Source organism: Haliotis rubra, unplaced genomic scaffold (genome assembly GCF_003918875.1).
Source record: "Haliotis rubra isolate DU_JTF1 unplaced genomic scaffold, ASM391887v1 Scf95, whole genome shotgun sequence".
NCBI lineage: Eukaryota > Metazoa > Mollusca > Gastropoda > Lepetellida > Haliotidae > Haliotis > Haliotis rubra.
The window spans coordinates 1,920,866-1,973,042 of record NW_025767690.1 but is presented as its reverse complement, the minus strand read 5'-3'; the positions used below and the strand labels follow the sequence as shown (position 1 = coordinate 1,973,042).

At 41.6% G+C, this 52,177-nt stretch overlaps 1 protein-coding gene across 2 annotated transcripts; it reads right to left on the bottom strand.

Moving 5' to 3' along the window:
• Positions 1-5,260: 5,260 nt before the first annotated feature.
• Positions 5,261-47,946, bottom strand: LOC124264887. 2 transcript variants are annotated; one of them, XM_046699665.1, is made up of 5 exons: positions 47,425-47,946; positions 39,725-40,365; positions 8,538-8,624; positions 6,240-6,535; positions 5,261-5,763 (listed from the first exon to the last, which is right to left on the bottom strand). In XM_046699665.1, the coding sequence occupies exons 2-4, from the start codon at positions 39,851-39,853 to the stop codon at positions 6,281-6,283; spliced, it is 471 nt and encodes a 156-aa protein (XP_046555621.1). In that variant the 5' UTR covers positions 39,854-40,365; positions 47,425-47,946; the 3' UTR covers positions 5,261-5,763; positions 6,240-6,280. The 2 variants fall into 2 exon arrangements, with proteins under 2 accessions (XP_046555621.1, XP_046555623.1); XM_046699667.1 differs by lacking the exons at positions 39,725-40,365; positions 47,425-47,946 and adding an exon at positions 25,263-25,448.
• Positions 47,947-52,177: the final 4,231 nt, after the last annotated feature.

The following is a 52,177-nucleotide window of genomic DNA, read 5'->3' as shown; positions in this document are numbered from 1 at the left end:
CACATGTCACTGAATGAGAGGGATGATAATGATCTCAAGATTACCACCCTTCTGAGAGAGGTGGAACCACACCACACATTGAACACATGTCACTGAATGAGAGGGATGATAATGATCTCAAGATTACCACCCTTCTAGGTGGAACCACACCACACATTGAACACATGTCACTGAATGAGAGGGATGATAATGATCTCAAGATTACCACCCTTCTTGGTGGAACCACACCACACATTGAACACATGTCACTGAATGAGAGGGATGATAATGATCTCAAGATTACCACCCTTCTTGGTGGAACCACACCACACATTGAACACATGTCACTGAATGAGAGGGATGATAATGATCTCAAGATTACCACCCTTCTTGGTGGAACCACACCACACATTGAACACATGTCACTGAATGAGAGGGATGATAATGATCTCAAGATTACCACCCTTCTTGGTGGAACCACACCACACATTGAACACATGTCACTGAAATGAGAGGGATGATAATGATCTCAAGATTACCACCCTTCTTGGTGGAACCACACACACACATTGAACACATGTCACTGAATGAGAGGGATGATAATGATCTCAAGATTACCACCCTTCTTGGTGGAACCACACCACACATTGAACACATGTCACTGAATGAGAGGGATGATAATGATCTCAAGATTACCACCCTTCTTGGTGGAACCACACACACACATTGAACACATGTCACTGAATGAGAGGGATGATAATGATCTCAAGATTACCACCCTTCTAGGTGGAACCACACCCACACATTGAACACATGTCACTGAATGAGAGGGATGATAATGATCTCAAGATTACCACCCTTCTTGGTGGAACCACACCACACATTGAACACATGTCACTGAATGAGAGGGATGATAATGATCTCAAGATTACCCACACCTTCTGAGAGGGTGGAACCACACAAGATTACCACCCTTCTTGGTGGAACCACACACACACATTGAACACATGTCACTGAATGAGAGGGATGATAATGATCTCAAGATTACCACCCTTCTAGGTGGAACCACACCACACATTGAACACATGTCACTGAATGAGAGGGATGATAATGATCTCAAGATTACCACCCTTCTTGGTGGAACCACACCACACATTGAACACATGTCACTGAATGAGAGGGATGATAATGATCTCAAGATTACCACCCTTCTTGGTGGAACCACACCACACATTGAACACATGTCACTGAATGAGAGGGATGATAATGATCTCAAGATTACCACCCTTCTTGGTGGAACCACACCACACATTGAACACATGTCACTGAATGAGAGGGATGATAATGATCTCAAGATTACCACCCTTCTAGGTGGAACCACACCACACATTGAACACATGTCACTGAATGAGAGGGATGATAATGATCTCAAGATTACCACCCTTCTTGGTGGAACCACACCACACATTGAACACATGTCACTGAATGAGAGGGATGATAATGATCTCAAGATTACCACCCTTCTAGGTGGAACCACACCACACATTGAACACATGTCACTGAATGAGAGGGATGATAATGATCTCAAGATTACCACCCTTCTTGGTGGAACCACACCACACATTGAACACATGTCACTGAATGAGAGGGATGATAATGATCTCAAGATTACCACCCTTCTAGGTGGAACCACACCACACATTGAACACATGTCACTGAATGAGTGGGATGATAATGATCTCAAGATTACCACCCTTCTAGGTGGAAACCACAAGCATTAGACAGGGATGTCACTGAATCTCGTTATGAGACAGTGATGTCATTACAGCAAAGACTATTTGAGGTGAATATGTAACTATTTTTGAATATGTAAATATGTTTCATATTATATCCTGAGATGTTTTCATAAGTGTACTCTCCGTCTTAATGGAGGAAGTAAAGGTCATTCATTCATTCATTCATTCATTCGTTCGTTTGTTCGTTCGTTCGTTCGTTAACATTGGCTGTTGGCAAGCTGCAACATTGACGACGCAGTAACTCGTCATTGTCGTCATTTACGCATCGAAACAATACCTTGGGCCCAACCAAGCACTAATGACCCGACATTACAGGTGAGTAAGTGAGTTGAGTTTCACGCCGCACTCAGCAATATTCCAGCTTTATGGCGGCGGTCTGTAAATAATCGGGCCTGGACCAGACAATCCAGTGATCAACAGCATGAGCATGGATCTACGCAATTGAGATAGCATGTCAACCAAGTCAGTGAGCATTGAGCCTGACCACCCGATCCCGTTAGTCGCCTCTTACGACAAGCATGGGTTACTGAAGATTAATTGCAGGAAGAACACCACATATATAATTACCTAACACAACAGGTCTTTGCGTGCGGGCGTGCGGGCGTGCGTGCGTGCGTGCGTGAGAAATCCGTATAAAGAAACCATCAATACAAACAATTTGTCTCAACTGCAAAAGTCAAGCCCGATCTTGACATCAACAACAGGAAGTCAAATATATTATATTGATTTATTCAAGACAAATAAACATGCAAAATTCAAAGGATATATATATGTGTAAAAGTAACACATGGAATGTCGATCGATCGCATCAAATCTGCGTGGATTGCATACTAACGTCTGTGCAAATACGGACGGACTAACCTCTGTTGGACGGAATGTTACAATACACGATCTCACCGAACTACATCTTCCATTAATATAATGAAACATGCTATTTACCTATCCCACAGTGTTTAAAGGGTTCGTTCGTCACAACGAATACCGGGTTCAATTCCCACGTGGGTGTAATATGTGAAGCCCATTTCAGCGTCCCCCTCCGTGATATTGTTGGTATAATACCATACGCACTCACGCTCACGAGAGAAACAGCTCTATTAAGAACCATCGTTTACTTTGGGATGTCGATCTCCGTGTAGGAATACAATTATGCAGCCGTTCTCGTTGCAGTCGTTGGTCATGAGTCATACCACATTTAATGACTTTAAAATCAGCAGATGAGTCCTGATTTACCAAATCATTACAATCATTATCGATCAGTTATCGATATGTAGTTAATGATGATTAACGTCTTTATATAAGTATCGACCTTGAATCCATCGTGAATTTCAACCATAGCTTGCCACAAAAGGCGCCTATGCTTGTGTTAAGAGGCGACTAACGGGATCGGGGGGTCAGGCTCGCTGACTTGGTTCACACATGTCATCGGTTCCCAATTGCGCAGATCGATGCTCATGCTGTTGATCACTGGATTGTCTGGTCCAGACTCGATTATTTACAGACCGCCGCCATATAGCTGGAAATATTGCTGAGTGAGGCGTAAAACTAAACTCCCTCACTCACTCATCGTGCATTTACTTGATGATTATAAGCAACCAAAATTTGTTAAATAAATTCTTCCGACTTTTTCCAGTCATTGAGTAAGTGAAATGCAATAACGAAATGTATAAATCTACCTGGTACCCACCCATGGCACGGTGTCAGTTACAAATACGTTGATCCGCCTAGCTATCTTCAATGCGCCTTCTCTACAGCGTTTTCTGCTCTTTCACTATCAATATCTACTTATCAAAGATACTATGTTGACATGCCCCTGAAGGAAAAACATTCCCTTGTAAGACTACGACGTTATCCATAGTTAACTCCCTTTGTAGTGCCAGGATCTTTTCATCCATTACGGGCACCTTAAAACTCCCTTTGATATAAAATGGATCCGTCTCACTTTCTCCATACCTCTGAATACATACATTAAAACAGTAGTTTTGATACACAGAAGAGATCTACTTGAATGTAAACAAGTACTTTGGTCACAATACATTATTATGTTAAAAATTCCTTCTTTCGTCTGCATTGCTTTGAAAACAATTCGTATCTGCATTGTCTCCAAGTGCCTTTCCACAAAGAAGAACGCTGTTGCTTTCACTTCTTTTAGGTATTATTCTTTTAATTTGTTTTAGAGGCTGAAAAAATGAAAACTAATATAAAATTGAAATTCACAAAATAACATCTTTTGAGACGATTTGTTTTGACCGAACCTGTTGAATTAGGTGAAATGAAAAATAACGATATTTTATCACTGCTGGTAGTACGAAATACATAGTATGGTGAATAATACGTGTGAGATATATTTAAATTTAACAAAAATACCAAATGAATTATCTTTTGGTATTGTTTTGCAATAGTACTTTCCTTTCGCTGCCACGTGTAAGATTAGTTTTCATTCATTAGTAGCTGTATCGATCTGGAAGTTGAAAATAACGTCTATTGTTTTGGACAACCTACAATGAATTGTCGGTCAGTGTTTCGTAACCCAATTTATATAGAATTGCAGAGATCGTACATCAAGTATATAGTTCTAGTGATCCTCCATTCTACATGTGTATCATATCCATAGATTATGTACACAGATGATTAAAACAGTCTGTAGAAAAATATTAAATCTACAAAAAAATAAATTGCCAACCGACTCACATTCGGACTCGAGTGAAAATTTAACAAACAAGTATCCTTTCAAGTCAGAAACAATGCATTTGAATAACAACGGGGAGAGTTCTATGGATATACAACTTCTTTATACTAATATGAGCGACGTTTCGGTGTTGCTACAAGAAAGCACTTGCTTGATAACGGTGTAAGTGGCTACGCCAAAACGTCGCTCATATTAATATATAGAAGTTGTATATCCATAGAGCTCTCCCCGTTGTTCATCACACCAACTTCTAAATGCCACTCAAAGAAGAAGCATTTGAAATTAACATCATCTTTGAACCGCCATTTCAAATCCATGGAGGATGATCCCTGTACGTTTTAAGAATATATTTTTGACGATAAATTTCAAGCTACTCAACCATCACATTAATATTCACTTTGGAACCAACATTTCAAATCCATGGAGGAGGGGCCTGGTTCTTTTTAAGAATTTATTTTTTCGATAAAATTTAATTAACTCAACCATCACATTAATATTCACTAATACCCCATGAATATGAAACGTTAGTTCCTATATTCTCTATAGACTGACACGTACCGTCACACAATACACAGAGGGTAATAATGAACAACACTGACACACTACTGATATAAATTAAGACAAACCTGACAGGGAATATTTTCCTTTATAAGGGCCTCTAATAGTCCCCTCCAATCCCCGAACATGGATACGCTATGTGTATTATTTTATATATTGGGCACTTAATCGTATCTACTCGTGGTGCCTTGTCTAAGAAAGTGTATTCGAAAACAACAGACACTTCCGTTCACAAAATGACTCCATTAATAATACCTTTTAACAATATCAGTGTAATACTGTATATTTTTGGTGGAACAGTTGTCTTCGTCGAAAGCACATTTCGTCAGTTTCATCTTGCTAATCTGAAGTGATGATTCATCAACTGGAGGTACATGTGTATTTACAATAATGCCATGCACTCGCTCCAGTCGCCATCTGTGGTCACGTTTACATCCCAACGTCAGGACTTTTAGGGCTCATTGACACATAGACATATCTGAATAATACTTCCAAAATTCGTAAGTTGACAAAAAGGGATACCACAACGTGAATGTTTGTCAGGTTTGAACCCCGACTGTTGTGTTTAGTCTTCAAAAACCACCACCAAAAGGATCGCGAGAGTTGTCTCCCTTTGTCCACTTCACCAGGGAGAACTATGAAGTTCCGGTCGAAATAACAGGCATGCGTCAAGGGTATGTCGTTGCCATAGCGATCACATTTAAATCGCGGTAGAATATTTCATTGCCTTTTACCCTCTTTGTCCTGAAATTAAAAGCGATAGTATTGTCAAGAGAAGACAGTATATTCTCACAAATGTCATACAGAAAGGGCTGTTAGCAATCTCCACGTGGGGACATCGTGAGCCTACAAAAAATGAATTGCATCCAAACAATTGTTCCATGGACCAAAAACTTTCAGGTACGTTTTGTTTGTTTGTTTGTTTCTTACTTTGTTTGCTGTTTAATGCCACACTCTTAAATACAGTTATATGACGGCGGTATTTAAATAATCGAGTCAGGACCAGACAATCCAGTGATCAATATCATGATCATCGAACTACGCATTGGGATACGATGATATGCATCAAATAAGATAGTGAGCCTGACCACCCGATCCCGTTAGTCGCCTCTTACAACAAGCATGGGTTACTGAAGATCAATTCTAACACGGATCTTCAGAGTTTGGGCTACTTAAGGATGTCTATGGGTTTACTTACATCAATACGTGTTTTTACCTACCTATAAAGTAGCACCATGCAGTTGCTGCAGCCTATTCACCGTCACTCTAAGCCGACTATAACATCTTCCGCCATGTCGTGCACTACTTGCAAGCTGCTATCCTCACGACTACTGTTGGAACAAGCGGTGTCAGTTGATGTCCTGCTTGCCGCGCTGCTGGCGGACCTTCTCGCCCACTTACTCTCATCATCGTCCGGAACTATATGAATGGCTTTGACCTCCGTCTCACCACCGCGTCGTTTAGCGCGCAACTTTTTCTTCATATACCGGAACATCTTCCGCGTGTCTTGGTTCAGCTGTAAACAATGCAGAGGGGTTTGGTTGGAGTCACTTTGAAATGTATTTAACAAATAGCATAATGCGGGACATTCTCTTCCCACAGAGGTTACTCCTGTCATATCTTCCTACGTAACCTCTGTTCTAATACGGCCCTTTCATGGTGTGAGCGTTCAAGACTCGTGGTTGGAGGCAATCAGATTTAGTTGTGCAATCAGCGACGTTGTTTCAAAAGTGATCATTCGCAAGGCCTCGGTAATTTCCGTATGCTTCGAGAAAACTAAACTTCTTCACCTGCGCGATGCGCAAACGTTTCTTCTAGACAGAACTCAGTCATGTTATGGCGGAGCAGTGGCGGCTCCATCGCCCTCGTTGACAACGGACAAGCTAGCCATTAAACGTCTTGTATGTGACATCAACACAAGTCCCCGGCAGATGGGGGATATTTGTGGCCCCACATTTGCTTGTGTTAGTCAAGTTGAATCTAAGTCGATGTAACACGTGTTCTGATTGGATAGAAAGAAGGAGATAATTCGTGTTGCGATCTTTTGCCGCTAGGGGATTTTACGAGAACCGGGAAATATGGCCGTATTAGAACAGAGGTTCGTAGGAAGATATGACAAGTAACAACTGCGGGAAGAGAATGAATGTGGGAGGTATGTCCTAAATTGGGCAATTCTACAATGTGTTCAATGTCAAAATGTGCTGACAGGCCATCAGTCCCAGACCTGAATAAAACCGCAGACCTTTATTAGTCCAAAGCTTCCCATATTGTTTGTAAATAAATTACTTCACTTTCCTTTCTCCTACAAAAACCTTCACATCAATTTTAGTAGAAGAAATTATGGGTGTTTCTGCCGTAAGGAAGTTGGCTTTTTGCCACCTATTCCATTTCATTTCTAGGTTGCCCCGAGTGCGAAATCCTTTCAACAGGAAGCGCTCGTATAATATCCAACAAGGCGCCTTCTTCATAGACCACAAAGCAAAGCGACTCTTTACATCAGTATTTGAATCCATGACAATTAACAGGATCAGAACGCACAAAGTTGCGAAGTCCAACTAAAGGATTATTTTCAATATTTCCTAGGTCAAAACAAATCAACAATTAACGTCAATGAACGGACCAGAATCATTGGTAAACGACTTAAAAACACGAGATCATTTTCTTTAATTGAGCAAATATTAACATTCTCAAGAAATCATTGTACCTGTGTACACATTATTTTTAAACCACAGCACGACAGGAGCTGTGTATCGTCTTTGAGTGCCATTTTAGAATGGCAGCAAAACCAAGACACCATACAATGGTGTGGAATGGTCCATAATATGTTTCATATTTTTAAAAAGTGTTAAACGACGAAAACAAAGGAATGAAAATGAGAAAAAAGAAAACAAATAGAAATTGATATCGTATTTTTTAAGCTATTTTACCAATGATTATGGTCCTTTTAGAGTAATTTTGGCGTGATGTTAATATTGTTGGCATTGTTGTATTTCGTGATGTTAATTGACGTGAATTGTTGATATAAATGAGAGAAGTTAAGCAGTGTACAGTGGCAGATGAAGAAGTCCACAAAATGATGACACAACATGAATTTCACTCTTACGGTTTTCAACTTCATCTTCAGTTGAAATATGTAGGGAGGACATTGTGTGTTGAAATATGTAGATGGGACATTGTGTGTTGAAATATGTAGATGGGACATTGTGTGTTGAAATATGTAGGAGGACATTGTGTGTTGAAATATGTAGATGGGACATTGTGTGTTGAAATATGTAGATAGGACATTGTGTGTTGAAATATGTAGGGAGGACATTGTGTGTTGAAATATGTAGATGGGACATTGTGTGTTGAAATATGTAGGGAGGACACTGTGTGTTGAGTCATTCTTTTGTGGATTTCTGTACATATTGGTAGAGCCAACAACTTTCAGACGAATTCTGATTTTCTAAAGAAGGAGATGGGCAAAGTGGCAAGCCGTTGATAGTGACAACAGAAACGAATCTCCCGATAGTACTCACACTTCCCGCTACATCCACCAGCGACTCCCATTTCGACTTTGTCTCCATTTCTCCGCGACTTCCTTTACGACTTCTGACTGTCTCGCTCTGAAATGAAACCAAATTCAACTGACCGAGAGAGCAGAATCGAGCCATGACTAGTGACCATCACTGGCAGAACCAGATCCTTCCTAGCGTTGATCCGTTCGTTACACATTATCCGCTTATCGCTGACGAGCTCCAAGTGGCTGTAAGTGAATCTGGCCATGTTCCCAGGGCCGATCACAGGTAGTGACCCAATCAACTGTATTGTGACCAGGTAAGAAGGGATTAACATATTAAGGAATATATGCTGGTAATTATGAGTTACGTAGGAAGCTTAAGAGTATTATGATTTACAGTAATGTGGTCGTCAACTGGTACACCTCCCCACCCCGACCCCGAAACCCGACAACCGACCCCGACCCCCGACGTCTAACACTCGCATACTAAAGTCACGAGCGCACTACTCTCTAACTTTTTCAATATCAACATACCCGTGAAGATCCGGGTTAGAATTGATCTTCAGTAACCCATGCTTGTCGCAAGAGGCGACTAACGGGATCGAGTGGTCCGGCTCGCTGACTTGGTTGACACATGTCATCGTACCCCAGTTGCGTAGATTGATGTTCATAATGTTGATCACTGGATTGCCTGATCTAGATTCGATTATGTACAGACGGTCGCCATATAGCTGGAATATTGCTGAGTGCTGCGTTATACAACCAACGAACCCAATATCAGCAATGTCATTGGCACACTTAAAATGCAAGGTGCAAGATGGACCCTCGTTTATCAGACGGTCGCGTTTTTACCCGACGATTAAGGGTCGCGACAACGTAGTTTTAATTAGTACAGAATAAAAAGATAACGACACAAAATTCGGCAGCAAATTACTAAAACTTGGCTTCAGCTGCAGACACGGGTAGACCGATCGGTTAATAATGGTGAATCATGTCAAGTTCTTCAAACACTACTCCATGTTGTCAACGCTGTTGTCGCATCTGTCAGCACAATGGCTGACGTGGTTTGTCTTTGAAATTTAACAGTACAGTGGCAGGAAGTTAAAAATTGTTACCAAGTGGACATCTGGCCCCGAAAGATGTACAACCTACAACGTCTCACCATTGACTATAAACAGACAACAGATTGTAGACTTCTGGCCCCGAAAGATGTACAACCTACAACGTCTCACCATTGACTATAAACAGACAACAGATTGTAGACTTCTGGCCCCGAAAGATGTACAACCTACAACGTCTCACCATTGACTATAAACAGACAACAGATTGTAGACTTCTGGCCCTGTTAGATGTACAACCTACAACATCTCACCATTGACTATAAACAGACAACAGATTGTGGACATCTTGCCCCGATAGATATACAACCTACGTCTCACCATTGACTATAAACAGACAACAGATTGTGGACATCTGGCCCCGATAGATCTGTACAACCTACAACGTTCTCACCATTGACTATGAAGAGACAAACAAACAGATTGTGGACTTATAACCCCGAAAGATGTACAACCTACAACGTCTCACCACTGACTATCAACAGACAACAGATTGTGGACAGATTGCAGGGCCCTTACTTAGATTCGATCGACCGTAACGCTATAACGATATTTACACCCATACTATACCATGGGCTTACGATAGTCGTTGGCCTCGTTTCACAAAGCGACCGTAACGCTATAACGATCATATTTTACCATGGGCTTACGATAGCCGTTGGCCTCGTTTCACAAAGCGATCGTAACGCTATAACGATCATACTTTACCATGGGCTTACGATAGTCGTGGGCCTCTTTTCACAAAGCGATCTTAACACAATAACGATCTTTATCACCCATACTATAACCATGGGCTCAGAAAGTCGTAAGACAACGCGATCGTAGCGTAATGGAGTTACAGTTGTCGTAGAGCTACGACTGGTTTGTGACACGAGGCTCAACTGACAACCTGGAACGTCGAGATAACTTGAACATTCGAATTAATCGGAACAATAGAATGATAAACCTTCTACCTGGTCAGGATGTAGTGGGACTGTATATCTACGAGTATCGCCATATATATCATAAGTAGATTCTGGTTACCATGGTAACAGGAATAACATCACCCAAGGCCACTTTTATTATTGATGACTGACGGTAAACGGTCGTTTCGCCTGACTGGGTGGAGTTGTTAGGAGAATAGTATCTGGTATAGATATTTAATTATCAAAACTCACACGAGTTAAGCACATACTATTTACCTTAAGTCATGCACATAAACAGATACATTCTATTGATTGTATGATCCTGTGTTGAGCACCTTAGAAATTTATGTCTTCTTTGATATAATGACTCCATTAATGCACGCATGATGGGAATACCCGCGTATTTGTTATCTCAGGTAGAGGAAAGAAATTATTGCCGACACGCGAACTACAGATAAGCATATATTGAGCAGACAGTAATAATCATGATAATAGGACAACAGTAATAATAAATAGAGAATACTACACGAGGTCTCATTACATACGAATTATACGAAACGAGTGCCCTTCCTATGGTATCTGACCGAGCGAAAGCGAGGTCATATAACATGGGAAGGTCACGAGTTTCGTATAATTCGTATGTAATGAGACCGAGTGTGGTATTTTATTTATTACCAACGTCTTACATGCATTAAATTGACACAATAGCGTATTTTTGTTATTTTGTGGTTTCAAACCGAAACCGGTTTCATAAAGAGGTTGCGGAAGAGTTTTGTACTGTAGTACAATATTTGCATGACGTCACACTGTAATGACGTCACTGCCTTGGTAACCGACATCACGATGCATGTCAGTTGTCATCGCCTCGTACAGCCTCCTACAGTAAACTACTCCGTAGCACCCCGTTTCTTGGTTTGCAGTTGCTTCTTTCGGCTAACATCACTGGTGGAAACATTGCGTTTATGTTTTTCAACGGATATAATGTCTCAGTTCGACTCACAATTAAACAGCGACACGGCAACGTTCGCAATGTTTACATTCCCACAATGCATTTAAGTTGTAGAATGAATGAAGTCACGTGTTTGTTAAGAATGAAAAAATAGTTACGTCAGAATGTGACCTAATTGAGAGGTCATCGGTTATCCAATCAAATCGTTATAATCTCAGGTCAAGTCGTTACGACACAGGTCAAAGGGATACGACACTCGTGTGACGTACGAGATTGCTATGCAACTACCCATACGTTGACCACGTGGGTAATAAGAACAATTATTACCTACGAGGGCGAACATATCGGGGTTCATATTTTCATACGATGCCCCAGGGCAAAATATCACTTTGTCATGGTGACGTGACGTCATGAACAATATTATTACGTCACGTTTCTTCTGTGACGTTGCGTTCTACATGCGGCGACGGCGGGTAGACAGCCTATGTTTGAAAGTAGATTTGGGTTATTTTCCTCAATTTGACGACTTCGGTACTAAACACAATATTATATGAGTGCCCATATCATACAATGTTTACGACACTCGTACCTAAATATCGGTATATCCCTCGCTCTCGCTCGGGAAATACCAACATTTAGGCACTCGTGTCGTAAACATAGTATGACATGGGCACTCACATAATATCCTCTATTTATTACCAATAGAAGCTGTATGTTCGCTTTGAGAAAGAAAACAGTCTCTGTTATAGTGGATATTGTTGGTACTAGTTACCCTGATGCTTCTGGTGTCATTACTGGAATAGAAGAAGAGCTGGTCGAATTGGTGTCTTTGTTTGTTGTTTAACGCCGCACTCAGCAATATTCCAGCTATATGGCGGCGGTCTGTAAATAATCCAGACTGGACCAGACATTCCAGTGATCAACAGCAGGACCATCGATCTACGCAATTGGGATACGATGACATGTGTCGACCAAGTCAGCAAGCTTGACGTCTCGATCGCGTTAGTCGCCTCGTACGAGCATGGGTTGGTGAAGACCAATTCTAACCCGGATCTTCACGGGTTCGTCGGTTTGGTATGAATATACTAAGTGGGGTACCCGTGTTAAATGGGTATCTCTGTGGGATGAAACTATAACGTTGGTAAGAAGTAGGGACTAGAACAAGCAGCCACACGCGCGCACGAACGCACGCACTCACGCACGCATACGTACGCAATCACACATACACTGTCCACAACTTTGAGAAGAGCATATATAACACGATTTTGACTTACGATACGATTTGACGTACTAGTCAACAAGCCAGGGGTTCACAATTTTTTTTAAAAAGTCACTTGCCACAGGGCTGTCCGGACTAATTTTCCACTTGCCCTGATTTTATGAAATAATCATGATGATGTAATTATGAAAGAATAAATCAACATAATATTTGATGTTGATGTTTACTGGACTATTTATTGAAAAGTGATAAACATTAAAGAAATATATCATTGCCAAATTTAATAGCTACATTTTGAGCAGATATGAAATTAAATTCAAGTTAATTTGCAGTTTGACACCATAAGTGAAAATTATCTAGTAGCCCACGGACAAGTAAGATACCATTATTTGATTGCCCGAAATGAAAACTGACTTGTCCCGGGTATCGGGCGATGGGATTTTTGAACCCCTGCAAGCGTTTATGTTAATAAGACGCCATCATGTCAAATGTGAATTTCACGTCACTAAGCAAAAATGTTAGTCATTCTATACCTACGTTTTATCTTCCAATCAGTATAAACTAATAAAATATAGGGATCGATGCAGAAAGGTTGTTGGTTTTTTTAAAGCAGAGTTTCTTACAGGTCTGAATCGATGCAGTGATGAATTATTAATCACGATGTTATTATTTATTAATTAATTACATTTATTATGATAGCATGACCTATATTTCCACACAGATCACCAGGTGCAGAATGCGAAATAACTGTACCTGTCACTGAAAGTGAGTTATTAATCAAGTTCATTCCGAACTCATGGCTACCAATACCACTGGATCTCGTGTTTGATCGTCCTTCCAAGGAAACGAGTTTGAACCAATTTATGGAATGGTTCCATACATCATGAATGTCTGTGGCCGTATGACCTTGTTGGTGTGTATGTACAGACTGTAGTCTCAGAACACATTCATTCCAAAAAGTGAGTGAGTGAGTTTAGTTTTACGCCGCACTCAGCAATATTCCAGCTATATGGCGGCGGTTCATTCCAGAGAGACCATCTGTAATACCCAGTCACGGGGGTACCTGTGAGTACTCTAAGGTCGTCGCTCCCAACATCGATCACTGGGTTACCTTGGTTACAGTGAACTACATGTACGTTAATACAAAGAGTGAGTGAGTTTGGTTTTACGCCACTTTTAGCAATATTCCAGCAATATCACAGCGGGGGACGCTAGAAATGGGCTCCACACATTTTACCCATGTGGGGAATCGAACCCGGGTCTTCTGCGTGACGAGCGGACGCTTTAACCAATAGGCTACCCCACCGCCCCGCGCTTATAAAGACCTAATGGATATAACGAACTGGGCTTTTTGGGTCCCGGACACATGTACATGTTAGTCGAAATGCTTATAACGAACAACGGTTATAACGAACTAATACTAGTGGTTCCTTTGAGTTCGTCATAACCGTACTTTAGCGTATATTCTGGTACATTGACAATATTCAAATGAATTACACACAAAACATATATATAAAGGGTGAGGTGAAAAGGGGTTTAACGTCGTGCCTGAGAATATTTCGCTCATATGACGACGTGCATGCGCGTGTATGTGTATGTGCGGCTGCTTGTACTAGCCCAGACTGAAGCTGGTTTTATAGTGCTAGCCCACTGAGATACCATGCCGCAGTGAAGCATGAATACCCCACTCAGACACATTATACTGACTCCGAGCCGACCAGTCCTTGTTGTACCCATTAATGCCGAGCGCCAGGCAGGGACCAACAAGTACCATATTTTAACGTCTTTTGGTATGACGCGGTCGGGGATCGAACCCGCGACCTTCCGCTCTCCGGGCGGACGCTCTAACCACTACACCACGGAGGCGGTCACAAATATATAATCTATGGTATAGTCAACATCTCTGATTTAACTCAAACTGACATTTCACCGAAGCATTACAAAGAAAACATGCTTAACAATGTTTGAATGTTAAGGAAATGTTAATCACAAAGAGTCCCTATCATTCACACTCTCTGGAATTACATTGATACTCCCTACCATTCACCTGATGACGGAGCAAGCACACACTCCGAAACGTCGTGTTATTCACAATAAAGAAGTTGACATCCATTAATCTTGCTTTTCTTATGTATTCCACTTCTAAATGCCCTTCAAAGATTTAACATTTCACCAAGCACTCGAACTGACTGTACACTCGCTCCATTCAAAGTAAATATGTGATATTTTGGCACAGAAACCCTCTTCATACTTCCATTCATCAAGGACCCCCTCCAATATTAGACTGCCGCTAGTGACCCCCAGGTCGGCTATCAGTTTCTGTACCCCCTGGAATGATGGCCACAGTTTATCTGTCAAGCTGCAACAATTACATAGTAAATATCACGCGACAAAATAAAGACTTAACCTCCTGGCTGTGAACAATTATACGTTATAGTGACTGATATATTGCGATACCGTACAGTGATTGACTTACAGCGATAAACCTATCACGCCCCGGTCTGCGGTGGCAAAGTGCCCGTGAGTTACCCACCGCGTAGTCAGTGTTCACAAGTAGCATACCAAGTGTCGCCTTTGATTCGGAGATTAACTCAAACACACAGAGTGTGTGTTTCACAATTCCTGTAGCCCCGAAACAGCAATACCAGGGGGTCATATATGATCTGCTTGTCTATAAAGATGTGATGGTAATCTGCGTGTATGGCCCGAGACAAGGTTGGATCCACACTCTGACCTGCCTCAGTGCAGTTTATATGCTGAAGGGCAAAAATAAGTGTCCACTTAACAATTTGATTTTACAAACGTCAGCAAAACGTTACTGGGTTGAAACCAGTCGTAGGAACATTGCACAATTAAGGTCCAAAAGCATCTATGATACCCGTATAAATGAATGAGTGAGCGAGTTTAGTTTAATGCCGCTTGAAGCAATATTCCAACAATATCAGGGCGGGGGACACCAAAAATGGGCTTCACACATTGTACCCATGTGGGGAATCGAACCAGTGCCTTCGGCGTGACGAGCAAACGCTTTAACCACTAGGCGATCCCATCGCCCCGATATTCGTATAAAACACTACACCATTCCTGTTGGTTTCATCTTGAGCCTCCATCAAACATGGGTGTATATTGTAGATTGTTAGTGAGGGAGTCGATTTATTTGTTTTCCTTTAAGTGTAACTCGGCGTTGATTGTTTGTTTGTTTGTTTGTTTGTTTGTTTGTTTGTTAAAGCCACACTCAACAATCTTCTAGTTCTGTGATAACTGTCTTTAGACAATCGAGTCTGGGCCAGACAATTCAGTGATTAATATCATGAACATCGATCTACGCAGTTGGGATACGATGACCACCTGATCCCGTTAGTCGCCTCTTACGTCAAGCCTTTGTTGCTGAAGTGATTACTGTTCTTGATTATCCATCTTGTTATCGTTGGTTGGTTGGTTGTTTAACGCCTGTAAATAATCGAGTCTGGACCAGACAATCCAGTGATCAACTAAATACATGTATGTTCTGTATTCATACTGTACTACATTCTACATCCACTAACCTACATTCTAAGGAATGGAACAAAATATGACATCATCACAAGAACAAACAAGCCAATGCCAAGTCCAACTAGACCAGCACCAAAGTAACTTAAGGAACAGAAGAAACAAATGTCTATAAGTACATTTACCTGATTGTTGTATAATCACAGGGATAGTCCCACGCCGTTCCCCATGAAGATAAATTATGTATCTAGTGTCTCAATATTATAATGTTAGAATAAATATAAATGTAACATAAAAAAATGAATATTACACTCCTGCGAAGTAACATTTCCAGCCAGATCTATGTCAGATCTGCCTCGATGAAACTGCACTTTTCATAGAAAGATCAACCGGGTCATCTAGAAAGTACATGTTAAGTATAATATTTGTATACTTGTCGAATAACATTATCATCTTTTCAGTTTGAAAAATATGATCATAACAGGTATCCAAATATCAACTCTGTTTGTTGTTTGGCAATAGACAGATATCGAAATTACGAACAAATCAACATATTTTATACCAAAAATATCTAATAACTGCTTTATACATTAAAGAAATATCCCATCTGTTCGGACTTGTGAACATATATCCCTGTCAGGTAAACATCAAAAGTAATAATATTAATAATAATAATAATAATAATAGTAATTTACTTGTATAGCGCCTGGTATCCGTCTGTCTAGCTGCTCACTGGAGCATATGTAGGAGTCAGTAGTGTAAAAGGTAAAAATTGTTAAATATTGTCAGCAGTTCTGAAGAGGATACACAGATGACGGCTTTGAGTTCTGATAGTAAAGTAAATTTATATCAATAGATTAAAATGATTTAAGTTGATAGCTTTGATCCGAAGAAGCTCATATAGGTTCAGGTTAACTCACCACAGGATCAGTACATCAACAACGGCGTTGCGAAAGTATACCCCGACAGTGTCAGCGTCACAAGCGAGACTCGTCTTTGTTGTGTATATCCGAGCACCTGGCTAGATCCCCCGAGTGACGGGACAAGTATGTGCTAATTGTTCCGGGCGACAACACGAGGGGCGGGAGTGTAATACGTTGTGTATACATGAATGTATGCATATAGAAGATAATGGCATTGACACAGCCGATTTGTTGTGGCACGTCATGGGCACCACAACATCATAGATCAATACAGTTGTACTCAATACAATCGCTGTTTGCTCGAATACCATGCGTTGTTTTTTTCCCGAATAATGCTAATGCACAAACATCATACTGTCCTCTCGTCTACTGGGTAATCGATATTTATGTTGACGTTGACTTATATTTTATTTATTGTTTTTATTTCCAACGTTATGTATCGTGCAGCCCTTGATGACATGACGTCATTCCAGTGTCAGGGATATAATTATATGGTTCTATTTTTAGAAGAATTGAAAGTACGTAGACGAATTTAGGTATTGTCATATAATGGGTGGCGCTCTCGGTGGAATATACCAGTGCAATAAACGTGGTATTAGGATCCGATAAATATGCAAAAGCGGTCACCTGAGGTTAAAACATTGTGGGCGGTGGTGTAGCCTATAACCGTTTGCCCGTCACGCCTGTTCCCCACGTGGATACGATATGTGAAGCACAGGCCCTCGTGTCTTTGCGATTGTAAAAAAGATATAAAAACTTTGAGATGACCCCCGACTCCTACTACAGGTGGGAGAAAATCCTGAAGAAAAACTGGTGGTGTTCTGTTTAGTAGGAGCTTTAATTTCTGAAATGCTCCAATCATGTTGGATGTCATTTTGACAATGTTTTCAATATGATAATGCCAAATCCTATTAGACGAGAAGGTTAAACCCAAATGTTTATGAAAATCAACTTTTTTTGCAGCATTCAAAATTCAAATTAATGTCTTTCAAAGTGAATAATATAGCTTCAGTTTTCTTTTCTTCAGTTTTTATTTGGACTATTCCATTATAATGTGTAGGTAACGGGTAGTAGCTAATCTGTTCATTGAACCGTAAATGTTGTTTTGTTTTAAGGCGTCTACGAACTGCCTGTTTGCGTAATGGGAGGACACCGTATGGTACTGTGAAGCTTTTTGAGTCGGGGGTCATCTCAAAAACAATATTTTTTATCTTTAATCCTCGCAAAGACACGAGGGTCTGTGGTGTGAAGCCCGGGCCCATTTCTGGTGTTCCCCGCCGTGATATAGCGGGAATATTGCTAAAAGCGGCGTAAAACTATACTCACTCACACTGACACATTGATGCAACCACTTTTGGATAAACTATTACTAAACGTAGGGATGTGATGTATAAATGTACAACTGCTTCCATAAAATAAGGAGCGGCGGTAGGACGATTCAGATGATATATAGAGGTGAGGTGAGGTGAAATTGGGTTTTACGTCGTGCTTGAGAATATTTCGCTCATCTGACGACGTGCATGCGTGTGTATTTGTATGTGCGGCTGCTTGTACTAGCCCAGACTGAAGCTGGTTTTATAGTGCTAGCCAACTGAGATACCATGCCGCAGTGAAGCACGAATACCCCACTCAGACACATTATACTGACTCCGAGCCGACCAGTCCTTGTTGTACCCATTAATGCCGAGCGCCAGGCAGGGACCAACAAGTACCATATTTTAACGTCTTTTGGTATGACGCGGTCGGGGATCGAACCCGCGACCTTCCGCTCTCCGGGCGGACGCTCTAACCACTACACCACGGAGGCAGTCTGATATATAGAGTATCGACGGGAGACATGTATGCAAGGAGATTGAGCTTATACAGTTGATCTGACTGGGTTGTGGTTACATCGGAGTAACGAAACCTGCTGCGAACACAATGCGGGTGATTTATAATTAACTGACGCAAATCACATGACTTTTATAGTGATATAATCTGTGACGTTGTAATTGCAAAAATCACTATTGAAATTGATACTTTCATCACTGTCTATGTGTCCTTTTGTTTAATAAGGTATTCAACAACTGGAATGCAATAAATTTCTAGCTAAATTATTTATCATAAAAATGAGCCATTATACCCTGTCGCAGCCAATGTACAGTTGACTCGAGTCGTACCGAGTCATCGATATTCTTACGTTCTGGTTGATTGTTTTATAAAAAAAAAATTCCAAGGAAATAAAAACGTAAAACTCAAACGTCCTGACATGAACCTTGCAATTCACGAGACGATCGATATGACCGATGTTAAACTTTGCTTCGCTGAGCAGGAACATCTCGCTTACAAACATGAAATATTCATTGCGGAAGATTCTGACGGATGACTCGGATGCGACGTTCAGGTCATTTTACTTTACATGAATAATCAATATTCCAAAACTTAACTACTTAGCACTTGTGTGCCCATGTAACCTTAAGAAAGCGAAAGTAAGTATACGTAAATGATTGACATACGTTAAAAATGAAACAAAGTAGAATGGCTATTGTGATACTTAATACGACTGACTGACTGAGAGTGGTTTTACGCCGCTTTTAGCAATATTCCAGCAACATCACGGCGGGGGACACCAGAAATGGGCTTCACACAATGTACCCATGTGGGGATTCGAACCCGGGTCTTCGGCGTGAAGAGCCAACGCTTTAACCATTAGGCTACCCCACCGCCCCTACTTAATACGAGTATCATAGCTGTTTTTGAACTGCAAGGTTTGCCTTGTTTGTTTGTTTGTTTGTTTAACGCCGGACTCAGCAATATTCCAGCTATATGGCAGCGGTCTGTAATAATCGAGTCCGGACCCGACAATCCAGTGATTAATAGCATGTGCATTGATCAACGCAGCTGGGATACGATGACATGTGTCAACCAAGTCCGCGAGCCTGACCACCCGATCCCGTTAGTTGCCTCTTACGACAAGCATGGGTCGATGAAGACCAATTCTAACCCGGATCGTCACGGGGTCGGGGTTTGCAGTGTTTCCGCGACTGTTTTCTGGGTTGATAACGTTTGTAGTGTCGTGGTCAGATCCAGTTCGTACTTTCTTTTCCCCGACAGTTTATAAGGAAATGAACCCATTAATGCTGCTATTTGTGTCCATTACCTGCATGGTAAGCTCGACGTGTTGTGGAATTTGTCATCACCATACACATTTGTTAATTTGATCATTATGTTGTAAATAATAACCATTTCTTGTCATGTTATCTAAGTTATTTTAATGTACAGTTTAATATGGTCTCGTACACCATAGCAATGTTTGGGAAATACAAACTGATATGCGGTCAAAGTTCGGCTAAAACAAACTAAAAAACCCGCTAATGTTGGTTGAGGCGACTAACGGGATCGGGTGGTCAGGCTCGCTGGCTTGGTTGTCACATGTCATCGGTTCCCAATTGCGCAGATCGATGCTCATGCTGTTGATCATTGGGTTGTCTGGTCCAGACTCGATTATTTACAGACCGCCGCCATATAGCTGGATTATTGCTGAGTGCGGCGTAAAACTAAACTCACTCACTCACTGTAATTCTGGTTCGTTATAACCCTAGTTTCTTTGTGCGTTTCGACTATAACATACAGCTAGAGACCGTGACGAAAGAACTTCGTTACAACCGTCATTTCGTTACAAGCGTGTTCGTAATAAACGAACAACGATGTACGGATGCAGGGATGGGGAAACTGCTGAAGCTTATCCCCCACGTCACGAGGATCTAGTAACACAGCACTTCTCTTGTTTGAATGGCAAATATCCCGTTATTAAATCCTTCTGTTAAACTGAGTAGGTGTACTGTAGTTACCCGGGGTCTTTTGAAGCTGATACTGTTCGAAAACCCTGAACACAATAACTTGTTTAATGGAGCGTTAGCCTATTGTCCTCACTACCAACAATCAACGTTTAATGACCTAAACATTTATCTAGAGTGCAGTGCGCGGATATCGATTTTGTCAAGATGATTGATTTATTACTAGTAGTTAAAACGTTTGTCCACTGACTGACTTCCAGTTATCCCCTTTTAATCGAAGCAGTCTTGGTATAAGGTGGCATACTGGTCATTGAACAGGCAGAACTTGCCCACGGAGAACTGAAGGTGTTTAAATCTTCAATTGAATTATTATATGTTTGGTTATATTTTCAGCAGCCACAAACATATCTAAACGTCCTTTCAAGAAATTGAGACGTAGCATAATTGGACTAGAACTCACATTAACAACTTGGTCTCATTATATTCAGATGCGTTACCGTTATACGATACCACTTTTTTAGGACACACAGAGAGGATGAACTCCCCTGTGAACCAATAAGCGGCGAGGCTTCTAAGTTCTCGAAGCATTCAGATCAGCATATCTGATTTCTGTACCGCAGAAATGTGCTGACACAATCTTTCCCGAATGTACATAACAAGGACGAAATAAGGTGTTTCAGGAATGAAGGCGCGTTGTTTTGGAAAGCTCAAATCTGTTTGACTCAAAGACATTTAGATTGGACAGTCAAAGTTCCACCCAACCATCTCTCTCATGGAGGTCATCTTCCCGACTAAATTGAGTTATCCTGACTACAAAAGCTATCCTCCTTGCCGTAGCAGAATGCAGTTTCGGAGCTCTTGTCAGTGTATATGTCCCTTCTGTGTCATTCATATTGGCCAATCAGATTCCACCTTGCATCCATTTTCACAGACGGATCCAAAGATGAGGGCCAAGTTGCCAGTGCTACAGTCATTGGATCCAAGACTGTCTCCTCTAGGATTCCCGACAACAGTTCCATTTTCACTGCCGAGGCCAAAGCTATATTTTCAGCTTTGACCTATATTAAACAGCAGAATCATTCCAAAAACTTCATCGTTTTCACAGATTCATTATCTTGCCTTCAAGCACTTCAAAATGTCACTTCAAGTCACTCAATCATTCTGGACATTTTAGAACTTTACAACGACCTCTCTACTGGCCAATGTGACATCGTCCTCTGCTGGTTGCCGGGCCACGTCGGCATAGCAGGTAACACAAAAGCCGATGCTGCAGCAAAAAGCAGCTCTTGACAAGCTGATCCCGTACAGTGATTTCAAACCCACTATCAAAAGCTATACTCGGGACCTCAGGCAAAAAAGGTGGGACACTCAAGTAGGAAGAAATAAACTGTATGAATTGAAGCCAACAATTAGTTATACCTACTTGGGTTGTCAGTCAAGACGTGATGAGGTGATGAGGCCACAGTCGGTTTACTCATGACTATCTGCTGAAAACGGATGGGGATGGACACCCCACCCACCCCCCACCCCCATATGTGTGTCTCTTGCGATGAGGTTTTCACCATCAAGCATATTCTGCTTGACTGTGTGGACTTATCGTCTGCAAGGGACTCACATTATGATGCAGCAAATCTGAAAGATCTGTTCTCCCGCGTGAGCGCTCATCTGATAGTGAACTACCTGAAGAAAGTTGATCTGTATCATAAATTATAACTGTGCAATGTGACTAACAAATTACCTGCCTTTAGATTTGGTGCTATGACTTTTTCTGTTTTTAAATGACAATGTAATGAATATATGTTTTTAAAATAAAACTCATTTTGACTCTGTACTTACAATGTTTATTAATGCAGACTTGTTCTCGTCACTATATGGCTGGAATAATGCCGATGTGACGTAAAGCCCAACTCAACTCAACTCAACTCAACTCAACTCATTGCATTTTCTTGAAACAAAATGGCGCACCTGGTCAAGATGATCTGGTCAATATTCAATATCTATATGTTATGCGAAGTGTATCAACAGTGCATCAGCACTTTGATCAGAAACATGAAAATATTTGGAAAATATCCACTAACGCCAATTGAAGGTACAAATGTTTTGCAAATCCCACAATCGACTGAAACCTGCAGAGCATGCGCAGTCTACGAACCGGATGTCGATTTCGTTACGCGATTTTCATTGGACTATGCATAGCATCGTAGACTCATCAGTCCGTCCAGAACATAACTCCGAAATTCCAGTCTACTTCGGCAATGGTTGGAACTGGCGAAAATAGTCAGTTACTCGATTGCCTCGTCAAGATGACCCAGGTGTCATCGAGACTAAACACAGAGGTATCACATCGGAGTGAAACTAGTAAGATTGCTGCTACTAATGAACTTGCTCAACACCTAAATTCATTATATTCACGGTGTCTTCCCTCGGAAATGTTTACACTGAGAGTTACCTACCTTGAACATTCACTGATCTTGAATCTCTCAGGATTTCGTTTTCTTAGCAATTCCCTGACCTTGAATGAATTTTCCTGGCACTAATGACCTATAACTTCGACAATTTGCTGATCTTGAAATTCCCTGACCCTTTATTCCAAAAACATTCCACAATCTTGAATATCCCTGGTAATTCTACTGAGAACGATAATAAATTCACCAGTAGATATAACAGACTGGTTTTACTGCGGTCTCAAACAACACCAACCAGATTTTGATAAGTAACCCATGCTTGTCGAATATTTACAGACCGCCGCCATATAGCTGGAATATTGCTGAGTGCGGCGTAAAACAAAACTCACTCACTCACTGAAATGGAAGAAATTAACTCTCCGAAGAGTAACCCTGTTGTCATAGCTGTTAAACTTATCATGAGGTAGATAAACATTTCAAAGTAACTGTTCCCTAAGGAGCCATTCAGCGATCGTAACCATGCCCATGTCAGTCCCACTGGTGATCCCAAAGAGAGGTCAGCTATGGAATATAAGGTCGCAAGTGACCTCACGGACATCATAATTCCAGGTCCTTGACACAATACAGGGGTAATATGTTTAAAACACTGTAGAGGCAACGCTTCCATGGTGCCTGTATCCTGCGGGGCATATAGTGCGTTAATGGTGTTCCAATACGGATAGTTGTCAGTCCATTAGTATCTAGTCACGCCCCATCAGTTCTGACTGGTTTCTTGTCTACCCAAATGAGTAAATGAGGCTAAGGGCGGTGCGCTCGCTGTGCATAACAACAGTAGAACTAGTTTACTACAGTTCCAAGTTGGTTCGATCGTTTTGCCTGACCTATGTCAATATTCACGACTGACCACACACAATTAGTTAAATGAGTGAGTGAGTTAAGTTTTACGCCGCTCTTAGCAATATTCCAGCAATATCACAGCTGGGAACACCAGAAATGGGCTTCACACATTGTACCCATGTGAGGAATCGAACCCGGATCTTCGGCGTGACGAGCGAACGTTATAACCACTAGGCTATCCCACCGTCCCCAATTTGTTAAAACACAATACAAGGAAACCTTGTTATTCCGAACCATTTTACTCCGGACACCCCGTCTCTGGACAGTTTTCCAGTGATTGTCAACATACGCAAAGGACATGGCTCTGAAGCAATGATTCATTAATCCGAGTACGTGTTCACCCGTAAAATCTTAGTCGGAACGGATCCGGATCAACGAGGTTTCAAATTAAATCTGACGACATGTCGATATTGGCTAAGCTACCACTGGAAAGTGAGTGAGTGAGTATATATTGCGCCGCTTTAAGCAATATTCTAGCAATATCACGGGACACCAGAAATGGGCTTCACACAGTGTACCAATGTGGGGAATCGAACCCGGTTCTTCAGCATGACGGGCGAACGCTTTCACAACTATTGCAAAGAATAAAGAAGTTGTAATCGTTTGGGAAAGTATCATGCAATGGTATTTCCGCAAATATGATGGATATCTGTAACTAGTCGACCCGTGAAGATCCGGGTTAGAATTGATCTTCAGCAACCCATGCTTGTCGTAAGAGGAGACTAACGGGATCGGGTGGTCAGGCTCTCTGACTTGGTTGACACATCGGTTCCCAATTGCGCAGATCGATGCTCATGCTGTTGATCACTGGATTGTCTGGTCCAGACTCGATTATTTGCAGACCGACGCCATAAAGCTGGAATATTACTGAGTGCGGCATAAAACTAAACTCACTCACTCACAACTTGACTGGGTGTCTTAGAATCATCCCTAACCTGAAATCCACACCGAGGCCTGTCAAATAGGAAATCGACACGGCTCAGATTCAGAGGGAGGGAGGGAGGAGCGAGCGAGCGGGCGGTGAAATAGAAAAAGTTTCAGATTATTTAGAGTTGAGACTTACCGATACCGCCAGTCGTAACGAGCACACCGGTGAAACTTTCATTGTGATCCGTGAATGGCGGAGAGTCTTAAGATGTAACCTTAAAAGTCGACGATGTGCAAGACTGATGGACCCATGTATATATGCAAGGCTGTCGCAAGATCAGAAATTAGTATTACATGTTTACACTACCACCCCAACGGTGACTCACAATGACGTTGCCCGTTTGACGACCGTCCAAAACATCGTCTCCAAACATAAAGTGATAAATCTTAATACTGATAAGGTGTCCAGGCCAGAACGTGCAGATTAAAGCAAAGCTATATTTAGTAGTTGGCCTCACTTCCACCTATTGTTACTGTTTGAAAGGTCGAGTTTGTTTGTTGGTAACCTGTACTTGGTAGGCACAAACGATTGCAACAACAACAAAAAATGTAATGATAAAAATATTTGTCCCGCTCGGTTCTAAACATTACATTTAGTAACTTCTAGTAGCTTTGTAGTAACTGTTTGATAATAATCATGATATGTTTAAATTCTTAATACCAAGCATGTTTTTCATTAATTCGCGTGTCCGTGGCCTATGAGTAAGTGAGTTTAGTTTTACGCCGTTTTAGCACTATATCAGCACTATCACAGCGGAGGACACAAGAAATGGGCATCACACACTGAATCGTGACCTATGATGAATACCATATACTTGCATCGCTTTATCAACATCTCCTAAGAAATCTCCTTCGGCAAAGATGTGCAATTGTTGAAATATTCATAAAAATGTATTTTCAAAGCCTCAAAAATCAGGCTTCTTAGGATTAATTAGACTTACATAATACAGTAAACTAGTTAAATACCGAACGCGGTTATAAGAAATCCCTGGTCTCCTGGATCAACTGATATTTACCATGGTCTTATAACTCGCAACAATCCATGTGTAGCTATGGTGTACAAGGCCACCCAATGAATCGCGTCAAGCTTAGTTGACAGTGTGTCATCGTACTCCGACTGCGTGGGTCGTTGCTCATAATGTCACTCATTCGTTTGCCTGCTTCAGATTCGGTTATTTACAGGATTTACAGGCTGCCCTCATTAAGCTGTTTTATTGCTGCGTGTGGGGTTAGTCAACAAACAAAAAACAACATATGCATATCATGTTATATTTGGTGGTAGCCAAGTGGATAAAGCGTGGATAAAGCGTTCGATTCCCAAGAACACTGTGTGAAGGCCATTCTTGTATTCCAATGTTTTGCTACAGCTTGGTTGTTGCTTTAAGCGGCATAAAACTCTCTTAATCATTTACCCTTGGGGAATCTTAGTCAGGGTATATAAGAAAATATCGGAGGAAACGGTTCACGAGGTTCCGGTAGTCACAATCATTCACCTGACCCTGTGTCAATCAAACTACTGACATTTTAATTGTGATTGGTGCGTCCAACGGTTCATAGACAATTGCTTCGCGGCGGTAGTTACCCCCGCTCTGTATCCAGCGCGTTAATGTGCTTGACGTAATAACCGTCTTCCTGGAGACACGGGGATTGAGATGGCACTGTTTGTTGTTGTTTTTAGGTTGCTGGACATTATTCTAGTCGTTGACAGAACGCAGTAAATCACGTGTTTGGTTGTCAGCTACATTAATACGAGTTGAAAAACAACGCAATACAGCTGAACGCCTTTACACTGAAAGTGTCCATACCGCGTCAGATGCAAAAAATGGTACTCCTCAAAAGAAATTAAAGGACACCCGATTCGTTCATCTCATTTTATATTTGTAGGTAGCACAGTGGATAAAGCGTTCGTTTATTGGTGTGTATGTAATGCAGCATCCTCGATAATCTCCATGGTAAACGTTCCGATAAATCTCCACTATAGAATGCATCTACGGCTCGAGACGATGATTTTATTACCTCCCTTTGCTGGCTCCGCATTCTCACAGTAGCCAATCAGCTAAGCCGCCGTTACAACCGAGCTTGCCAGTGTCAACAAAGATGGCGGTCGCAGCCACGAAAGTTTGTTCGCAGTGCGACTCAGATTTGGGGAAAACATACAGACAAATTGACAGGTCCTAAATCTTAAAAAAATACATGTACATGCAAGAACTACTTCTACCTCTTTCAGAGTGCTTCTGCAACAATGTATTATTGTGTTGCCAAGTTTAATCGGTTAGATAATTTAAAAGCGAGTGAAAAGTGAGTTGTGATTGGTACGCTCAACTTCCCAGCGTAGACACCTGATTGGATAAAAAGCCAACCAAGCGAGGTAATGAAATGATCGGCTTGAGCCGTAGATGCATCCAAGGTATAGTGGAGATTTATCGGAACGTATACCCTAGATATTATCGAGGATGGTAATGCAGTTAATCTGTGTTGTTTTCTTCTACAAAAGGCCACAAAATGTGCAGGATGTTTTGTTTATTTGTTGTTTAACGCCGCACTCAGCAATATTCCAGCTATATGGCTGATGAGGATGTAGTCCTCTGTTTTATAATCACTGTTTTCAAAATCCTTGAGATAACTGCAATTGTCCGAAAAACTAATATATTAGAGCCTTAGCTGAAGACACTGACTGACCAACGAGTACTTTTTGCCCATTTTACCACCGCCATATGGCATGTGGAAAAATCTCACATTTATAGTGCCAGAATCATTTATTCTTTTTAAAAATTTGTTAGAATTTCTTTCAGAATATTAGAAAATTTACATACGCTTACCACATATGGATGAATAAACGGTGCTTCAAACATCAATAATTGGATACGGCTATGAAATGTTGCAGAAAATACTCATGCACCATCCTCGTGAAAATCAAGGTCAGAATTGGTTTTCAGCATCCCATGCTTGTCTAACGGGATCGGGTGGTCAGAATAGCTGACTTGGTTAATGCAGATCGCATCCCAGCTGCGAAGATTGATTATCAATTACTCCATTATCTGGTCCTTACTCAATTATTAGGAGATCACATAGCTCTGTCAATTATCTAACAAAACTCTTCCCAATCACAAATATTGATGTAAATGATTTCCCATGAATAATATATACATGTAGTTGGAATTTATCAAATACACTCATCGGATTGCTACAATTAATCTTGGCATGAATAATAACTAATTTCAACGAATCGGATGTTCTTTCATTTTTTCTGTGTAAACGTCATCAAATAGAGCTTGAAATCGAAACTGAATGGTGCTACTTTAATGCAGATCCAATGTTGGCTGTATGGCACCATTCGACCTTCATCGAGTACTCATCGTGAAAAACTGAGACACCTCTACTGTATACACTCCAAGATATGGGTTGTGAAAATAAGATCGTATTTCGCTTTAAATCTATTTCAAGCTTTACGTCATGTAAATTCTCCCATAAATCAATGCGGGAACTTCCGGATAGGTGAAGCCACGCGGCATGTGATCGGCTATGTCAGCTTAACTTCCATGGCACCTAATCTCACCGCTCAGTTCGAGATAACAATAACCCGACAACAATGTTGTGCCAAGGAAGGGGATATAGAAACGTTTACTAAACGACGACACGACCTTTGTGAGTAAGCTAAACGGATACGCTGTTTCACATGAACCCCTCAAACATCATCGGGGCGGAGGGTAGCTAAGATACATAGCGTTCACAGTGAACGCTATGTATCTTAGCTAGGCGGAGGGGTAACCTAGTGGTTAAAGCGTTCGCTCGTCACGCCGAAGACCCGGGTTCGATTCCCCACATGGGTACAATGTGTGAAGCCTATTTCTGTCCCCGTCGTGATATTACTGGGATGTTGCTAAAAGCGGCTTAAAACTATACTAAACTCACACCTACATCTTGGTCAACGCTGGGAAGAGTCTATATTGGAACTAGATTCGCTAGCTTGGCATGTTCACGTGACAAACACATTATGCAAGGGTTCGTGACCCTTATGTTAATGCATTTCAATATGAAAACGTTGACGTGATTGTTATTATGTCTTTCAGTGGCATTTAGAAGTTGTACATTGATGTCCAAGATATTTTTATGGATTAAACTTCTTTTTTAATTGTTATTAACCATATGAAGATACACTTCTTAGAATCAGCATCCGCTGAGAAGAACCATATTGGAACTGTACTCACAAGCTTCACAAGTCCACGAGACTATCACGCAAGGCAATTTGGCGTCATGCGTGTCCATCATATTTATGCATTTCAATATCAAATAATTTGCATAATTTCTTTTAACCATACAAAAACAATATTTCAGAATCAGCACCCCCGCATGAGGAGGATCTATATCGAAACCATCCTCGATAATCTCCGGGTTATAAGTTCCGATAAAATCTCCACTAGTACCCTAAATTCCAATAGAATTATCGGACCGGGCCGTAGATGCATCCAGGGAACTAGTGGAGATTTATCGGAACGTACACCCTGGAGATTATCGAGGATGTACTGAAACTGGATTCACTATGTTCACTGGTTTCCGTCACTATCACATTATACAACGCAGTCTGGCATCAGGCGGGATCTTTAGATGGGTGAATTTCAATATGAAATAGTTTACTTATATATTTCTATTAGCCATGCCTAAGACAAAAACCATTCTCACAACTAATGTCACGTTGAGCGCGACTGTCCACCACTCATCAGGACGACAAGTGACTTATTTGATTGATCTGTTGTAACTACACAATCACAATAGGGGGCTTCAATAATTGACGCCACTTGTACTGCAACAATAATAATAAAAATAAGTCCATTTATATAGCGCCCTATGTCCAATCACCAAGTGGTTGCTCATGGCGCTGACATATATACATATTTACAACAGTAATAGTTCATTTATATGTCATGGTGCTTCTTGAACAGGAAAGTTTTTAAGTTAGACTGGAAGCTGGCTATTGAGGGGGATTCTTTGAGAGACACATGCAGATTGTTCCAGAGGATAGCTGACAAGTAGGAAAAACGTCGATGTCCGTATGTCTTCATACGTGCATTTGGGACGATGAGCAGCGACTGATTGGCTGATCTAAGAGTCCTAGTTGGAACGTACTCTCTGACTAGACCAGAGAGATAGGATGGAGCTGCATTGTTAAGACAACGCCCCTTATCGGGTACAACAGTATAAGTGTAAAGGTGAAGTCAGTAAAACCTTGTAGATAAAATGCTCTTAAAATGTCATAGAGAGAGCAGGATGCCGCAGATCACCTAGCGGAGTTACGTCCCTTATCAGGCCAGGATCCATTGGTCGTAGGTTCGAATCCCATGCTCCTGGGATACTGGCGTAAAAGTATACTCACTCACTCACCCCGATCATACTAACTACAATGAAATAGAATTTAGCGACTGCCACGATGACCCCGAAGATCACTAAGCTTGAACCTTAACAAAAACTCCCACCACGGAGTTGTTTCGAAACGAACGACTTTCCTGACAATAAGTTTTCTATTCTGTCCTAAATCCAGCACCTCGTATCAGGGGTGTTGACAAAACTAGTCGCCTTCGAGAAAGCTCAAATATCAATATGCCCTGTTGACCTGACTTCAAAATTTCGCATAAACACCGTACTCGATATTGTTGATTTGACTCGGGGCGATGTTTGATTAATACATGTTCAATATTCGGGATTGAAAAGCTTACTTTACAATAATCTGTCTGATCTGACCGTGACAATCTACAGATCGATCTACAGACACGCCGTTCTATCGTATCAGCAAATCTTCCAGCACAATAACTACAGCAATATGTCTAGAGTTAGCAGAGTAGTGATAGCGAAGGGGATAAAACATTAGGGAACAAATGTTATTATTGTAGTGGTCCCGTGTGGCGCGCACAGGTCACAACTAAAGCGCTGTTAAAACACGCTGGTGGCGGAGAGGGGTTGGATGGTTGACCGTGTTCGACAGCTTGACTCCTCAGAAATTCTGCGGCTTAGGTATATCCCCACGTTGAAACACATATTCAGGAAGCGTGTCACCTCAGGCAAGTGACTTTGTTGGGATATGGGTCAGTTCCCCCAGCTGTAAAGGGGTACCCGGTAGGATGCGAGTTGTACCTCCTAACACCATTAATTATAATGTTGTTTGTTTGTTTGTTGTTAAACGCCCAACTCAGCAATATTCCAGCTATATTGGGGCGGTCTGAAAATAATCGAGTCTGGATCAGACAATCCAATGATCATGAGCATCATCTACGCAAATGGGATACGATGACGTGTCACATCAGCGAGCCTGACCACCCGATCCCGTTAGTCGCCTCTTACAAGCATGGGTTGCTAAAGACCAATTCTACAAAGAACATTCGGGGTATAATTCGACTGTTTCCTCTATACATGATTCGACTGGGATCCGTCTGAGTTTTGGCACGGTCCTCGCGCCCTCTGGCGCTCGGCTGTCAGTAAACATAAGTACCGTCACTACAACCAGTTTACTCCGTGTTAGACATCCCCACAGGTCTGTGGTTTGTATTAACCTGTACATATAACCGATCTGTTTACCTAGTGTCCGGTCAGTGTTTGCTCATCAATCTAACAAGCCTGTGAACATATTTGATGTACATAAAACGTAGCAGGCTCTATATTCTCTCTACCTACGCGTGCATTGTCATCACGCTACATCATCGACCCCAGCAGCGATGGACCAACTAGGAGAAATTAAAAAAGGTCTTTTCTTTCAGAAGTAATCCAGTGAGTGAGTTTAGTTTTACGGCGCTTTTAGCAATATTCCAGCAATATCACGGCAGGGGACACCAGAAATGGGCTTCACACACTGTACCCATGTGGTGAATCGAACCCGGGTGTTTGGCGTGACGCGCGAACACTTTAACCACTTGGCTACCCCACCGCCCCAATCCAGAGTATGGAATCTGTTGTTCTTTCGAGCAATGTTACATACTTACACATTCATAAATAAATATAATAATAGTATCAATAATTTCATATTCAAGTACACACAGATCAGGATTGAACATCCATCCATTGACCGAGGAGGATCTATTGTTTTCACAATTTCACAAGCCTGAGTTTAGAAGCCTGAGTTGTGTAACATTATCTTGACAAGTCAGCGTATTTCCCGTTTTGATACAGATTATGTATAAATGAATTTTGTTTTACCCTTGGATTCAAATATTGTCTTTCAAACGTGTTAGTCCTTCAATAATTTCAAACCATCTTGCATGCGTCCATTTTCACTACATGTTTAAATTCACAACAACTAATATGAAATAATTGTCACATACCTAATAGGATACAAAAATCTATCTACTCGCACTATTATGCACGACTTCAAAATTAATGGACCCATCTAAGTTTAACGCGCTTTTGACATTATACCAGCTACATCTGGAACGCAATATCCAGAGGTCGATATAATGAGCAACAATTGGGGTACGATCAAATACGTCATCGATCCAGGCCACCCGATCCAGGAGGTCGCCTTTTACAGGAGACCAATTGTAACCTGAGATCTCCTCGTGGGGCGTTATCAGGTTACGGAATGATCAGTTGTAAGTGTCATGTTCAGAGATACTGCAACAAAATGTTTGATGACGGTTATTTACAAAACCGATCATAAAACTGTTGACAGGCTACTTTAAACAGGTTGTAAAAGCAACGAGTTGTATCTCAATATGGCTGACACAATGCCAACGTGACGTCAGTTTTATCACACGCTTATTTATACTGTCGATATTCAGGTATATCTGCAATGATGTTTAGCGACTTGGTGTGTTATTGTAACACAGGTGATGACAACCATACGATATATGTTGTGTGTTCTTAGGATGAGTGCATGTTCTTTAGTGCCGCTTCCGCAAGGTGAAAGCTTGAAATGCACCCATGCCCCGAACCTTCAAGCACCCCACCCACACACCCCACTCCTCTATAATTTTTCAGGGATTTATTTCATATTAGTTCAAATTTTCCGTCGTGCAAGTCCTTTCTTTAACAAAAAATTATAGTTCCACCTTCTTTTTTACCCCATCGAACCCGCGTTTTTAGCGTGACAAGCGGACGCTGAAACCATTAGGCTACCCACCCGTCCCAGGATATAGACTTGTTTATGCTAAGTCAGCACTATTCGCGGCATCCCCTGCTATCGAGATGTTATGTAGTTGTATGAACGTTGATACTGGTATATATATAGATTATATCCCCAGAGAGAAATAAAACTTCTTGCGCAGTCATGCATGCTCTCACGGCCAGCCCTCCCGCCGTTTTGTTGACGACATATTGTTGTCATCTCCTGTGAGGAGTTGATTGGCTTGAGATACTGAGCGGTGTTCCGCGAGATTGAACTACCTGTTAATTATGTAAGCGTTCATCAGAGATAGACCAGACTTTGATGTTTAGTCGAGGATTCTTTGCACCTGGATGAACCAGCAGATAATGTTAGCACCCATGTGTCCTCTAAAAACACTCATGTGTCCTCTAAAAACACTCATGTGTCCTCTAAAAACCCTCATGTGTCCCATGTCAACACCCATGTGTCCCCATCGAGAAGTGCCCCCCTCCTTTAAAACGATTTCCGCAAACAAAGATGTTTGGTTACTTTGACATAAATCCTGACTTCGAGAGACACTTGTATTTGATAACAGTGTATATAATAACGTCTTTTACCGAAGACTCGTGGGTTTCGTTCGGTATCCAGTGTGTTAAATATCCAATCTGTTTGACTTGGCGCCGTGGAACCATTCCTAACCATCTGAGTTTGATTCAATTACCCCGGTGCTGAGAAATCATCCGTCACATAAAGTTGCATATTTGAGCGAAACTTATTCTGTCAGAAACTCTAGATATATATGTGATCACGTTACTTTCCAGACAAAGTTGACGTGGCGAACATATTTTTTTGGATGCGAATACAGACATATTGGTTCGATTATAATAATAAATGATAATAGTCCAATTATTATGCACGACGCGCCCAAACAATCTGATTATTATTACCCCGTATAACCCAAGCTGCCCGTGAAGCGCTGGAAGGTTAATGGTTACTTGACGTAACCCACCGGGTACCCATTTTCTGCTGGATGAACAAAGGCAGTTTTGAACAAACGGATGTTTTGTGAACCATGGAGACTAAAACATAGCTTTGTTACAAATGCAAAACTAGATATATTTTATATATAAATATACTAGCCTTAACACAATTAGAAATAACACAATTGACTTGCAACAATTATTTTTTTTGCATGTGGTTTTTGTGGGTGATTTTTTTTTCAACAGTCCGAAGCATAAATAATTTGTTTTAAACAATTTCTGGTTCGGTTTATTTTCTTCGATAAAATCTCAGACACTACCCACTGAAATTCAGCCCCGTTACACTAGTTGACACTAACAACCATGCCCAGCTTATAACATGGCTTAACAAGGACACATACCTCGCGGTAATTATTGCCCCGCTTTACAAAGAAGTTCTACAATGTCTACATGGACACAATGGTAACACTGGCAATTATACACGCTGGGTGTTAGGACAAAAGCAACAATATCCCCTGCTTGTAATGTAATACTCCAGAATGGTCTACAACGTTCCAGGTATATATGCTGTCGAGGTTAAATCAAACATGGCAATGTCCTTGTGTAACATTGTGTTTGACACATTGACAGAGTGCACTGATTTCAGGAATTCTATTGTGTTGTTAGCTCTCCGTTTTCTGCCAGCGGACGTGTAAATATTGATGGATATTGAGTTGGTATGGTTTTACGCCGCTTTTAGCAATATTCCAGCAATATACACACGTTGGTTGTTACTTATAAGGGAGTCCCAACACATTTAAAGTAAATTTAAACTTGCCACCTTTTTAATCGTAGAATATGTGTGCTTTTAATTTATGGCTAGATTTCTCTTCCATCACCAATGGCTGAAGGGATGTTGTAAATCCAACTAGGGTCCATGCAGGTAGCAAAGGTACTGTAAGTCCCCATGGTCCCTAGTATGGTGATCTACCTTCAGTTGTTGGCGATCTATAGCCTATTTTTTTATTGTGTTGTCCCCTATAGTTGAAATGTTTAGATTTAATTACTAGTTTTAAATTCGAATCTGTGATAATCTAGTGGTTTTACTGTCCTTCGTTGACAGGTTTTTACAGTTTACCATTACTTACTATGTATAAAATTAATTGTTCTCGTCACGATATGGCTGAAATATTGCCGATGTGACGTTAAAGTTTAACTCACTCACTCATTACTTATAAGGACATACCCCATCAGTTATAAAACATTAAATGGGCGTGGGGGTAGCCTAGTGGTTGTCGTTAGCTGTTTAACGCGGCACTCAGCAATATTCTAGCTATATGGCGGTGGTCTGTAAATAATCGAGTCTCGACCAGACAATCCAGTGATCAACAGCAGGAACATCGATCGTAGCCCAGTGGATAAAGCACCGAAGACCTGGGTTCGATTCCCCTCATGGGTGCAATGCGTGAAGCCCATTTCTGGTGTCCATCGTCCTGATATTGCTGGAATATTGCTAAACGACAAGTAACTGTGGACCTGAAGTAATCATAAGTGAATATGAACATATTGGCAAGGACATACTGATGAGAACATATACGGACATACTGAAATGGACATCCTTGCGTGGATCTGATAATATGGACAACACGGGCATGGATCTGTTGTTAAGGACATGCATGCTTTGACATACATGTACTTTCGATATATATGTATGGACTGTTCAGAGCCTGACGGTGTTTGGTCACTTTACTCAAAAACTACAAGTACCATCGTTTTCTCACTTGGCATGATGCATTATAATTGTTGTACCATTGTCAATTTTGAATTTAATGAATTATGATTTAAAAATAAAAAAGATGTCTTTATAAACTAATTTATCATTATGTAAAGACGCAATAACATCATCACTGTCAAGGGCGTTAGGCGACGAATCGGAGCAGATACCTGGCCATGCAAATGTGCAGGGTGCCACTACCAGTGAAGGAATATCTCCCCGACAGCGAAACTTAAGAGAATTCAAACGTATACAGCATATATGATCAAGAATGATAACCTGTAACACCTCATGTGGACATTTGGACATTTCGTTGCCCCATTTGCCTGTCAATTTCTCAACTGTAGATTTCAGATAAAAATAATGTGCATATTTAAAACTTACAAAATGAACACCGAAAATCCTACTAGCGGCGCTACACCATTACTACGATCAGTGTTTGTTGTTTTACGCCGCACTGGACCATACTATCCAGCGATCAACATCATGAGCATCGATCTACGCAACTGGGATACAATGACATGTGTCAACCAAGTCAGCGAGGCATACCGCCCGATCCGATAGTCGCCTCTTACGACAAGCATGGGTTCCTAAAGACCAGTCGTAGCCCGGATCTTCACGGGTCCGGGCTTATAATACCTTATGTAACTAAGCAAATATAATAAGGATCATAACCACTTTTATTATGGAATCCACTTGTTTATAGTACAATGTATTAGCCAAGTTACTCTGTTGTGGACACAAGTTCCAGTGTTATCTCACTGCCATAATGTCGGTATCTTTGAAGTAGGGGTGGGGAGGTGGGTCGGGCGGGGATTGTTCGGGGCACTGTCTGTAGTCTTACCCACGTCAACCAGCTATCACTCCCTACATCAAAGTGTACATCATTGTGTACAGTTCAATAGACCCTCGTAACGCGAGTAGGACGCAGCTAGCTGTCGAGCTATTTACACGAACGCCATTACATCAAGCGAGACCTACTTTGTAATTTGGTTTGCAGTTAGCATGTTACAGCATTTTGATTAGTTATGTGGAAATGTCATGCATACTATTCACTATCACGAATATATGTGTGCATTACGTCAATATTACTGCTTGCATTCAGTGTATCGCATGTTTGGCCCCAGCTCGTTAGGAGTGCAATGTATTGACTGGTTCACGGCGTGAAATGGTTGTCACACAAAACCAGCTGTGAGATTCATTAACTGTCAATCAGACACTATTATATTAAGAAAACTTGTCAACTTACACCCTGTAACCTGCTTTGTAGTGCTTCGTCAGATAACATTGATTGATTGATTTTAGTTTTATATCGCACTCAGCAATGTATGGCAGCAGTCTGTAAATAATCGAGTCTGGACCAGACAATCCAGTGATCAACAGCATGAACATCGATCTGGGATGCGATGACATGTGTCAGCCAATCGTCAGATAACACATTACACGGGAATACGTTTGGCTCTGAACAGTCCATACATATATATCGAAAGTATGTCAAAGCATGCATGTCCTTAACAACAGATCCATGCCCGTGTTGTCCATATTATCAGATCCACGCAAGGATGTCCATTTCAGTATGTCCGTATATGTTCTCATCAGTATGTCCTTGCCAATATGTTCATATTCACTTATGATTACTTCAGGTCCACAGTTACTTGTCGTTTAGCAATATTCCAGCAATATCAGGACGATGGACACCAGAAATGGGCTTCACGCATTGCACCCATGAGGGGAATCGAACCCAGGTCTTCGGCGCTTTGTCCACTAGGCTACGATCGATGCTCATGCTGTTGATCACTGGATTGTCTGGTCGAGACTCGATTATTTACAGACCGCCGCCATATAGCTGGAATCTGCTGAGTGCGGCGTAAAACTAAAACTCACTCACTCACAAATATTAACATCGGTTAATACGGATGGTAGGAATATTTAATTCTATTTGGGATCTACTCCAACAACCATTTTCTGTTTATTTAGAAACATAAACAGAGCACCTTCCAAGTTGAAATATCAAACGCCTAATCATTAAAAGAAGAAAGAGCTGGTCTTGAACCAACAGCACACATACGCACACACACAGACTGACAGGCAAGCACACACGAACGCACACATGCACTTATTTACTCACAGAAGATATCATTACGAGCACTTTTAATGCAAATATTGTTGTACGTTTGCAATATTTGATTCACAACCGATAGCGTGGCTATATTGTGATGTGTATCTTACCTTTCCAACATTACAGATTACCAGATTGTCTTTACATTTCACATCAGCCTTCCGATGTGCCTATGTTAACTAAGATATTTGTTTACATGACATATATAGATTGTTGACTGGACGTATTTAGGGATAAAGATCCTATTATTGTCTGGCAACAAAGGCACGCACACTCACACGCCAGGGGCGTGGCTGCCAATATAAAAAAGCCTTGGCTTACACATGATTGTTGCTAAAAAGATTGGCCAATCCCTGAATACTATCTACATATAATGCTTTACAGCCTATCGGGCTTATACCAAAACACTGGCTTGCTACGAGCCTGCACGCACACGCACACATATACACACACACACACGCACACACATATAGATCACAGAATCATCGCCAAAACTATATACAAAAATCTTCGTTCACCCCTTAAGTGCAATCTACATGTCATTGTGTAAATATTTGGTAGCTCCCAAATCCGATGTGTCATCATGACAAAGCGTTTTTAAAATAGAATATATACCTTTGTGAAACCAGACATATAACAACTCATGGATCCCCCGTAAATATGGGGTTATGTATTAAAACAATGATCGTCAGCTTATTGAACATTGTGGTTAACACTGGATATGCATCATAGGCGGATCCAGAGGGGGGATGCAGGGGTGCGCACCCCCACCCCCCCTTTTTTTGCTGCAAGTTTGTTAAATGATCATTGAAACTCGGGTGAAAATGAAGTGTGCACCCCTCCTTTTCTCAATAGTGTGCACCACCACCCCACCCCCCCTTCTCAAAATGCTGTATCCGCCCCTGTGCATCAGGGAGTGATGCCGTCCAATACTTGAAGGACTTGAGTCAATGACGTATCACGACACACTAGACCCTCAAAACTGAGGGTTCGCTGTATTAAATAGTACATGGAGATATGTGTTTGCATGTATTGTGACGGACGTGGGACTCACACAATGTACTGTTGAACGGTTGCTTGGGAAGGCAAGCATTTATGGTTAATGCATTCCAGTTTAGCTGGAACTGTCACACTGATATCTCCCCGTGAAGCTACCCGAAATTGTACCTCACGCGTTGCATGTCTACCCTAGCTGACAGGCAACACAACACATGTACCCATAAACCTACCCGAATTATGCAAACATAACTTGACACACTAGCTCCTGATTCTACCCGGCGTCATGTGCATACGACAAACCACGTGACACGTCTGCACGTGAACCCACCCGAATTATGTACATCCAACCTGTCACATCTACCATGAACCTACCCGAATTATGTACACCCAACGTGACTCATCTACCATGAACCTACTCGAATTATGTACATCCAACTTGATACACCTACCATGAACCTACTCGAATTATGTACACCCAACGTGACTCATCTACCATGAACCTTCCCGAATTATGTTCACCCAACGTGGCAATCTACCATGAACCTTCCCAAATTATGTTCAACAAACGTGACACATCTACCATGAACCTACCCGAATTGTGTACACCCAACTTGACACACTTACCATGAACCTACCCAAATTATGTACGCCCAACGTGACACATCTACCATGCACCTACCTTCAATACGGGTATGTGGGGTATGTCATCATCGCCATCATCCACAGAAAACCGAGCAGCTATCCTCCCAGACGTCATGTCGCACGAAGTGACGGCGTCCTCCACCTTCGCACTGGCCGCTTCAGTCATACGTCACGTGACTACAGCTATCAGTCACGTGTCAATGGTCAGTTCATCCGGACAGGTGTAATGTCCAACCAAGCACTGATGTTTGAACTCTTGAATCCAAAACTCTTTTAATGTTGACAGGAACACATGCACATCAGCCAAATGGAGACCAAAGGAATCACTACAGTCATATGATATCCAGTGGCTGTTTTCTTTCTGAAAGCGCCACAACTGTCACTCAACAATTGAAAAAGCCCTCCTGTAAAGGACAAGTCCTTCAGGTGTATCCTGGCACCCGCTGTGCACCCGAATGTTATCTGTTGTTGGACACACAGGATTACTGAATGACGTTGAGGAATAAACAAGCGTTACAAGTGCTTAATCGCTGCGTTGTATTGTCTGCTAGGCGCGGCAATGAAGGTTACCAGCGTCACGCTGTCCGATGTCACTTTGTGCGGAGATACTGTGAATGTTTGGTGACCTCACTCGCTTCAAGGTCACTCGGAGTCCCGTTAAGATCCCACGTGTGATGCCTGGGGAAAAGAGGAAATGTTATTGAAACAAGATCATGTTTTGCAGTAGTGATGTGGCTATAACGCTATACACGGTGAAACCCCTTTAACCCGGACAGTTTCGTCCGCAGTGAAATCCTCCGGAGTAACAAACGTCCAGATTAAGGAATCGTGAGTACGGTGCATTTTATGGGTACTTGGTCATGTCCAGTATAAGTAATCGAGAGGGTAGGTGTGGTTAGGTGAGGTGAGGTGAAATTGAACGGGATAGGATGAGGTGAGGTGAACTTTAGTGGGATAGGACGGGGTGAGGCGAGGTGAGATGAAATTGTGCGGGATAGGATGAGGTGAGGTGAGGTGAACTTGAGTGGGATAGGACGGGGTGAGGCGAGGCGAGGTGAAATGGAACGGGATAGGATGAGGTGAGGTGAGGTGAACTTGAGTGGGATAGGACGGGGTGAGGCGAGGTGAGGTGAAATGGAGCGGGATAGGATGAGGTGAGGTGAGGTGAACTTGAGTGGGATAGGACGGGGTGAGGCGAGGTGAGGTGAAATTGTGCGGGATAGGATGAGGTGAGGTGAGGTGAACTTGAGTGACCTTATACCGAGCACCAGGGTCCTTCAAAGCGATCTTAGCTCTACCATGATCGTAACTGTCATACTCTAACATAGGCTTAGGATAGTCGAAGTTCTACTGTGCAAGTGAGCCTACGTAGGAAACTGACCTGGGTGTGGTTCTACAAAACAATCTTAGCGACTGTCGCAAGTCTGTGTTAAGGTATGGTGGTTACGATCACCGTAGCACTAAGATCGCTGTGCGCAAGTGATCCTAGATAGGAAAACGACCAGGGCCCACTTGCACAAAGCAATCTTAGCTGTACGATGGTCGTAACTCTCGTACTCTAACATAGACTTAAGACGGCCTTAACGCAGAGATCGCTTGTGCAAGTCGGCCCAAAGTATGGTTGTACAAAACAACCTCAGCGTTAGGACTGTCGTAACTATGGGAACTACTATCACCGTAGTGCTAAGATCGCCGTGTGCAACATTCCCATGACTTACGACAGTCGTAAAGCTAAGGTTGTTTTGTACAACAATACCATCGGCCCACATGCACAAAGCGAACTTAGCGTTAAGGCTGTCTTAAGTCTATGTTAGAGTATGGGAATTACTATTACCGTAACGCAAAGATGGCCATGTGCAACGTCACCCAGTACCAGTTTCAACGTCTCCGTTGCGGCTCACCAGTCCGACGCTGTATCCACCAGACCACGGAGACCCTAGAGTGAGTGAGTGAGTTGGGTTTTACGCCGCTTTTAGCAATATCACGGCTGGGGACACCAGAAATATCATGGTGGGGGACGCCAGAAATGGGCTTCACACAATGTGCCCATGTGGGGAATCGAACCCGGGCCTTCGGCGTGACGAGCGAACGCATTAACCACTAGGCTACGCTCCCAGAAAACCCAGAGATAAGGCTTTCCGTACTTCACACTATTCAGTATCTCATCCACAGCCACACTCGTCAACTTACTTTGTATTTGTTCCAGTTAGAATGAGTTGAAGAATTTGATTCGTGTCTTTGTTAACCATTGCAATTGCTAACTGATAATTTGTATCAGCGTCATGCGAACGAGTGAGGCAATGAATGTATATGTCTAATTTTAGTTGCATATTATTTACCAGCTTTTAAACTCCAAACTAAATGATGGTTTTACCTCGTTAAAGCGGACAATTTCAGCGTTCGAAATTAACGTCGGTCCTCTGGCCGGAAACCTACTGAAAACCACTGACCCACAGCTTTTGTTTTCTGCAGGTCCTTATGGCCGACAGCTGTTTCATCCCCAATAACTAAGAGTATTATTTCTATATTAAAATATAGGGCCTACACATTCTGACCCACAACTTTGTATGGTTCTAGGTCCTTAGGGCCTGCAGCTTTTCAGGGTTAAGTTCAAACACTGCGGACAACTACTTGAGAAATTTAGAGTTAACGATACATGAAAATGTGGAGAAATATCTCTATGCAAATTGCGTTCAAATTCGAGGTCATCGATAATTTGAAATTTCTAAATTCGACTACTAGCTACTAAGTTGAGTATTGTCGACTGCAGCTTCAACAAGCATCGCTAACTCCCCCTCTGTACCATCATGCACGATGTTTGAATGGGGAGACGTCGTGTATATACTTCAAGGAAGAAACCTGTGGCTGCATGAGTTTCTCATGCTGATTTCTCATTCCCACTGGCGACTTACCTGTAGAACTGAGACATCAACACGTATACCTCGGCCGTCTCTTCAGGTACACTTCCGTGTGTGTTAATCGATAGCCCCGTTAACTCAATACTGTTTTTCAGTCATGTTAATGAACTTCATCAATATTTTATTGGAATTGAAGAGTAATTTGTTTACCGACAGCAATGAATTCGCAGCACAGTTTCTGTGTGTGTGACACTTCCCTTGTGTAGATCAGTCCTCTTCTAGAGGTCACTTCTTTGAATAGGTCACTTTCACTGTTTCTGTGTATAAGTCAGCATCCTTATGTATGGACTATAGAGGTCACTTTTCGTGAATAGCTCACCTATCTTGTATCGGTCACTTAACCTGTTTCATAAAGGACCGCCTCCGTGGTGTAGTGGTTAGAGCGTCCGCCCGGAGAGCGGAAGGTTGTGGGTTCGATCCCCGTTCGCGTCATACCAAAAGACGTTAAAATGGTACTTGTTGGTCCCTGCCTGGCGCTCGGCATTAATGGGTACAACAAGGACTGGTCGGCTCGGAGTCAGTATAATGTGTCTGAGTGGGGTATTCATGCTTCACTGCGGCATGGTATCCCATTGAGCTAGCACTATAAAACCAGCTTAAGTCTGGGCTAGTACAAGCAGCCACACATACACACGCATGCACGTCGACATATGAGCGAAATATTCTCAAGCACGACGCTAAACCCCATTACACCTCACCTTTGTATAGTCAGTTTCCGTGTATAGGTCACTTTCATTCAATAGGTTAGTTTCCTCGTAGCAGTCAGTTTCCTCATTCAGGTCAGTTTCCTTGGATTGCTTTTCTCAACAAACAATATTGAGTACTTTTAACCTATTTTAACCCTCGAATCAGTTTCCGAATGTACGGCAGTTTCCGCATAAAGGTTAGAATCATCGCGAAGACAAAAATGTCTATTCTCCATGATATATATATATTTTTAAACTGATATTTTGAAAAAAGACTATGTAAACCATGCTATTATATTGTAATTCGGAGGCTGTTTCTTCTTGAAAACGTGTGACAGTTTGGTGGTATACAGGGTTTTTCTGGCATCTACTAGGACCTTCCCTATTCATGTCTACCGTCCGAACAACAGGAACGGTCAATAGTGCAAATGAGATTAATCATTATACATGCTTCACTCCATCAATGTCAGTAACCACCGGTGTTATCTTACACGCCTGAGTAACATTGTCATTATAATCTATCTTTTTTCACTTAAAAATATGCTCCAATGCAATTTGTCGCTCTGCGGAGAAAACGAAATAAAACTGGAATAGGTTTTCTATGATGTTGAGTGACATGTGATGAGACAAACAAAACCAAGAAGACGACAACGTACTCGACCGGGACCGTGATCACGTGCAACGACCAAGATTCTGCGTGGTGTGTATATAATCCAAGGGTCCGAACGCGACCGAATCGCGACATAGTCGCGTAAGAATACTGGTCCCGCCTCGACAGGAGAGCGAAATAATCCCGATCTGGCATCTTAAGGGTCGCGCTGAATTGTACAGGGCTTCTTTTTCACTAAAAGATAGCTATAATTAGTTTTATGATGTTCAGGGAAACAAATTCTACCCAAAACCAAGGGGGCGGTGGGGTAGCCCAATGGTTAAAGCGTTGTCTCGTCACGCCGAAGACCCGGGTTCGATTCCCCACATGGGTACAATGTATGAAGCCAATTTCTGGTTTCCCCCGCCATGATATTGCTGGAATATTGCTAAAAGCGGCGTAAAACCTCCGGTCAGGAGAGCGAATGATAACGGTATCGGCTTCCCATACAGGGCCCACAAATTACATATGTTATCTAAGTACACGCTCAAGCAATAACGTACATGGTTGATCTACAGAGGAAACAGTTCGACTAATGAATAAGCAAATGTCAACTATGTCGATTATGATCATTGTATCTGTATAACAACCAATAAATCTCTCTTGATAAGACCTGTGTATTATGTATGAGCAGCTATGGGATATCGGCGTTGTATAGCGTGGTATCGTATTGTAATTATGTATGGGATCTTTGAAACCATCTGAATCAGGATGATCTATAAATTAAACATAGCTGTTTCCTAATGAACATCGGAGTCTAAATAAGCCGATACTGGACTTGGACAATTAAAATGTAAATGTGCCATTGAGGGAATTGGTGTGTGTGTGTGTGTGTGTGTGTGTGTGTGTGTGTGTGTGTGTGTGTGTGTGTGTGTGTGTGTGTGTGTGTGTGGTGTGTGTGTGTGTGTGTGTGGTGTGTGTGTGTGTGTGTGTTTGTCACCAGAGGTATACTGACGTACAAAAGAAAGTACACATCTGGTGCTATGGGATTATTTCCCCAAAACCAACTTAAATATTTTGAAATGTGTTTTGACTTTGATTTACAAGCCACATTGTCAGTTTATGTATGATCTTCCAGTTGTCAGCGTCAGTTTGTGTGTAGGTCGAGAATGTTTATAAATCGGGAACATGGAAAGAGTTTACAGACTAACGAACAAGGGATCCTGGTGGGTCAAAGCGACACAACTCGGGGCCATGCACCACGTTGCCAGCTACGTTCCCAGCAATGTTGAGTGTCCTGAGTAATACGTTTGGTGCAACCAGGGACGTTCGAGAGGGTTCATTTCGAGAGAAGTGCATTTTCTTGCTGTACGTGACAAATAATAATGCATTGATCTTTACTTTGTGAGACACCGAGCGAAGAGGAATGCAAGACGTTGTGACCCTAACGCAGTTGTGTGTGTCTGTGTTTCTGTGAGGCAAACGTATTATTTGTACTCCAAATACAATGAAACATTTTCCTAAAAACACCCTGTAGTGGGTGACTTTGGTTTTACGCCGCTCTTAGCAATATTCCAGCAATATCACGGCGGGGGATACCAGAAATGGGCCTCACACATTGTACCCATGTGGGGAATCAAACCCGGGTCTTCGACGTGATGAGCGAACGCTTTAACCACTAGGCTACCCCACCACCCCGAAAAAATCCTGTACCAAATGCCTGTTCACGCCAAGCCGAGCATGCCTGATATTGATTTCACCAAGGCCCAAGTTTTTCAGTGAACCCATGTTTCTATTTTAGAAATCAATACAAAGACAAAGACCTACTGCAGTTATTTTGTTTTGCTTGACTGAAACGAGTATAAAAATGACAGTGTAGAAATTCCTAAAGTGTAATTCAAGCAACGACTGCTTTCACTGACAACTAAAATAGAGAAAGAAACGAATGTACATGTATGTTTTGTCAGTACATGTACTTTCAATATAATGATTGAATAATGGTTCCTGTCGAAAATGTTTTGTTTATTTTTTAAATCAATATATCAATCGTTCATAATACATATAATCTTAATGGGTCGGTTTAGAAAAATTACATTAGTAAAATACTATGGTACTGGTAGAGGTTCCATGTCCCAGAAACACCGTGTCAATACTGCCTCAAGACGCCAGGAACTATCACGACAAACATAACCTGTCGCACAGCCCACGGCCCATATTGGTTTCCCCACCCGTCGCTTCCTGTAATACGAAAGCCTTAAACAAAGTCTAAATTTTCCCCAGGTTCAGAAATCTCCCATCTCGCTGGGGCCTCTCTTTAATTTAGGCGTTACAATCAGAATTATATATTTTGCAGAGATTTACCTTTCGTCTCATAAAAATAAGGCATTTGTAATGTGCTGATTTCTGCACCACGCCTGGGCACGCTCAAAGCGCTACAGTCTGAATATTATTACCCCGGATAACTCAAAAAGTTAATAGTCACATTACTTATCCCACCGGGTACCCATTTTCTGCTGGGTGAACAGAGGCAAGTTTGAACAAACTCACTTGCCTAAGGTGAGACCACACGTATCACGTGTACTTCGTTGTGGGGCAGGATTGAAGTGAATCGAATGTTCTCTAACTTGTTTTGAGAACCACATACATACATGCATACAGAGACCATATAATAGATTATATGGTCTCTGGTGCATACTACTGCTCAACTGCTGGGATAATATCACTTCACTGATAACAGAAGATTAATTATACATGTAACTGGAAATGTACTATATCGTATAATAACCGACTGGTACGTTTCCAACAGTGTACACAATGCCACAATAAACCAACGTCGTCATATTGCTGGAATAGTGATGGGTGCGTGTTTGACCAGTATACCAGCAAGACATGTGTTTGTTTGTTGTTCAACGCTGCACTCAGCTATATGACGTCGGTCTGTAAATAATCGAGTCTGGACCAGACAATCCAGCGGTCAACATCATGAGCATCGATCTACGCAATGGGGATACTATGACATGTGTCAACCCAGTCATGGAGCCTTGCCACCGGTTAGTCTCCTCTTATGACAGCATGGGTTGATGAAGACCAATTCTAACCCTGATCATCACGGGTCCTATCCTAAAAGGTGGGACTTAAGACCACCCGATCCCGTTAGTCGTCTCTTACGACAAGCACGTGTTGCTGGTGACCAGTTCTAACCCGGATGTTAAAAAATGTTAAATCCGACAATTCGGGGGAGGTTTTACACCTCTTAGTTAACAATATTTCATCAATATCACGGGGGAGGATACCCGAAATGGGTTGCACACGTTGTACCCAAATGCATATCTAAATCGGATGCAGGCAAGGAAGGAGCTGTATTAAACCCATGCGGGATTCGAACCCACACTGTCAGAGTCAGGGACCTAATCCCCAGCACACAAAGTCAGCCACCTAACCCACTCAGCCATCGCGAAGTCCACATAAAGTACATAATCTTTACTTTACTGAGAAAGTGTAATCCCTAATATAACATGTGTTGGGTTGTTACAACATCACTTACCTTATTGCCGTTATTGTCTTTCTTCGGCACACATGTGTAGTAATTTGTCATTGATATACTCTTCGTCTCAAGGAATCACGTTAAATTCACGTTTTCCATGCCGTGATTTAGTACAAAAAATGTCGTGTGATTGAAACGGTATATATCCCAGTCAGTGACAAGCTGTCTTGAAGCCTTGTCGCAGTCTCTCTGAAATACACATTTGACAATCAAAGGAACAAGCACCTGTCAATCACGACCAAGTCCCGAATGCTGTGCGCGAACTGCAATACACACCTGACAGTCATACGAAACAAGCACCTGTCAATCACGACCAAGTCCCGAATGCTGTGTGCTAACAGTGCCGGAGTAGACGCAACTGTCGGCGTTTCAAGATCTTGGCTATTATGTTGTGTAACATCGCATTGATCGCTTATAATATGAACACTCTTGATCCCAGTGGTCAAGTCTGGACATTTAACGTGGTTTGCTAAACCCAGAACGCGTGCGGTAGCGCGAGAGTTAATGCAGCGTGTTATACAACCTGTGAACCACAGTTCAATGTCTGTCAATGTGACTTTCATGGTAATGTTTCATTGTGTCAAGAGCATGTAATCTGGGATATTTACACAGAATACCCCCCTCGGAGTGGCCACCCTGAACCTGAATAAACAACGTTAATCAAGATAACATACGTCTGTCAAAGGGAGATAACTGCGAGATCAGTTAAGAATGCTGATCCAGTTACTTAATTTTCGTTGATTTTTGCAAAATGTATTTTCAAAATTCTAAAATTTGAATATGTAGGGGAGGTAACAAGAGTGGGGCAGAATGCCCATTTTCACTCCACAACAAGTTGGCCTGGCGTCTTGGTTTCATATTACAGCTGCATCGGACCAAACTTTAATGGAATATACATGTTAAGGGCATTAAATATAAGTACATATACTGACCACACAGGCCCCAAATCGGCTTTCGTCTATACTCGGTGATCAGGTTGAGGGTGTCCCGCGGTAAGTTTGAAGTTGGTCGTCATGACAACCAAACAACAAACAGTTGCACCTCTCCTCACAAAAATGTTCTGATAACTGACTTTGTTTGTTGCTTCCAGTGAGACTATGACGCCTAACAAACGAAGCATGGTACTTCGTCTTAATCTATCGTCCTCTATGCGCCACTTGCGCAATTCGATATGCTTAGTAATACCTTTTTTCATCAGCGTTACTAGAGCCTAATAACCACACTGCCGTGGCCAGACTGCCATATACATGTATACTGTATGTACTGTGTACTACCGCTAGTAGTTTTAGTTAATATGCCTTGTCTTAAAAATACTAGTGTTTTCAGCGTATTATATACCATCATCAACGTCTTTATTTATTTAGGAAAAGTGTTCAACTTCATATTTATTTATTTATTTATTTTCTTATTTATTTATTTATCTATTTTTGTATATTATGTTTTTGTTGTTAATGGTATTGTTATCATTTTAATGGTATTGTTATCATTGTTTTTGTTGTTGCTGCTGCTGCTGATGATGATGATAATGATGATGATGATGATGATGATGATAAAAATAATAAAATTAGTATTTCCATTAATATTTCATGGTCTAATGTTACCATAACACGAAATCGTATCTCAATGATTACCTCAGTTATCATTATCTATGATTATCTATGGTATCTATGATTTGGTATTTCATTTTTAATCAGAAATGCTGGGTTAGCCTTGTGTTTACACCATTGATTCGTCACCAGGAAGACTCGGGTTCGATACAACACACGTGGGTGTACAATGCTTGAAAGCCATGACCTTCCGTGGTGGTGCTGTAATATTCTTCAAAGTTGCGAAAGACTTGGACTCTCAGTTGGTATCGTCAGTCCGTGCTTGTTACTTGTGTTTTTAACGCCACCATTATATGTGCAGTTTGTGACGACATCATTTCGTGTAATAGGACCTGCTTAAAATAGAAGCTTCCTCCACGAATTTACGTACGTTATAAACATGTATCTGTTATGAATACATATCCACCTTTGATCTTCTTTAGTATTTCAATCACTTCCAAGACTGACTGACTGACTGAATTTGGGTTTACGCCGCTTTTAGCAATATTTCCAGCAACATCACGGCGGGGGACACCAGAAATGGGCTTCACACATTGTACCCATGTGGGATTCGAACCCGGTCACTTCCAAGAGGGGTCGGTGACGTAACCTAGTGGTTACAAAGCATTCGTACGTAACGCCGATTCCCCACATTGGTACAATGTGTGAAGCCCATTTCTGGTGTCGGCCGCCGTGATATTGCTGGAATATTGCTAAAAGCGAAACTATACTCACTCACCCCTCAGTTCAAAGAGGTTGTTTACAGCATGTCAGATTGAATTGTACATACTTTTCAACACTAAGACTTTTCGCTGTGTCAACAAGTATGTTTACATCACCAAACACCCACTCGATATTTACAATAAGAAGACTGTGTCAGGGAGCGGCGAGAGAATACAACTTCTTTATATGCTATTATAGATCCAGACTTGTACAACAATGGACGTGTACATGCTGTGCATACCCATACTCCACAAGTATAGTTATGCGTTTGACTAGTGAAAGGGGACAAAAGGCCCCTCGTGTTTCTTAAAAGGGAATGGGAATGAGTTGAAATTGAGGAGAAAATAGATATGATTGGTCGTGATAAAACACGTATTGCAAGTTGTAGACAATGAGTCCGTTTCCATTGAACATGCCACTCAAACGAAACTGAAATAATGTCTTTCAGTGGCATTTAGAAGTTGTACATTGATGTCCAAGATATTTTTATGGATTAAACTTCTTTTTAATTTCTCTCACGACGTTTCGAGACCATAGGTCCCTTCATCAGGGGAACTGGCAGTTAGGACTATGACGTCTAACTATGACGTCATAACTGAGCCTATGACGTGAACTATAGAGTGACATCACAGTACACTAGGGAGAGTTTGTATAAGAGTACTGAAATACATCCGATTTATTTTTATTTTACTGTAGTAAAACTGATGTCTTTCAGTGGCATTTAGAAGTTGTACATTGATGTCCAAGATATTTTTATGGATTAAACTTCTTTTTAATTTCTCTCACGACGTTTCGAGACACCAGGGAGAGTTCCTTCATCAGTTCACCTGAAATACATCCGATTTATTTTTAATTTATCTTGTAGTAAAACTGTCATAGCAGATAAACTATGGTAACTGAAAGAATTTAAGTTCTCTTTAGTAGTATATTTTGGTCTTTTAACTCTGTAGGGTCGAAGGGTGGTAGGGTAGCCAAGTGGTTAAAGCGTTCCCTCATCGCGCTGAAGACCCAGGTTCGACTCGATACATGGGTAGATTGTCTGAAGCCCATTTCTGCTGTGACATTGTTGGAATATTGCTAAAGCGGCTTGAAACAATACTCACTCACTCTGCCCCGTCACACGTGCATGTGCCACTCATATGACACGCACGTTGGTCCGTGAGTACTCTTGGGTACTCGTGTGCTCTTGTTCAATCTGACTACAGTTGAATCCCTACAATGATGCGTGGGATTGTGTAAGTGTGTTCATCAGCATTACCTGATTGTGATTACGTACTTCGGCTTAGATGTGGTACATATTCGAATAACAGTATGTGCGTGAACACGGCTGGCGACAGTGCCAGAAGATTATCACTTTCTCAGTTGTCCAACTGGAATGAACGAATGGATGGATGGATGAATGGTTGGATGGATAGATGAACTATTAAAAAACTAATTCAAATATTTTATAACGTCAGGCTTAGTAGTTTATCGTAAATGTTGAAATGGGAATACAGGTAACAATGAATGAAAATGAATGAATGAACATTAAAATGTCAATCTTAAAATGTTGAAATTAGGATTACGGATAACAATGAATGAATCAATCAATCAATGAAAGTCTTATTCAGTTGTTCTAACGTCCAAACTGGGAATTCAGATAACGACGACAAATGTCACTGTGACTTAGTGATATCTGAGAATGATTATGCAGCCGAAATAACAAACTGTCAACTTGACATAAAATCCAATACGATCAAGCCTGATCAAGTCTGAAGGGAAGCCCACAGTGTGACAGTCACCCTGGTCCATATAGCTGATACTACATACTGAACACATATATGCACCTTGAACTGTGCGTTGAACCGGAATGCTAAAGCGCTAGAGTACACCTTGCAGAGTTGTGTCCCTTAGGAGTGTCAGAAACCTATGGTTCTCGGTTCGAATACCAGATTCCCACTGTATCTGTGGTTCTATATATTTTAGTATCATGCAGTTGTCATATATACATCAAGAGTGAGTAAGTATTGTTTCACCACCAATACCACAGTGCAGGACACCAGAAATGGGCTTCACACATTGTACCCATGTGGGAAATCGAACCCGAGCCTTCGGCGTGACAAGCGAACGCTTTAACCATTAGACTCCTCTTGCACCACCGTTATACTTCAAAAGGTTGATATAAGTACATGTAATAGAGATGTGTGTGGTATATGTCGGAAACAGAATAAAAACATGCAATCTATACCCAGCTTTCATGTGCAGAACGATGAACAGGGTAATATGCGGCAGAACAGACTCGTGGTCTCGCATCGCCTTTTTCAAATCACCTCGGAGGAAAGACTGGTGCCTTCTATCTGCAGCAGCATCTTACAACTTTCATAACAAAGGGGGCAATATATGAATGTCGAAGATACCAGCATTTTTGGTTTGTTTGTTGCACTCAGCAATATATTCCAGCTATA

Coding starts and splice junctions, on each gene's coding strand:
- LOC124264887 (XM_046699665.1), bottom strand. CDS start 39,853: ATGACTGAAGCGGCCAGTGCGAAGGTGGAGGACGCCGTCACTTCGTGC. Junction 8,625..39,724: donor CCCACATACCCGTATTGAAG/GTAGGTGCATGG, acceptor GTTTCATTTCAG/AGCGAGACAGTCAGAAGTCG. Junction 6,536..8,537: donor TGGTGGATGTAGCGGGAAGT/GTGAGTACTATC, acceptor CATTGTTTACAG/CTGAACCAAGACACGCGGAA.